The sequence below is a fragment of the Arachis stenosperma genome, chromosome 6 (genome assembly GCF_014773155.1).
Source record: "Arachis stenosperma cultivar V10309 chromosome 6, arast.V10309.gnm1.PFL2, whole genome shotgun sequence".
Classification (NCBI taxonomy): domain Eukaryota; kingdom Viridiplantae; phylum Streptophyta; class Magnoliopsida; order Fabales; family Fabaceae; genus Arachis; species Arachis stenosperma.
The window spans coordinates 33812734-33884822 of record NC_080382.1 but is presented as its reverse complement, the minus strand read 5'-3'; the positions used below and the strand labels follow the sequence as shown (position 1 = coordinate 33884822).

The window sequence follows — 72089 nt, the reverse complement described above, 5'->3', positions numbered from 1 at the left end:
GTGAACCATAGTAGTGTGCACCAAGTTTTTGGAGCCATTGCTAAGAATTGTTCAAATTATGAAAAATGTAAATCATAATTTTGCCTATCAGCGGTCGCGTGGGGGACGCAATTGCTTGGTTGGCCTTTTTCTGAAAAACGGTGCGGACGTGTGGGGCACGCGTTCGCGTGGTGGGGCTTGAGCTTCTAGCACGAGTCCAGCCCCACTCCATCACAACTTGCTGCCATACACCCGTTTACGTCGATTTTACAGGGCCACGCGTTTGCGTGGGTGACGCAGATGCGTGGGGAGGCTATTTCGCATACGACGCGAACGCGTCAGCGATGCGGTCGCGTGGGTCAATTTGTGCCAAAGGCATGCCTCCAGCCACACTTTCGTGTGACTTTCTGTAATGTCTCTTTTCTTCCTAACGCACAGAGGACGCGGACGCATTAGCGACGCAGTCGCATCGCGTGCCATTTTTTTTATGCAGTATGCAGAATGCAATGAATGTTATGCACAATTCCAGGTTCAATCAAAATTCAAAAATAGACTAAACTGAAAAAGGAACGATCATACCATGGTGGGTTGTCTCCCACCTAGCACTTTTAGTTAAAGTCCTTAAGTTGGACATTTGGTGAGCTCCTTGTCATGGCGGCTTGTGCTTGAACTCATCTTGAAACTTCCACCAATGCTTGGACTTCCAATAAGCTCTATCAATACTAAGTAAATTCCTCAAGCTTTGATGGAGTTCTTTACAAGCTTTGAGCTCCCAAAATTGATTCTCATATATTCCTGGATCCCAAATCTTGTTTCTACGCCCATCTTCAAGTTGATCATCATTGTTCCAGCTGGGTGGTTCAGCTTTAGAATTCTCACGTAAGCACCCAAACATCTTCCTAGACCTATTCAATCGAGTTCTACACCAACCTTTGCGTTTAAACTTAAAGCTTCCAACCATAATGAATCTTGCAGGACAATTCTTACCACTGACCATCTTCCTCTTACTCGTAAAACCACAAAGAGCTCTAAGTTGACCATCCGTCTCTAGTAGCCCATATTCAAGTGGGAAAGTAAAGGTCAAGGATAAGAATTTTACCCACTTGAATGTTGTGTTGGACGGTAATGGCCTTGGGAGAGGTGTCTCTAATGAACTTGCAAGCTCCACTCCCTTGTGCTCTTCTTTGACATCTTCCACCTCTTTGCAAGCTTCTTCAATTTCAACCTATTCCCCTTAGTAGCTTTCTTCCAATTCATTTTCTTCTTTATTGCTCACCAAGGGCATGAGAGGTTGTGCCTCTTTTTCTTGAATCTCCATCTCTTGATCAACCTCTTCCAAGTCTTCAACCATGACATGCCTTGGAGGTTGTACACCCTCTTCAACATCAAATTTAAATGTCTTGGAAGGAGGTTCTATGATTTGAATTTCCCATGGAGGTTCTACGTTTCCCAAGTCTTCAACCACTTCCTCTTCTTCAGCTATTACAGTTTCCTCCACTTGTTCCAATACAAAGGTATGTTCCTCATTGTCCATTGGAGTTTCTAGTGTCTCCTTTATGCTACGCTCTTTTATTGATTCTCCACATGTAGCCATGGGAGCACTTTGAGTGTCCGAGCGTTGGGAAGCCAATCAACTTATCGCTTGATTTAGCTGATATAAAGTTGCATGAAATCGATCCACTGATTCCTTGAGATGATCCCTTGATTCTTGTTCCACTTGGACTGCATGATTAGGATCATATGGCTCTTGGGTAGATGGATATGGACATGGTGTATATGGAGGTGGTGGTTCCTGGGAGTAATTGGGTTGAAATTGGGGTGGTTCTAGATATGGTTCATATGGCTCATAAGGTGGTTGGTATTGTGGATAAGGGTTAGGATCATATGAGGGTGTTTGGTGGTAAAGGGCTTGTAAGTATGGTGGTCCAAAGTCATGTTGAGGAGGGGGTTCATAGGCATATGGTGGTGGTTGTTGATAATCAAAGAGTGTTCACCAAAGCCATTGCCTTGATATGCATCACACAATGGTTGTTGATAGTCCATTGGAGGTGGTTGTTGCCATGAGGTTTGATCAAATCCTTGTGGCTCCTCCCATCTTTGATTGTTCCATCTTTGGTGCATGTTCTCATTGTAATCTCCTCTTTCTGTAACATAGTTGTAACCAGACTTATAGCCAAAGGGGTGAGAGTTCATAGTAGTAGGAGAAAATAGAAACAAAAACTAAGAAAATATTTTGAAAAAGATATGATTTTTGAAAAAAAAAAGATAAGATAAGATTTTGAAAAATATATGATTTTTGAAAAAAGATAAGATAAGATAAGATTTTGAAAAAGATATGATTTTTTTTTAAAGATTTGAATTTTGAAATTTAAAACTAAGATAAGATAAGATAAAAATTTTAAAATAAAAAGCTGAAAAAAAAATTTTTTGTAATTTTCGAAAAAATCAATTAAAAAGCAAATATTTACAATAACCAATAATAAGGCACACGTTTGCAATTCCCCGGCAACGGCACCATTTTGACGATCTGATTTCCTATCAGTCAAGAAATTCACAAATGTAATCGCGTTGTAAGTATAGTTTCTAAACCAACAGAGAATCCTTTCGTACAAAAATTTTGTTTGTCACTTAAGCAAACCCAATAAAAATAAATAACCGAAGTATTCAAACCTCGGGTCGTCTTCTCAAGGAATTGCAAGGAAGTATGATTTATTATTGGTTATGGAAAAACAATATTTTTGGGTTTTTGAAATAAGGAGCAAGTAGTTTGAATGACAAGAAAAATAAAATAATAATAAAATCTCTTGGCAAGGTATGAGAATTGGAAATCCTATCCTAGTTATTCTTATCAGATGTGATGAGAATTGTTTATTTCTCCCACTTAGTTAACCCATACTAAATAAAGAAAAGTCAAGTGGATCAATCAATTTGATTCTCAAGTCCTAGTCAATTCCTATGGAAAAACTAGCTTGGAGATATCCAAATTAATCAGCAACTCCCAATTTCAATCACTACTTTATTTTGACAACTCAAGCGTTACCAATTACTCAACCAAAGCTAAGAGTGTAAAAAGCTAAATTAAAATCATAAATATGAAATACCTCAAATTGCATTAAAGAGAAAATCAATCTAAACATAAAGAGTTCATAAATCAAGTTGAGAAAAGGAACAATGAACCTGTGATGAAGAAAAGAAGAAATCCTAAATCCTTTAAGAGGAATTCTAATCCTAATCCTAAGAGAGAGGAGAGAGCCTCTCTCTTTAGAAACTACATCTAAATTATGAAAAGTGAATTATGAGTATTGTATGTTGTCTCTCGAGTCTCTACATGTTCCCTGACTTTAATCTGTGTTTCTAGGCCGAAATCTGGGTCAAAATGCGGCCCAAAATTGTCTTCGGCGTATTCTGTAATTTCTGCAGATCGCACATGTCACACGTACGCGTCGGTCACGCGTACGCGTCATTCAGCAATTTTCCTCTCTACGCGTGCGCGTCAGGCACGCACTCACGTCGTTTGCGCGAACTCCAATCCACGCGTACGCGTTCAGCACGCGAGCGCGTCACTGCGATTTCCTCTTTTGCGCGCGGTCGAGTGAGCCATGTGTCCGCGTCGCTTCTCGCTGGTCATCTCCTTAATTTCTTGTGTTCCTTCCCTTTTTGCAAGCTTCATCTCCATTCTCTAAACCATTTCTGCCCTATTAAGCCTGAAACACTTAACACACGGATCACGGCATCGAATGGTATAAAGGATAATAAAAATATACAATTAAAAGATCTTTAGGAAGCAAGTTTTCAATCATAGAATAAATTTGGGAAGGAATTGTAATATCATGCAATTCATATGAATAAGTGGGTGAAAAGCTGATAAAAACCACACAATTTAGCACGAGATAAATCATAAAATAGTGGTTTGTCAGTGCCATATGATTTCCTATTTACGCTTTTGTTTAGCTTATTCTTCAAAACTCCTAGATATGAACTCTTTCAAATATATTTATGTACTATTTTATTTCTAGAGGTCATAATACCTTGCCACCTCTGCTTTACGACCTAAGCGTAAGACTCTGTATGGTAGGGTGTTACTTACAAGTAACAACTCGCGATAATGTCAAAATAAGAAACCTTTCACTAGAGACACAAGCACACACATACTTGTTTCTACTGTATGTTATATAAAACGACTCCACGTCTCCATAATATTTGTAGGATGCCCTGCACCTCGCATCTACCTAGAGCACACTCCAAAACTTGTTAGCTGCGTCGACATCTATTGCATAAAAGAAATTCGGGTTGATCTCTTTCATTCACAAGAAATAGCTCAACATTTCCTTAATATTCGAATTTTTGTCAGCACAGTGCAAATTGTTTGTAATGTAATTCCTCACATCTTTCTCTGAGTAACCCAAATTCGACGTCCCACCAACCTCATTCGCCAGTCTGAGGTAAGTCTTGTTGGGCTGTCTGTCAGCCTCATCGTTGTCCTTAATCACACACTTGGCATGCAAGGTTAGTTCTCTGTACTCATGGTAATGGACCAATTGCTTAGCAGAACACGGGTGGGTATACTTAAATTCTAATTTCGACACCATCCAATTATCCTTATGCCTATCAAACATCTCGTACATCTTTGCTCTGCATCTCGTGGTTGTTATTTTCTTACCCGACATTCTGCCTTCACTCGAGACTCCCGATAACCTTCACGATTGCAATGTATCAATTGGTTAATGGACATCCTTAATTCCTTCCTTGTCTTGTCAAAATTGGTGTTCCTAATCTTAGTGACGAACCTAACTTTCTTTGTATAATTCGAATAGAATTCTTATGCCCACTATAACGAACCAAATCGCAATCCTACGTAGGAGATTTCCTCTAGTTGAATTCCAGTGTGATCCGGTAACTACAAATTCATTCAGTGAAAATAACATTCAATGCCGCACATACATAAAAAATTAGACTCCAATAACTCGTTAGTATTATGACAATAATAAATAGAATTCACACCTCATGACTCAAATCCGTATCATCATCCTCCAAATCAATAATGTCTATAGCTTCTTTCCCCTACAATCAAAAACACCCTAATACAGCTGAGCAAATCAAACAAAAAATGTGTCACAAAAGAATATAAGCATCCACTATTCAACACCCGAAAAAACTCTTCCAATATCCACTTATTCATTGAGAATTGTAACACCCTAGCTTTTAGAATGTCACACTTTCGCCTGCGCCACTCTAATAGATCGGGTATTACGACGACTCTTAACATATTTACTACTAAATAGGAGCCTGTTTAAAACTTTAAAACCGTATTTACATCCATACTTACAATACAAATTACAATACTTACAAAGAATACATATATATACATATATATATATATATTATTATTAATTTACAAGCATATCATATCAAATTCCTATCCCTCTTACAAAACTTATAAAGTTAAAGGCAAGGGAAACATAATATCTAAAGCAATACAAAAATAACATGTAAACAGAAAAATGAAATAAACTCTTCCGAACTTTGTCGCCCATATCCTAAAAAAGAAAAGACTTGTAGAGGAGTGAGAACATCGTCCTCGCTGGTTCTCACTATAGGGTTAGAGAATTGCTATATTAAGATACGTAGAATAAAATTGTTTTAAAAAATATACTGATTAATAACCGCCTTATGTATCTTTTCCAAACCAAAGATTCTTATTGAAAAATCTGAAATCCTTTTTAAAAGATAAATCCGTTAATTCTTTAAAAATCCAAAACCTTTTTAAAAGTCTTTCCTAGACAGTATGAATGATCAAGTTGTTCCAAGCATAGGTTCATTAAGCTTATGCTATATCAATTTGATTTTTCATACTTTCCTAAACAAGAAACACAAACTGTTCATACCCTGGGTCGAGGTGTCCGACCCGGGATGTTCTACAGACAAAGCGACCGACCTCTTCCGGTCAGGATGACCCGACCTCTTCTTAAAGAACTCGACCAAGTAACAGGAAAGCCCAATAAAAGGGCCCAAGCAGAGGAACACGACCCGAATCCAAGGGCGGCCCAAGCCTATAGAGTTAAAGGCGGTTCCCTTAAAGATAAGATGACCTCGCTCGAAGATAAAGATAAGATAAGATAACTAACTTATCTTATCTAAGAAGGTCATTCTACGCCATTATAAATACACTGGAGCACCCAGGTATAACTCATACTCTGATTCTACTCAATACCTGCTTAATACCCTTACTAACTTAAGCATCGGAGTCCCTTGCAGGTACCCCCCCCCCCCTCCGGGGACGAAGGATCAGCATCATCACCAAGTCCAACAAGTCGGACACAGCGACTCCGACCACCATCATCAGCTCGGACTCTGCCGCTCCGACCAGCATAGAAGATCTCATCCGAGATCGATCTTCAGTTTTAGGTAACCCTCGAAACATTAGGTACCCCCCCACCTTTCGAGGACGAAGGATCAGCATCATCACCAAGTCCAACAAGTCAGACACAGCGACTCCGACCACCATCATCAGCTCGGACTCTGCCGCTCCGACCAGCATAGAAGATCTCATCCGAGATCGACCTTCAGTTTCAGGTAACCCTCGCAACATTGGCGCCGTTGCCGGGGAACCTGGAAGTCATCCCATTACCATGGCAGATGACCATGACAACAATCACACCTCAAATCTAGAAGAAAGAACGCCGCACAAAAACATGGGCACAACACCAAAAGATACTCCCCAAATCAACAATGAGAACTCCCCAAACGAGGGAGCCCTGGAAACATTCCAAGATCGGTTAAAACAACTTGAGGAAGACGCCCTACGTCAATGAGAGGCCGAGAAGGATCTACAAAGAGAAATAAGGCGACGCCGGGAACTGGAGACCAAACTCCTAAAACTTGAAGCTGATGTCAAGACGAAAGCCAGCCGATCCACTCCCGAAGACAACGCACGAAAGGAGCAAGACCCATTCACCAAGGAAATCATGAAGACAAAAATCCCAAAGGACTTTAAACTCCCAGACATGACCTTATACGACGGCACTACAGATCCTAGCCATCATCTCAGCAACTTCAGAAGAAGAATGTACCTCACCGATGCCTCAGATGCAGTTCGTTGCAAAGCCTTTCCAACCACTTTAACAAAAACAGCAATTAGATGGTTCGACAATCTCCCCCTAGGTCCATCTCAAGTTTCGACGACATGGCTAAAAAATTCCTGGCCAGATTCTCCATCCAAAAGGACAAAGCTAAACACACTCCGAGCTTACTAGGAATTAGACAAGGAGAGCGGGAAACCCTGCGTAACTACATGGAGAGATTCAACAAAACATGCATGGATATACAAAACCTTCCAATAGAAGCTGCCATCATGGGTCTCATTAATGGTCTGCGAGAAGGGCCTTTTAGTCAATCCATATCAAAAAAGTACCCCACATCTCTGAACGAGGTGCAGGAGCGAGCGGAAAAGTACATCAACATGGAGAAAAACTCCCGATTAGAAGAGACCTCAAAAGCAGGGTTCACCCCTCGGGATAAAGACAAAGATTCCAGAAAAAAGGAAGATCGACATGGAGAGAAAATCAAAAAGTACCACAATTACACCCCTCTTCGGGTGTCTCTTGTGGATGTCTATAGAGAGGTTTGCAACACAGAAAAAATACCACCAGCTCGACCACTCAAAGGCAAAAAAGGAGGAGGAAATCGGGTTGAATATTGTGAATACCATTGGATCCGCGGGCACTCCACCAATGAGTGTTTTGACTTGAAAAACGTCATAGAAAAGCTCGTACGAGAAGGGGAGCTAGATCGCTACCTAGCCACCCATGATGATGAACAAAGGAAAAGAAGAAGAGCAGAGAAGTCGGACCATCATCCCGAATCCACATGATACACGGTGGATTCGCCGGGGGAAGAATTTCCAAATCATCCCGTAAGAGACATCTCAAAGACGTATACCACATCGCAGAAAAGAAGGAAACACCCGACATCCCGGCGATCACTTTTACCAAGGAAGACGCATTCGGCGTCACGGCAGGGCACAACGATCCCATGGTGATAACTATTATAATGGTAAACGCAAATCTTCACCGCACATTGATAGACCAGGGGAGCTCTGCCGATATCTTATTCAAAATTGTCTTCGACAAACTCGGCTTGGAAGAAAAGGAACTCAGAGCATATCCGGACAGCCTGTTCGGGTTAGGAGATACCCCGGTTCAATCAATGGGATACATCCCGCTCCATACAACTTTTGGAAAGGGAAGTCAGTCAAGAACACTCAAAATAGATTACATCGTCGTTGACGTAAGCTCAGCCTACAATGCCCTAATAGGTCGAACAATATTAAATCAACTCGGCGTAATAGTCTCGACTCCGCATCTATGCATGAAGTTCCTAACCACAGAAGGAATAGCCACAGTAAAGGCAGACCAAAAAATGGCGCGCCGCTATTACAACGAAAGTCTAAACCTCAGAGGCAGAGGAGAAGAATTCCACACAATTGAGCTCGGTAGAATTCAGAGGCGGGAGGAACTCCGCCCACAACCTGAAGGAGAAATAGAGAAAATCCAGATCGGGAACACCCCGGACCAAATAACCAACATCGGCACACTCCTAAAAGGGGACATAAAAGAATCACTCATACAGTTCCTACGCGACAACGCCGACCTCTTTGCGTGGAAGGCTGCAGACATGCCAAGCATAGATCCCAAACTAATGTGCCACAAGCTAGCAGTCTACTCAGGATCTCGGCCGGTACAACAAAGGCGCAGAAAGCTAGGACCAGAACGCTTTCAAGCGGTGGAAGAACAGGTACGAGCTCTACTGGAGGCAGGCTTCATAAGAGAAGTCAAATACCCGCTATGGCTTGCTAATGTTGTTTTGGTAAAAAAGTCAAATGAAAAGTGGAGAATGTGCATCGACTATACCGATCTCAACAAAGCTTGCCCGAAAGATCCTTATCCGCTCCCAAACATCGACGCACTGGTAAATGCCTCCTCCGGATACAAATACCTCTCCTTTATGGACGCATACTCAGGATACAACCAAATCCCAATGTACCCACCCGACCAAGAAAAAACCTCTTTCTTAACCCCAAAGGCAAATTACTGCTACATTGTTATGCCCTTCGGTCTCAAGAACGCTAGAGCCACTTACCAAAGATTAATGAATAAAGTTTTTTCGAAACACATCAGAAAGATCATGGAGGTCTACGTAGACGACATGCTAGTGAAGACGCAAAATGAAGAGATGTTATTATCCAACCTGACACAAGTATTCAACATCATAAGACAACACGGCATGCGACTCAATCCCGTAAAATGTACCTTCGCAGTAGAAGCTGGTAAATTCTTGGGTTTTATGATCACACAGAGAGGAATCGAGGTAAACCCGGACAAGTGCAGGGCCGTACTCGACATGAAAAGCCCGACTTGCATCAAAGAGGTACAACAACTCAACGGGTGACTGGCAGCCTTGTCCAAATTCCTGGCGGGATCCGCAATAAGGTCTCTCCCCTTCTACGCCACTCTAAGGAAGGGAAAGGAGTTTGAATGGACAGTTGAATGCGAGCAAGCCTTCCAAGATTTCAAAAAATTTCTGGGACAGCCACCTATATTGAGTCGGCCACGGGAAGGGGAACCACTCATCTTGTACCTCGCAGTGGAAAATCGGGCAATAGCCTCAGCACTGGTCCAAGAAGACAACAATGGGCAACAACCCATATACTTTATCAGCAAAGCATTACAAGGATCCGAGTTAAACTACCAAAAAATAGAAAAATTCGCTTACGCTCTCATAGTAACATCTCGACGACTTCGCCCATATTTCCAGTCTCACACCACTAAAATTCGGACCAACCAGCCCATAAAAGGAATCTTACAAAAAACAAACTTGGCAGGTAGAATCTTGCAATGGGCAGTCGAGTTGTCCGAATTCGACCTTCAATACGAAGCTCGAACGGCCATCAAATCTCAATACCTGGCCGACTTCATTGCGAAATTTACGGACACACCGGAAGTCCCCACAAAATGGAATCTATACGTGGACGAATCCTCAAATAAAACGGGAAGTGGTGCAGGCGTAATAATCGAAAGCGACCAGGGGACCCAGATCGAACTCTCCCTCAAATTTGGGTTCCCCGCCTCGAATAATCAAGCGGAATATGAGGCACTACTAGCAAGTTTGAAGCTGGCTAGGGAGGTCGGAGCTCAAAAACTTATCATCTTCAGCGATTCACAGGTAGTCACTTCACAAATAACAGGCAGCTACCAAGCTAAGGATCCCACTATGAAAAAGTACCTGGACAAAACCCGGGAACAGCTTGGACAACTCGGAGAGCATGAGATTCGACACATACCCCGAGAACAGAATGCCCGAGCTAATGCACTCTCAAAACTAGCCAGCACCAAACCAGGAGGTAACAATAGAAGCTTTATCTAAGAAATTCTACAGAAGCCATCAATCTCGGAAGAAGAAAAGATCCTTGCCATAACAAGTCGCGATCAGGGATGGATGACCCCCATAATTAATTACCTCACAACAGAGGCCCTCCCTACAGATGAGAAAGAGGCAAAAAAGTTAAAACGGGAAGCACAATACTATACCATCATAAATAACACTTTATACAAAAGAGGGATTTCAACACCATTGCTAAAATGCGTGCCGACTTACAATACTAAGGATATCTTAGAAGAAGTACACAGTGGCATTTGTGGCAATCACCTCGGAGCACAAGCACTCGCCAAAAAAGTACTACGGGCCGGATTCTATTGGCCAACCCTACAAAAAGAAGCCACAGATTTCGTAAAGACATGTTCGCCATGTCAGAAGCATGCTAACTTCCACATCGCTCCACCCAAGGAACTCATCAGCGCAACCTCACCATGGCCATTCGCAAAATGGGGACTCGATCTCCTCGGACCCTTTCCCCAAGGATCAGGACAAGTCAAATTCCTCATAGTAGGAATAGACTACTTCACAAAATGGATCGAGGCAGAACCCCTAGCCAATGCCACAGCTCAAAGAAGTCAGAAATTCCTGTATCGAATATCGTCACAAGGTTCGGAGTTCCATTCTTCATCACTACAGATAATGGTACCCAGTTCACAGACGCAGGCTTCAGAAAACTAGCGGCCGACCTGAATATAAAACAACAATTCACCTGTGTTGAGCACCCACAAGCCAATGGGCAAGCTGAAGCTGCTAACAAAGTTATATTAGCAGGGTTAAAACAGATATTACAAGATGCAAAGGGAGCCTGGGCTGAAGAGCTCCCGCAAGTCCTATGGGCATATCGAACGACTCCACATTCCACGATAAAGGAGTCACCTTTCCGATTAGCCTACAGGATGGAGGCCATGATCCCAGTAGAGATTGAAGAAAGATCCCCCAGAGTGATCTACTATAGTGAAGACGCCAATTCCCAACTTCAAAGGGAAGAGCTCGAATTACTCCAAGAAGTCTGAGAAAGAGCTCGAATAAGGGAAGAAGCATTGAAGCGACGAATGGCTTCCAGATACAATCAAAAAGTAATACAGCGGACCTTCATGGAGAATGACCTCATTCTAATCTGAAATGACATTGGAACAACTCGACCTGGAGAAGGAAAGCTGGCTGCATATTGGAAAGGACCCTACCGAGTCATAGAAGTACTAGGGAAGGGCTACTACAGGCTTTCCAAACTCGACGGGCGAGAGCTGCCAAGGTCATGGCACGCCTGCAACTTAAGAAGGTACTATAGTTAGAGAGGACAAGGGATCTTGGGACAAGGCACACTCTTTTTCCTGAAAAGGTTTTTTAACGAAGTGCCAGGCCCAAGACCTACAAACTAACCCCCGCATGTATATATTTCCATTTCTCTTAAAAAAAATTTTCAGATTTTCTACAAACGTTCAAGTCGTATTATTCTAAAAACAATCATCGCCCGATTATAAAGCTACAGATCGACAAAAAGTGAAAACCAAATTCACTGTGCAATCACGATAAAAACGAGGGTTAAAACCCAAAATTCTACAAAATCGGCAAAGGTGAAAATAGAATAATACAAGAAGCTATAAAAAGTGATCCATAGAAAGGACCTGACAAGGTCCTAATAAAATGGATTTCTATAAAATAGCTTAAAGGTTGGCCGATACCTAAAGTCGGACCAGCCCCAACAAACCAAGTTATAAGTAAAGCCCTGGAAAGAGGTCTGGCCAACCCTATAAAAGAGGATTACTATAACTTCGAAGAGCCCGACATGATGAAGTCGGACTCCTACAAAAAGTTACAAAAGATAATCCCTGAAAGATACCTAAACAAGGTCCAAGAAAGAGGATTATCAAGTAACTCGACAGGGTCCGACGTAACAAAGTCAGCCCGGGAAGATAAAAGTTACAAAAGGTGATCCCTGAAAGAGACCCGAACTAGGTCCAAGAAAGAGGATTACCAAGTAACTCGACAGGATCCGACATGACAAAGTCGGTCCAAGATGTAAAGCTACAAAGATAATCCCTGAAAGAGACCTAAACAAGGCCCAAGAAAGAGGATTATCAAGTAACTCGACAGGGTCCGACGTAACAAAGTCGGCCCGGGAAGATAAAAGTTACAAAAGGTGATCCCTGAGAGACCCGAACCAGGTCCAAGAAAGAGGATTACCAAGTAACTCGACAGGATCCGACATGACAAAGTCGGTCCAAGATGTAAAGTCACAAAGATAATCCCTGAAAGAGACCTGAACATGGTCTAAAAAAGAGGATTATCAAGTCAACTCGACAGGGCCCAACCTGATGAAGTCGGCCCGGAAAGATAAAGTTACAAAAGATAATCCCTGAAAGAGACCTAAACAAGGTCCAAGAAATAGGAGTATCAAGTAACTCGACGAAGTCCGACATGACAAAGTCAGCCCAAAAAAGATAAAGTTACAAAAGGTAAAGCCTCAAAAGAGATCTGAACAAGATCTAAGAAAAAGGATCACCTAGTAACAGAACAGGGACAACATGAAGAAGTCGGGTTAAAACTACAAAAAGTTATAAAAAGTAATCCCAAGGGGTTACTAGAAATAACTCAAGAAAGATTAACTGAGAGAATCAACCAACAGAGGGGAGATAACTCAACCCGATAAACCTCAACCTCGCCAAAGTCAATCAAAAAAGTATTCTATCAAAAGAATACTTAAACAAATAACTAGCCTTAAACGGACGCTTCAACTAAGGCAAAAACGAGGAGCACAAAGGCAATCAAAAGAGGTCAGATAAAAAACACTCTGAAGATTCCAGGTAAATGCTAAAGAAAGCTGCAAGCAAGCATATCACAAAAACAAGGCAGTTACCATAAAACAAAGACTCAAGAGGCCGCTTGAAGCCAACCCCAAGAGCAAGTGAAACTATTTTGTTTTTCAAAATAAAGTTGCTAAAGTAGCAACTGGAGCAGCCAAAGTCAGATATCACAAACTTACAAAAATAAAGAGTTCCAAAGCCCACAAAAACCAGGCTATACACAAACATATCAGAAAAATTATCGAGGATCCAAAGGCTTTCCAGTAGCAGCATCTTGGGGAGAAGAAGGGCAAGTCTGAGGGGAACTGCGTCCACTGTCCCGTCATCCCGGTTCAAAATCTGGATATCTGGATCAGATTTCCGGCTGAGTAGCTTCAACTGTCGAGGTTGAGGAAGACGGGACAACAGAGGCTTTGACAGAAGTAACTGGAGGAGGGACGGCATCATCATCATCATCGGGGTCGTCAAGGACAATCTTACCATCCCTAACAATATTATCCAGACTAATAAGGAAAAGGTCGAGATCTGGCGCAAGAACTTGGAATTGCTCTTTCAGATTCTCATAAGCCGCAGTAACACTACCTACGAAATGACTTTGAAGTTCAGAATAATCGGCCTGAATAGACTCCAACCTACTGCTGAGCTCCATCACCTCTTTATAAGTAGCAACATAGCTATCCTTGTGCTTTTATGCCGTATCCTCGGCCAGTTGCGCAGCAGCCGCCAGACCAACAGCCCGGGCTTTTTCCCCCTTTAGCTCTTTTTTCAGCTCGGCCACTTCCACCTCGAGCTCCTCCTTCAAACCCTTAATTCGGTCAAATTCTGATTTTGCCTCCTCCATAAAAGCCTTGGTCGCAGGAATAGGAAGATCTTGAGCAGTTCGGTACAAAGCCGCCCCCATGTGTGCCAGAGTAACACCACTCCGAGTAATAAACTCTAGATGATGAAGAATAGATACATCGTCGGTAGGCATCACACCATAGGGAGCAATTTGTTGGTCTACAAACCCAACAGCATCAAAATCGGGCGCACCAAGATTAAACGGCTCGATAGTCCGAGGTCTTTTTGGAGGAGGAGCAACTAGAGGAGCAGAGGTACCCACTGAAGGCTGAGGTAGGTCGACCAAACGAACCCGGGGAGTCAGAATCATCCTCCTCGGCCCAGGAGAGCTCGGGATGGACGGTTTCGATAAAACTTGGGAAGACCCTTCCCCGACCACCTTTGTCGGGATGTTTTGAGCCGCGGTAGCCTTCCTCGCCTTCTTAAAGACCTTCAGTGAATCATTATTCTTCGACATCTTTGAAAAACAGGAAAAATACAAACAACTTGTGAATACCCAGAAAAGAAAGCAGAAAACAAAAGACATGGGTACACAGTTTATAAAATACCCAGAACAGCACGAATCAAGGACGAATCCCCCAGAAATTTCTTGGTCTCAAGATGAAGAGGCTCCCCCCCAAATGTCCTTTAAAGCAGCAACAAAGGCCTGCTCAACCTCGTCTAACATCTCCCAGGTATACCTAGACACAACTACATTCCTCTGCCACTCTAAAGGAAAACGAGGCTCACTATTCTCATCTAGGAAGAAAGGACGAGCTCCTTCAACAGCTCGGATCTTGAAAAAATAATTCTTAAAATCACGGAAAGACTCATCATACATGGAGAAGACTGTATGTCCCTGGGCCGACCTAAAAGAAATCCAAGAAGCTTTCTTTTTGGTAGTCCCAGGCTTGGTCAACACAAAGAGATACAGAAAAAGGGTTAAAGAGGGTTTAACGCCAAACTCATGACAAACCATCTGAAAGATCTTGATAAAGCCCCAAGAGTTCGGATGAAGCTGAGAGGGGGCCACGTTGCAAGACCACAATAGGTCGGTCTCAAAGGAAGTAAAAGGAAGGGCAATTCCCATCTGGCTAAAGAAGAAATCGTAAGCATAAAAGAAAGGACGCTCTCCCTGGGTCGAAGTAGGAAAGCATACCCTGTCATCAGAATCGGGTTCCACCAACTCATAATTGCGTTCTTGATTCTCGCTACTACAGATCCGATGGTGTTTCCTAAACTCTGTGCAGAATTCTGCATTAGCTAGGGATACACACAGCAACACCAGGGAGTCCAACCACTCGGACATTCCCTCAGGTACCTTAGAGGACGCCTCAACAATATTTTTGCGAGACGACATGGCCAACTAATCCTACAAAGAAAAGGAAACGGGTTACCAACCCCAAAAAACAGGTCTGGACAAAAAGGAAGCAACTCGAGCAAACGCGACCTTAGAGCACACAAAAATAGTAAAAGGAAAACCCCAAGACACACACCAAAGTCCAGGGGCATCCTTTGGAGGCAATAGCAGAGTGAAAGAGCTACAAAGATAAAATCATCTTTTCAAACAAAACGAGCGTCCCAAGAAGAAAAAGGCAAAAAGTCAAAAGAAAGTCATCAAAAACCACCATCTCTACTGAAGAGCAGTCATCAACCAGTATAGCAAAATCATCAACGAAGCAAACAAGTTATCAAAGGAATAACCTTTTTCAAAACGGCAGTACGGAAATCAACCCTAAAAGGAAGCCAGAGCCAGGAAATCCAACCGAAAGCATACAGAAAGAAAAACATACATCATAGCGACAGTCAAGCATAGTGGTACAAAAAGATGCAAGCTTTCCAACAACAACTCAGGCAAAATTAAAACTTTACTGGAGAATCACATTCCAAAGACAGGAACGAAGAAAAAAGTTCAAGATCAAGGCGTCATCAAAAGGATCAAAAGCAAAAGTAGCAGAAATAAAAAGGTGAGGAAGAAAGCAAAACCAACCTGGAAGAAGGGAGAAAACTTTAAAAAGCGAGTAGCAGAGAATCGATCACAAAGCAGAAGCACCAAGCGAAGGCCAAAACATCACAGAGAGACAAGAAGCGCAAAACAGGAAACAGCGAAAGAAAAGGGAAGTTATAGGGAAAGGAAAACCGTCTCTTGGATACAAAAATTTGAAAAGAGAAAAATCAAGAGAAACGGAACAAATTAATGGGGGAATTAAAAACCCTTGCACATTCCCAAGGAAAACGCTAAAAGGCAAAAGCGCGCGCTTTCAGAAGAAACGGAACATAAATGTTCCGTATTTAAGAAAGAGCTCTACGGAAGATAAAGCGACAAAATGCTCGAGTTCGGCTTTACCCGAGAAGGCTCGAAGTCCTAAAACCAAGACTCGACCGCCAGATAAAAGACCAAGCTCGAGCAGGGGCACTGTTCATACCCTGGGTCGAGGTGTCCGACCCGAGATGTTCTATAGACAAAGCGATCGACCTCTTCCGGTCAGGATGACCCGACCTCTTCTTAAAGAGCTCAGCCAAGTCACAGAAAAGCCCAATAAAAGGGCCCAAGAAGAGGAACACGACCCGAATCCAAGGGCGGCCCAAGCCTATAGAGATAAAGGCGGTTCCCTTAAAGATAAGATGACCTCGCTCGAAGATAAAGATAAGATAAGATAACTAACTTATCTTATCTAAGAAGGTCACTCTACGCCATTATAAATACACTAGAGCACCCAGGTATAACTCATACTCTGATTCTACTCAATACCTGCTTAATATCCTTGCTAACTTAAGCATCGGAGTCCCTTGCAGGTACCCCCACCCTCCGGGGATGAAGGATCAACATCATCATCAAGTCTAACAAGTCGGACACAGCGACTCCGACCACCATCATCAGCTCAGACTCCGCCGCTCCGACCAGCATAGAAGATCTCATCCGAGATCGACCTTCAGTTTCAGGTAACCTTCGGAACATTAGGTACCCCCCACCTTCCGGGGACGAAGGATCAGCATCATCACCAAGTCCAACAACTCGAACACAGCGACTCCGACCACCATCATCAGCTCGGACTCTGCCGCTCCGACCAGCATATAAGATCTCATCCGAGATCGACCTTCAATTTCAGGTAACCCTCGGAACACAAACCAAACACGGCCCTTGGCCCAAATAATTCAATCAACATCTAATTCGTCACAATCCACTTAACTTCAGTCACAAACACAAGTAAGAAGGTTCAAACACAATCAAGCAATTACATCACGTAGAGCAATTAGCAATTAAACATATTTATTCACATAAGCAAACCAATTATAATATACACACCTAAATAATGTCACATAAATGCATATGATGAATGCATGCCCTATGGTTGATGAGTCTCATTTGTCAGTTATAAAGCCAAACTCGACATGTCTGGTAGCTAACCCAGGACAGAACACCAAACACGAAGCAAGTAGGACAACACCGCAACCCTTGCATCTTACCCGCGTACCCAAAGTAGGGGACAACTTCACCCTGCCTCTTACCTAGGTGGTGTTACAGTTCTCAACCCAGAGCAAGAGGCGATAGAACTCCACCCTTGCATCTTACTCGGAGTTTCAAACTCTTAACCTGAGCAAGTGGATAACACCACTGCATCGTACCTGGTATTTTCGCCTCTTACTCAGAGCAAGTGAATAACACCACTGCATCTTACCCTGAGGCATATTACAATCAAATTCAAGCTCATTTTTGTTATCTTTCCAATTCATTCATAATTATTTTCGCACTTCCTCAACAATCCACATCAAGTAAATCATCATTCATGCCATATATCACTTTCCTCAAATCACTTTACTTTGAAACTAAAAATCCTTTCTCTTTATAACATTCTTTTCTACACCATCTAATTTTTCTAAACCATCCTCAAAAATCATTTCATTCTTAAACCATCCGCTTAACCACTTTAAATTAGGAATTATTAATTAATTACCGCCACAAAATCTCAAGATTTCGAGGGAGAATCTACTAAATTTCAATTCCTTAAATTCATTAAAGATTCTTAAAAATCATTATTTTCTTAATTTGAATCAAAATCAAATCACAAGAATTCAAAAGTCCCAAACAATTTGGAAAATCGACTTACTTAGAACAAAATCAGTCCATTCAAATTAGAACCACCTTCAAGTTCACTTTTAAAACCAAATTCTCTAGCTTCTTCCAAAACGTCACAAACAGAGTTACTCAATCAAAGTCCAATTTCTTTTAAATTCACTAAAACAACTCCGAATGTGATTCTTTAATCAAATTTAAAAAGATATAACCCTTCTCATATTTAAATCAACCCCTCAAATATAAGTCTTTTCTTAAGAAATAAGGCTCAATCATAATTCTCTTTTCAATAATTCAATTTAAAGCATAATTCATCATTTTCTTAAATAATTCAAGTAAAATAATAAAATTCCTAAATTTGTAATTTTATAAATGACATTTCAATTAGAGTTTTGGATTTTATAGAAATTCCGGCAGCATCTCCCCTAAAACTTAGACTTTGCCACCCTTTTCGGGTCCCGACCAAACCAATCCTCAACCTTTTCCAACAAGTCCAAAACCAAATCAGTTTCCAATAAAGCAAAATTCAAATTTCAAACTATCAAAATCATTTCAAATTAAACCAACCCAAAAATCTTCAATTTAACAAAATTAGTCAATAGTGCAATCAAACAGGTAACCATATTTTTCCAAGACAAACCAGACAATTCATAAGACTTACATAATCACTGAAAATGCATTTCACACATCATATCAATTTATAAAAACTCTAATTTAAAATAAATTAGTTTTTAGAAAAAGTCCCTACCTTGACAAGTCAAAACCATAACCTAAATGCGTCAACTGAACTCTTTTCTCTCAACTCGAAATCAACGGCAACTTCAATTCCAGCTCTGCTCACTTTCAGAATAGCATAAATAGCTTTAAAACACAACATGCAACCTTGTTTACTAACTCCTAAAACCAATAATATTGCAAAGACTTTAATACACGTAACAGAATACTAACGCGGGGTCTCCGAAATAGAAATACTTACTGTAATAACAAAACAAAACAGCCACGGTCTCTGAACTGGTTTCTTGACAGCCCCGGCAACCATTCCAAGCGACAGCGGTGACCAAAACTCCGGTGACGGCGACTAAAACCAACATGCAGTGATTGTAACGTTTTCTTGGAAATTCAAAAGAACTGGATTCAACTCGAAACCCTTACCGGCAGTGCGTTCTCAGCGGCGGCAGTGGTGTTTCTCGGCAGCATAGGCTCGGTAAGGGCAGCGCAGCTCCCAATAGCAGTGGCGGTGACGGCAAAACACCGACGGCAGTGACAGACCCAGCTTCAATGGCGGTGGCTCCTTCCTCCGTGTCTCCTCTCTCACGCGGCTCTACTCGACCGTGGCTTCAAAGCGGACCAATGGCGAGGGCTTCACGACGGCGATGATGACGGCAATGAACCCTGCGAAGACGACGGCGAACGCGATGGGGGCTACCAAACATGGCGCCTCCTCCCCTTCGGCCATGGCTCGCATCTTCTTTTCCCTCCCCTGTTCACAATTCCAACCGCAGCGGGAAGAAGGGTTCGGCGGCAAAGATCCGACAAAGCTAGTGGCGATGACACGACGGTGGTGGCGAGGCGTGGTGCAGTGGCGGTGCGGCTTCTCTGCAGCGACAATGACCACTCCCCCTCTTTCTTAAGGCTGCGCTCTATCTTTCGACGGTGCGGTAGCGAGACCCACCAGCCACGACGCGTCTCCTTCTTCTTCGTTCCTATCCCTCTCTCCTGTTCTTTTCTTCTTTTTTTTCTTTCTTTCCTTTCTTTATTTCTTCCTTTTGTGAGTGTGGTAAGGGGGAATGGGTGGAAACTAGGGTTAGGGTGGGTTAGGTTAGCGATGCGTGAGCATCTTTCCTATCTTTTTCTAGTGAGTTTGTATTTAACTTGATGAGTTTAAGAAATAATTAATTATCTTTTAGCAACTATGGATGCCACTTTGAGTTTTATGCAATTCTATTTATTTTAGGTAGTATTTGGCTGGATTTGATGGAAATGGAAGGAATCACAAAGCTGTCAAGCCTGACCTCTTCGCATTCAATCAATCATAACTTGAGCTACAGAGGTTGAAATGAAGCGGTTTCAGTTGCGTTGGAAAGCTAACATCCAGGGCTTCGCAAAGCGTTTAAGGAAGCGCACGTGCACATCACGTACACGCACACATTAGCAAAAAGTCCATCGGTGCGCACGCGCACCTGGCGCGTACGCGCGACATGCGCGACGTACTGCAAACTCAGAATTCTTCCCCAGCGATTTCTGGGCTACTTTTGACCCAGTTTTCAACCCAAAAAGCACAAAATAGAGGCTGCAAAGTGAAGGAATCAAGTGGTCCCCGGGACTTGTTGATTGCCATAATTAATTCTGATTTAAATTTAAATATTATTTGAAATTAGGAAAAAGATATTATTTAGTTTTAAAAATTAGGATTTAAATTTATTAGGATTAGATATAAAAGGATATGCAACATTGAACTTTTCATTCAATTCCAGACTATCAAAATACATTTTATCATAATCCTTATTTTCTCTCTGAGCCATGAGCAACTAAACCTCCACTGTTAAGGTTAGGAGTTCTGTCTATTGTATGGATTGATATTATTATTTTTCTATTTTAATTCATGTTTTGATTTATATTTTAATAATTGTTTTCGTTCTTTATTTTATGAATTTGGGTGGAACGAAAGTATGACCCATGTTCTAATTGAGTTCTTATATAACTTGGAAAAGCTCTTTACTTGAACAACAGCTTGAAAACACATTATCCTGAATTTCTATTTGTTTGTATTTAACGGGATACGTGACTTATAATCCCCTTATTTTTGGATAATTAGGATTCTTGTGGCATATAAACTGGAATTTGATCATCACCCTCTAATTGGAATTAATTGACCAAGGAATTGGCAGTTGATGAATTTTAGAGGAGACTAAGAATGTCTAAGGAATTAGAGTCTAGTCACATATAGTTTGCCATGAATTAAATCTTGCATGATTAAAATAAATTAACAAGAAAAGTCAATCCAGAAAATAGATATCTCTGAAACCTTAACTGTTTCTCCATATATATTTCACAACTTCTTTACTGCTTGCATTCTGATATTCTTGATTATTGTTTAATGCTCTTTGAACATCCAACACTCTTTTCTGCTTGCCTAACTAAGTAAATCATTTAACCATTGTTGCTTAATCCATCAATCCTCGTGGGATCGACCCTCACTCACCTGAGGTATTACTTGGTACGACCCGGTGCACTTGCCGGTTATTTTGTGGTTGTTAACACCGCAACAAGTTTTTGGTGCCGTTGCCGGGGATTGATAGTGATTAACAACTATTAGTTGTTTGATTACTTAGATTAGGCATTTTATTTTTAATTTTATTTAAATTTTGCTTTAAATATTTTTGAAAAAAATATTTTAATAGCACTAATATTTTTTAGTAATTTCTAAAATAAAGTTTGGTGTTTACTAGTTCAGGTTACCTCACTGGGAATTCTCTGCACTCTGACGTTGAGAGTTCCATTTTTTTCTTGTCTTCCATTTGTTTATGCGCAGGAACAGAGACAAGGAACACCTCTTAGACTTTGATCCTGAACCTGAAAGGACTTTCAGGCGGTGTTTACAACAAGCAAGACTTTACAAAGCTGCAGAATCCACTATGGATCCTAACAATGCTGATAATGCCAATGTGGCAAACCCGAATGGGAATGAGCAACAAAGGATAGTACTTGGCTCTTACTCTGCTCCTACTGCAGATCTTTATGGAAAAAGCATTGTGGTGCCTCCTATAGCTGCAAACAACTTTGAGTTGAAGCCACAATTGGTCACCTTGGTGCAACAAAACTGCTAGTATCATGGTCTTCCCCACAAGGACCCAAATAAATTTATTTCCAATTTTCTGCAGATTTGTGATACTGTGAAGACAAATGAAGTGAACCCAGAGGTGTACAAACTAACGCTCTTCCCGTTTGCTCTGAGGGACGGAGCAAAGCTATGACTAGATTTCCAACCTAAAGAAAGTTTGGATACTTGGAACAAGGTTGTTACTGAGTTTCTTTCTAAATTTTTTCCACCAAATAAGCTTACTAAGCTAAGGGTGGAGGTTCAAACCTTCAGGCAGAAGGATGGTGAAACTCTTTATGAAGCTTGGGAGAGATACAAGCTACTGACTAGGCAATGCCCTCCGGACATGTTCTCCAAATAGACACAACTAGATATCTTCTATGAAAGTTTAGGTGAAATGTCCAAGATGTGCTTAGATAATTCTGCAGGAGGCTCATTGCACAACAAGAAGACACTGGAGGAGACTATTGAGCTTATTGAATTGGTTGCTAGCAACCAATACTTATACTCATCTAACAGGAATCCTGTGAACTCTGAGACCTCTCAGAAGAGAGGCGTATTGGAAGTGAAAGTTGTTAATGCTCTTCTTGCTCAGAACAAGCTTATGTCTCAGCAAATAAATCTACTTACTCAACAGATGGGTGGCATGCAAGTCTCAGCTATCAACACCCAAAATCCACCCCAAGAGGTCTCTTATGACATGACAAGTAATTTTGTGTAGAATGATAATTATGATCATGCTCAATTCTCTTCTGAACAGGTTAATTACATGGCGAGTGCTCCTAGAAATCCCAATAATGATCCCTATTGTCAGACCTACAATCAAGGGTGGAGAAATCACCCAAATTTAGGGTGGAGAGACCAACCTCAAAGACCTCAGAACTTCAACAATAATTCTCAGGGTGGCTTCCAACAAAACAATTATAATAACCGCCAATTTCAATATCATCAACAACAACCACCTCCACAGGCAAATTCTAAATTCCAAGAAGATTCTAATTGGGAAATGATGAGGAGTTTTGTGCAGGAAACCAGAGCATCAATCAAGAATTTGGAGATTCAAATGGGTCAAATAGCCACCAGAGTTAATGAAATTGATCAGAAGACCACTAATAGCCTTCCTGATAACACAATTCCAAATCCAAGAGAGGAATGCAAGGCTATCACTTTGATAAATGGACAAGTGACAAGTATGGAAGCACAAGTTAGTAAGGAGCCCGTTGAAAAAGAAGCTCCAGAGGAGAAGAAGGAAGAAGTAGAGCACGCCCCTCCAAAGTGTGCGGACAACCCAGTCCTAGACTCTCATGACATTTATCCTACATTGCCAAAGGCTCCTGAGTACAAGCCTAAGATGCTATATCCTCAGAGACTTCAAAAGGAGACCAAAGACAAGCAGTTTTCAAGGTTCTTGGAAGTCTTCAGAAAGTTGTAAATCAATATTCCTTTTGCTGAGGTTTTGGAGCAAATGCCTATTTATGTCAAGTTCATGAAGGAGCTGTTGTCAAAGAAGAAACGTTTAAAGGGAGATGAGACAGTAGTCCTAACTAAGGAAAGTAGTGCCGTAATTCAGAATGACTTACCAAAGAAGATGCCAGATCCAGGGAGCTTTCAAATTCCATGCACCATTGGGAGCACAACCTTTGAGAAAGCCCTATGTGATCTGGGGGCAAGCATAAATCTAATGCCTTTATCTGTGATGAAAAAGCTGCAAATCCAAGAGGCACAACCCACAAAAATAGCATTATAGATGGCAGAAAAATCTATGAAGCCTGCATACGGATTAGTGGAGAATATCTTGGTCAAAGTGAAAAAGTTCTTCCTCCCAGCAGATTTTGTGATTCTTGACACAGGGGAGGGTGAGAATGCCTCTATAATTCTAGGAATACCATTCCTAGCCACTGGAAGAGCTCTGATTGATGTAGAAGTGGGCGAATTAGTGCTTAGATTGCATGATGAGCAACTAGTCTTCTGGTGGACGAAATTGTGATCCTCAAAGTTGGTCTCTTTGTACTTGTATGAAATTTAAATATTGGCTCTATCAGAAATACCCCAAAGAGATCATGGTATGATGAATTGGGATCTTAATAATCCCTGGTAATGGCACGTGTGATCACAACTCCGTTCAACTTAACCAGCAAGTGTACTGGGTCATCCAAGTAATACCTTACGTGAGTAAGGGTCGATCCCACAGAGATTGTTGGTATGAAGCAAGCTATAGTCACCTTGTAAATCTCAGTCAGGCGGATAATAATTGATTATGGATAAGTTCGAAAATAAATAATAAACAGAAAATAAAATAGTAAATAGTTACTCATATAATTCCATGGTGGGAATTTCAGATAGGCATATGGAGATGCTATGCTCCTCTCGAATCTCTACTTTCTTATTACATTCATCCAATCCTTCTTACTCCTTTCCATGGCAATTTGTATGTAGGGCATCACCGTTGTCAATGGCTACATCCCATCCTCTCAGTGAAAATGGTCCTATGCTCTGTCACAGCACGGCTAATCATCTGTCGGTTCTCAATCAGGTTGGAATAGAATTCCTTGATTCTTTTGCGTCTGTCACTAACGCCCAGCCTTCAGAAGTTTGAAGCTCGTCACAGTCATTCAATCCCAGAATCCTACTCGGAATACCACAGACAAGGTTAGACTTTTCGGATTCCCATGAATGCTGCCATCTATCTAGCTTATACCACGAAGATTCTGTTGGGGAATCTAAGAGATATGCGCCCGGCCTAAGGTAGAACGGAAGTGGTTGTCAGTCACGCGCGTTCATAGGTGAGAATGATGATGAGTGTCATGGATCATCACATTCATCAAGTGGAAGTGCAACGTATATCTTGGAATAAGAATAAAAGAGAATTGAATAGAAAATAATAGTAATTGTATTGAAACTTGAGGTACAGCAGAGCTCCACACCCTTAATCTATGGTGTGTAGAAACTCTACCGTTGAAAATACATAAGTGAAAGGTTCAGGCATGGCCGAGAGGCCAGCCCCCATGATCTGAGAACTAAACGTCCCAAGATGTCTAATACACTAGTAAAAAGTTCTATTTATAATAAACTAGCTACTAGGGTTTACAGGAGTAAGTAATTGATGCATAAATCCACTTCCAGGGCCCACTTGGTGTATGCTTGGGCTGAGCTTGATCTATTCACGAGCTGAGGCTTCTCTTGGAGTTGAACGCCAAGTTGTAACGTGTTTTGGGCGTTCAACTCCGGGTTATGACGTGTTTCTGGCGTTTGACTCCAGACAGCAGCATGTACTTGGCGTTGAGCGCCACTTTACATCATCAATTCCCGAATAAAGTATGGACTATTATATATTGCTGCAAAGCTCTGGATATCTACTTTCCAACGCCATTGAGAGCGCGCCATTTGGAGTTCTGTAGCTCCAGAAAATCCATTTCGAGTGCAGGGAGGTCACAATCTAACAGCATCAGCAATCCTTTTGTCAGTCTTTTTCAGAGTTTTGCTCAAGTCCCTCAATTTCAGCCAGAAATTACCTGAAATTATAGAAAAACACACAAACTCATAGTAAAGTCCAGAAATGTGAATTTAACATAAAAACTAATGAAAACATCCCTAAAAGTAGCTTGAACTTACTAAAAACTACCTAAAAACAATGCCAAAAAGCGTATAAATTATCCGCTCATCATCTTCCATGTTTTCAAAGATGTACATTCAGCAGGTGAAGAAGAGAGGTGCATGCAGACTGAGCTTTTTGATCCAACCCTTCAAAAACCCCTTGATGATACACAGTAGAATCTGCAGCTCAAACCTCCCTTGGTAACAATCAATAAAATTCCTCCTAACATCAAACCTAAGTTTGGTGTTGGGAATGCATCATCTACCAAGGAGGAGGTTCCCAAAAAGAAGAAAGTACCTAGAGGATGGAAAGACAAAAAGATCCCCCACTGAAGGTTTCTCCCCATGAATGAAGGTGGTGTTGACCAGCGATCCAGCATGGATTTATACAGTAAACAGAATCCTCTTTCTGTAGCATATTGAGCTACTTTATGGAGACATGTGAAAGAAGTTCAAGATAAGGGCTAAAGAGCTGAGCCCCTATGATCCTCCTCCTTAGAGGAGCTAACTATCAAGCTAGTGACGGTAAAGAAGCGCTTGTCGGGAGGCAACCTGATGATTTCGTATCCTTAGTTATTTTCGTAGTAGTAGATTTCTTAGTTATTTGATTTTTATTGAGTTTTATCTGATCATGCAGCTATTTTAGAACAGGAACTGAACACTTCAAAAAAAAAACATTCCGCGCGCGCGCCTAGTGCGCGTTCGTGTCCATAGTGAATGCGAATTGAGGATATTGAACAGAAAATTACGCTGGAATTGTGCAGGAACTATGCCTCGCGCACCAGCTCACCTACGCGTATGCGCACCAGACGTGTACGCGTCCCACTGGTTCTCGGCAATCCACGTGGGAGCACACATGGAACGCACGCGTGCCTTGAAAAATCGACGTAAATGGGTGCATGGCTGAGAGTTGTGCTGGCCTCACGTTGGATTTATGCTAGAAGCATAGATGGACCCACGCGTACGCGTGCCTGACGCGTACGCGCCCTTTTCACCACTTGGCAATCCACGCGCAGGCGCACTGGACGCATACGCGTCCCTTCCCTTTTTACCAACCCACGCGCACGCACGTAGTGCGCGTCCGCATCGGTTGCGCTGCATCAATTACTCAGCGCGCCGCCCTGTTTTCATTCTCTCTCCTCCCAAATCCTAATTCTCTCATTCTTTTCCCCTCTTATTTTTTCTTTTATCATACTAATTTTTTCTTTTCCCTCTCTATTTTCAGTTCTTCTTTGCTTGAGGACAAGCAAACCTTTAAGTTTGGTGTTGATGCTTCGCTTATGGCTTTTCTGTTTAGCACCAAAGGGAGATGAATGTTCGCTTATGGCTTTAATTCTATTTCTCTTCCGTTCTTATTGTGTTATCTTCTGTTCTCTGTTGCTTTGATTGCCTGTATGATCTTTATTTCAAAAAAAAAATATTGTCTCATGTATTGCTCACTAAACTTGAATTCAAAAGAAAAAGAAGTGATGTATTGCATGAGAGATTGAGTTTAATTTTTAGAGTAGTCTTATTTACTTAAATATGGTGGTATTATTTGTGATTTTGAATGCATGACATGAACAGTGCGTATTTGAATTTGAATCAAAGGATGTTGATGTATAAGGAACAGGATTTTAGAGAATTATTATGACTTCTCTGAAATAAAAAAAATTTAATCCTTGAAGCAAAAGAAACAACAAAAGAAAAAGAAACTATAAAAGCAAGGTCCAAGGCTCTGAGCATCAATGACTAAGGAGGTCAAACATGATTAAAAGCTCAAAGAGTTGTTTCCCTAGTCATATGCTTGTGGTGAGATTGTGTCAAGTAATCCTTGAGACAGAAAACGTAGAGTCAAGACCAAGTGCATTTAACAGAGTATGCCAAAGGCTTTGAGCACCACTGTCTAGGAGTAACTGAAAGAAAAATCAGAACTTAAAGACAATTCTCCAGTTAAGTGCTTGTGGTGTTTTTGTGTCAAGTAACCTTGAGACGAAACATTTAAAGTCACGGCTAAGCTCAAGGTGCAAAGCACCAAAGAAAAATAAATTAAAGAAAATTATGCTGTGTTCAAGGATTAAAATATAGTATAAAGATCAGAGAATTCATAATATGATCCGAATTCTAATTCCGGATGACACTAATATTCCTCTGATTCAAAGGAGAGTGAGATGCCAAAACTGTTCAAAATTACAATGAATAAACCCTATTTTAAGAATAGACTTGAGCTTAATCGAACTCTCATTCTCATGCAAATTCACATCCTACGCTTATATTAGTTTGGTTGCTTGAGGACAAGTAACAATTCAAGTTTGGTGTTGTGATGCATGAGCATCTTTCCTATTTTTTCCTAGTGAATTTGCATTTAACTTGATGAGTTTAAGTAAGAATTAATTATCTTTTAGCCATTATGGATGCTACTTTGAGTCTTGTGCAATTCTGTTTATTTTAGGTAGCATTTGGCTGGATTTGATGGAAATGGAAGGAATCACAAAGCTATCAAGCCTAACCTCTTTGCATTTAATGAATCATAACATGAGATACAGAGGTCCAAATCAAGAGATTCCAGTTGCGTTGGAAAGCTAACATTCGGGGCTTCACAACGATATACAATTTGCCATAGTTGACTTGGCGTTAAAGGTGCACACACGCACATCACGTGCACGCACACATTGGCGAAAAGTCCATTGGTGCGCACGCACACCTGGCGCGTACGCGCGACATGTGCAACGTACTGCAAACTCAGAATTTGCCCCCAGCAATTTCTGTGCTACTTTTGACCCAGTTTCAGCCCAGAAAGCACAGATCAAAGGCTGCAAAGTGAAGGAATCAAGTGGTCCCCATCCATCAATTGAAGACTTGTTGATTGCCATAATTAATTCTGATTTAAATTTAAATATTATTTGAAATTAGGAAAAAGATGTTATTTAGTTTTAAAAATTAGGATTTAAATTTATTAGAATTAGATATAAAAGGATATGCAACATTGAACTTTTCATTCAATTCCAGATTATCAAAATACATTTTATCAGAATCCTTATTTTCTCTCTGAACCATGAGCAACTAAATCTCCACTGTTAAAGTTAGGAGCTCTGTCTATTTTATGGATTGATACTATTATTTTTCTATTTTAATTCATGTTTTGATTTATATTTCAATAATTGTTTTTGTTCTTTATTTTATGAATTTGGGTGGAACGGAAGTATGACCCATGTTCTAATTGAGTTCTTATATAACTTGGAAAAACTCTTTGCTTGAACAACAGCTTGAAAACATCTTATCCTGAATTTCTAATTGTTTGTATTTAACGGGATACGTGACATATAATCCTCTTATTTTTGGATAATTAGGATTCTTGTGGTATATAAACTGAAATTTGATCATCATCCTCTAATTGGAATTAATTGACCAAGGAATTGACAGTTGATGAATTTTAGAGGAGACTAGGAAGGTCTAAGGAATTAGGGTCTAGTCACATATAGTTTGCCATGAATTAAATCTTGCATGATTAAAATAAATTAACAAGAAAAGTCAATCCAAAAAATAGATATCTCTGAAACCTTAACTGTTTCTCCATATATATTTCACAACTTCTTTACTGCTTGCATTCTGATATTCTTGATTATTGTTTAATGCTCTTTGAACATCCAACACTCTTTTCTGCTTGCCTAACTAAGTAAATCATTTAACCATTGTTGCTTAATCCATCAATCCTCGTGGGATCGACCCTCACTCACCTGAGGTATTACTTGGTACGACCTGGTACACTTGCCGATTAGTTTGTGGTTGTTAACACCGCACCAGTTAGGTTAGGACTAGTGGCTTGGTTTAGGTATTTTATTTATTTTTTTATTAAAATAGGAGTAGTAATGTAATTTTTATAAAATAAATAAAAAGTAAAATAATAATTACTTCACTTAGATTATTTATAAAATATTCATCTTTAAAAATACCTTTAAATTACCAATCTTTAAATTATTTTTCAGTTAAATACCAAATTGATAAAAATTAGAGACAAGTAAATTAATTCTCTTTTATTTATAAAATAAGGTTAAAAATCTAAATATTTAACATTAAGGCATATAAAATATTCACTATTTTTCAATTATAAGAACTCTAAATAATAAACAAGAATTTACTCGACTTATATGTAAAAATCTCTAAAAATATAATCTTAAATAAATATAATAGATCATAAAGAATTTATTAATGATTTTTCAAAATTCAGGGCTTACAAGAATACCAATGTATAAACATACAAAAGTACAATAATTTCAATAAAAAATATCCCTATTAATACCTACAAAAAAAATCTAAACAAATTACAAAGACACATGCAACTTGGTGAAGAAAAAAAGACAAAAAAAAAAGTACATCATTGACCAAATTGTACCATCAAGCTATCATAAAGAAGATCCACACCAATTATACTACTAAATACAACTTACCTTCTTTACACATTGAATATCATCCTCACTCAAACACCGGACATTGACTTCGGTGAATTTCGAATGATCACTCACATCATATGAAGTGTCATACGATCCTTCTTCATAAGTTGATGGTTCCATTTACGCATACTCTCAACCTGCCTTCAGCGGCAACAAGTAGACCTTGCTCCTATATAGGTGGAACTCTATAGCTCCATGAGAGAACTGTTCTGTGTCACGATGACGGGACATGCACGATGATGACGACAACTAAGGTGGCGTTGGGGTGCGATATCGGTGTGTAGGATGAGTTTCTCATTGATGGGAAGGGTAGTATTATAAACAGAATTGAGGAGTGATCCTCCGCATTTGATCGGTCTCCGCGGTGGCACGATGACGATGCAACTACCACGATGGCAAGAGGACCTGGAGACTGGTGAGGATGCGATCACGGGTTTATGGTTGGCTGGCTTCTTGAAGCGGACATCATTAATGTACTGCTGTATCAATCCTTATATTTGAAATTTGTAATTAACAATGATCAATATATTATTAAATGTAATATTTTGAGTAAAAAATAATAATTAATTATTATTTAAATTTGGCTGATTTTAAGTAGGTCTCTAATATTTTTTTATATGAAAAATATTAGAAGATTATTAGAATTTATTATTTTAGTCATTAATTAATCACTATTATTTAAAAATATAGGTTTAAAACATATTATAAAATTATTAAAGTAAAAAAATTGAATTAATGACTAAGAATAATGTTAAAAATAATAAATTATGATGATTCTCTAATGTGTATATCTATAACAAGGAGCTTTCTTCGGTGGGAAAAAAATAATGTAGACCTTGAAGGACCAGGTTATAAATTCAAATAATAAAAAATATATGAGTTGGTTCACAAATAAAGCAGAATAACGGTTGAGAGGAATTTGAAAAAAATTAGAATTTCTTATTACAAAAACTTCAATGACGCACCATAGTAGAGGAGATCGAGTGATTGAACTCCAAAATCCTTATCAGAATTTTTCGATTATAATGGGGGAGAAATACCGCGTTGCCACATCTCCAACTCCTTCCACCACCACCGACTCACCCGCATCTGAGCCTACATCAACGTGTCACCGTGCCGGAGCTCTGAAGCGCAAGGCCAGCTCCCTCTCACTATAGCGTGTCAAACCTGCACGGTGTCATCGCTGCGTGGTCATCTTCCCCGGCAAGTTCTGTCGCTTGTTCTGCCTTTACCCCGACGGATGTGAAGCACCTGGAGCACAGTTTGGGCGTGGACTCAGTGCGGCTGGCTGAAAAGATTTGAGAGAAGAGAAAAAAAGAGAGATTCAGAGATGAGAGATAGCTTGCCTTGCCGTCGTCGTTGCCGTCACCACCGCAGTTCATCGCCTCTCCAGATCTGGTCGCAATGCCCAAGCCTCTGAGGATGTTCCATTACGACCTCCTCGACGAGACGAAGAACAAGCTCGATTACATCCTCTCTCTCTCTCTCTCTCTCTCTCTCTCTCTCTCTCTCTCTCTCTCTCTATTGAGAACTTCCTCGAGCGCCGCCTTCGTATTCTCATCTTCAAGTCCGGCATGGCCAAGTCCATCCATCAGTGCATATTAGGTCATTTTACATCTTTTCACATTTTTCCTCAATTTAGGGTTTTTAAATTCTTAATTTTCTATCACTCACGTTTCTTTGTTTTTTTTGTGCTTACTTTAAAGTTTAGAATCTAATTTCTTAAACATTCAAGTAGCTCAAAATTATAGTCTGATCTCTTTGTTGGTTTCTAGGCTTTTGATAAATTATTTAATTATGTATCTAGCTTAGTTCAAATGATTGTAGATGAAGGATGATTTCAAGAAGTGAATAAATTTTACTGTGAGCAGCATTTTCACAGGCCACAGAGGAGGTTCATTGAGCTAGAGGCTCTAGAGAAAATCATACAGGAAAGAATAGGTTTGTTACTTGCTTTGGACATCTAAATTAAAGCAATATAGTTGTACTAAAGATATTGAATTAGACATGCTTTGGACATCTCACATGTTTATTCAGATTGAGAATTGCTAGTGAAAATGAAATCAGTAAACCTTGTCCCCAACCTGATTTATTCAGATTAGAGCATTCATTCAAATCTTGTGCGTTATGTTTTGATTCTTCCATATTCAATAACCTCTTTGATTTGAACTTGGTAATTGTGAAAAAGGGTGACAATGATTTATTATGCTTGATAAACATTGAAAAAGGTTACTATTCTCGAGCAGTGGGTTCAGGATGGCGAAACTCTTAGCTACAATAAACTGTTAGTAGTTATCAAGCAACTTAGGTCACACAAAAGATATAAAAACGTCCTCGAGGTATTATCATCATCATCATTAATTACTACTTAGTCTTTAATTAATTGATAAAAATATTATTTATTCGAACTTTAGGTTGAATCATGATCTAGTTGTAAAATGCGATTCAAATGTTATAAGATAGTAAGATACTATGTTTTTCTGGGTTGAGTTTTGGGATCTTTGTGAAAATGAACTGTGTTTGCAGTTATCATTTTGGATGTCTGAGAAAGGATACTCTACCTATTATGCAACTTGAAGAGGTATTGCTTCTGTTGGTAGTGAAGTTTTGTTGTTGATTATCTGTGTTTTATTTGGATTGCACTGAGTTCTTGGACTTTCTTTCCTTATTAGATTAAAGTTGTTGTTTCTGCGCTATGGAACACACGAGGCTTGAACTGGCCTAGTTCTTTCGAGCAACAAAGACAGAGAACAGAAGACCTAGACTTGCTTGATTGGCTTAAAGCCATGTTTGGTTTCCAGGCATGTATTTTGACCAACACGCAATGCTAGAGGAGAATGATTTATTATTCATTACATTTTTTGTCTAATCTGCTTAAATTTTTATTGCATATGGTAAATTTGTGTGCAGAGGGACAACGTCAGGAATCAGAGAGAGCATTTGATTCTACTTCTTGCTAATTCTCATATAAGGCTACACCCTAAACCTGAGCCTCTAAACATGGCACGTACCTATCTAATAATGGCCAATTCTAACTTCAGATGGCATATGAACTACACAGTCTAATGGGTGGAAATGTCAACATTGTTACGGGTGAAAATATCAAGCCTTCTTATGGTGGTGATGAAGAGGCATTTCTACACAAGGTTATAACTCCCCTCTACCGAGTAATAGACACGGTATGCTTTTGTTTTATCAAAGACATTGCAATAGTCAAGTACTTATATTTTCTAGGTCACTACACCCTTAGTAATCCAGTTAATTAATGCAGGAAGCCAAGAGGAGCAGAAATGGAACCGCTCCTCACTCAGCATGGTGCAACTATGATGATCTAAATGAGTATTTCTTGTTTGTTTCCTTTTTGTATTTTATCTTTGAATTGACTTTTTGGTCCGTTTCATCAGTTGTTATTGAATTTATTTGATTTATTTATTTTGTGCACTATGTTACAGGTCACCTGATTGCTTTTCTCTTGGATGGCCAATGCGTGATGATGGTGACATTTTGGATGTCTGAGAAAGGATACTCTGAACCTGTAATAAGTTCATTTCTCAAGTTGGATGACATGGAACTTGCGAAGAGTATCTATGAGGAGTGAGAATCTAGAAATTGGTATTTCAAAAATTTCGTTATTCCGAACATGATGATAGCAGCTTACAGCAGAAAGGGCAATATGGAGGAAGCTGAAGCCATTGTTAATAGGACAATCATGAAGGAAGGAAAGCCAAATTTATGGACTTGGTCAGGGCTCTTGCTTGGATATATTCCACAAAGAAATTTTCTGATGGCTGTTCGATGTTTGAAAGAGGCAGTTTCTATCTGTGAAGTGAGGTGTAAGTGGAGGCCACTACCGGAATTCTTAGCTGCCATTTTTCAGTACTTGAAATTTAATGGAGATATGGAGGAGGCAGAGGATTTGATAAGGTAACTCAGCAGCAAGAATATTGTCTCCCTTGATGTTCATAACAAGCTGATGAGTTGGATTAAGGATGTGGAATCAAATGTGCCTGCAATTGATGTGCTGGGAGGTGATTCACATAAACAAATTGGTGAAATTTCAGAGCCAGAGGAAGATGAGAACACGAACAACCCTGACTTCAAGCCCAGAGGAGTTGGGGTGTTCGAGGTCATCTCAATTGAGCCAGTCACAATACTGCAGGTCCGATGTCACGACGAGGCTGGAAGTTGATCAATCTTGCTATCCTTTTCTTTATTAATCAGACTAGTATTTTGTGGATTATGTTGGTATATAACTTTTTAGGAATTCCCTTACCTTATGTACTCATTCTGCTCAAACAAGACACTATGGTTTTTGATACACTATTACTATTAAGGGTTTGTTGGCAAACACCTTGAAAAGGATAAAAGTGCATTCTGTTTTTGTATGTTTGGCAATTTTTTTTTCTTCGAACGTAGACGTAATTTTGTATCCTAAAAGTACGTTCATTTGAAGCAAGAAATTGTAGCTTTTGCATTACCTTGACGTGTGTTTAGGTTTGTTGCTTGTCATTATTAGTTTAATAATTTTTTCCATAATTTTTTTTATCATTTTTAATACTTTCCTTTATATTTTGATTTTTTAGTTTTTTAATTAAATTTTTTATTGTAATTTTGTTATAATATGAATTATTGATTTTATTAAAAATGACAAAGTAAATAAAAAACTGATCATATATACTAAAAGAGTCATAAGTAATAAAATATTATCATTCAAAATAATACTAAATAAAAAAATACTGAAAATATTAAAACAATTATAAAATATTTCTTTTTTGATATTGTAAAATTTATTATTGTAATTTTTGTGTATTGTTTATTATTTTAATTTTTTATAATATGTATTATTGTTCCAATTAGAAATGATAAATTAAATCACTTAGAATTTATTATAAACTCTTTTCTAGTTTCTTCAATTTTTTCCCAGAAAAAAAATCATATGTCAATATAAAATATGAAATTGTACAAGAGGATGTGTTTCATTAAAATATGGAGTAATTTTTTGGTGCACTGTAGGTAGTAATTCAAGCTATTTTTTGGGAGTATGGATTTGTATTACATTATTTTTTGGGTGAGATGTAGGTGTAATCCATGTTACAAAGTCCAAAAAAATCAATTCTTTCAAAAAAAACCGATCTTTAAATAGTTGGTCCAACCAAACTCACTTGAACCGGTTTGCAAATATATTAAACCTTGGGTCCAAACTAGCATTTTTAACAACTATTGTACGGATGTCATCCCAACCCTTTATTTAGCATCTTATTCCATGGTTTTTCAAGGTCTTGAAAATACTTTCTCCGCTAAAGACATTCTCCTATAACAATATATAAAGAGAATAAGGGAGTTTGTCTATAACAATACATAAAAGAAAAGGGAGTTTGGTGTCCAATTTTTGTTTTTCCATCTTAATCCCATTAATAAAGAATAACTGATGTATCCTTTTGTTTTGAAAACGGTAAAAAAAAGTAAATTATCAATTAATTTTTTTTTTATTTATATTACGGTTACTTATTCATTTCACGCATAACTTTCAATCACTTCAGATGTGTTTGGGGTTCACGTTGGAGAAAAGAGAAGTTCGTTTGAATGTCTTGAACGTTTAATTTTTATGTTTAGCAACTTTTTAAAATTCTGAACCCAAGAGTACTTTCACCTCTAAACCTACGTTCACTTAAACTAAAAATTCTAACTTTTGCGTTCACGTTGGGGAAAACTGATTACCGTTGAGAAATTAAGTAAAAAGTTTATTCATTTTCTACCAACCCTACCCTTCATTTTCTTCTGTAAAGAGGATGCAAGTAACTATATAACTTTTACAATAGTTCTTTGTGTATGTTCTTCGTTCCAATTTTTTTCATCAAAATCTTTTAGATCAATCACTAAGGTAAATATTTTAATTTTTTTATTACTTTTAGTGCTCTCTTTCATATTTTAATTTTTATATTTTTTATTGTATTTTTTTATTTATATGACAAATATTTTTTATATTATTTTTTTATTCTGATGTTATTTTTTTAGTGTCCTGATGTTATATTTTTATTATATTCTTTTATTCATATGACAAGTATTGTTCATATAAATTCTTATTTTTATTTCTATAACAATATTAGAGGGAATAGGGGAGTTTTTGGTGTCCAATTTTCGCTTTCCTATCTTTTTTTTCTTTCAAAAATAATAGGTTATATTTCATTAATTATTAAAAAATGAAATACAAAGATGTCCAAAAGCAGGACAGCATAATAAAAGGTGGGGATTTCCAAAAAACACTACACTGAAGGTATTCATCCAACGGTGCGTGGTCGAAAAACGAAGAAAAATCTTAAAGAAGAAATAATGATAAATCAAATTGAATGCACCTAAGAGCTTGTCTCATGGAGATGACGACCTAAACTGGGAGTTCTTTGGATTTCACGGAGCAACTTGACAGAGCTTGCTAGAATGGCAGACGGCATATAAGTAGAACCTTCAAAAATCAACTGGTTGCGAGCTTTCCAGCAGTTCCAGCAAATGATGGCAAGCAATTGAGGATTACGGTCAACATTCTTCAACGGGTTAAGTATCTCTGTTGATGCAGTCCACCATGTCCAAAAGTCGTTAGAACTCTGAGGGGGAAGACAGTCACGAAGATAACTCTGAGACCATACGTCTTTAATTCTAGAGCAATTGATCAAACAATGAGTGACTGTTTCCGTTGCTTCATGACAGCAAGGGCATATTGGTGATATAGATGGGATGCGGTGATGAATCTGAGCAAGCACCGGAAGTCGGCCATGGAGAGCTTTCCAGATAAATAGCTTAATTTTGTGAGGCAAGTTCAACTTCCATAGATCAATCCACGGCTTTTTCTGTTGCATATAATTAGGGCAAAGCTCCAGAGGCGGATGGTAAAATAAATAGCCAATTCTGTAACCTGAAGCTGTATCATATTGCTTGAATTTGTTCAAATCCCATTGCAATTTGTCCCTACTCTGCTGAATTTTAACTGACAAAATCCTGTTTGCAACGTCTTGGGGAAATAGTTCTTGAATGAGATTCTGATTCCAATTTCTATCTTCAGTAATTAGATCTTTAACTCTTAGAAACAACTCAGAAATAGCCTGTCTATTTGGCATGTCAGAAATCATTAAAGGATACGGAGGAGGCAGCCAAGGATCCTCAAAGGTTCGGATATTCTCACCAGTACCCACAGCCCAATTAAGACCTTTTTCAACAATCTTTCGGCTTTCCAGTATGCTCCTCCATCCCCAAGAAGGTAAGACTCCTATTTCTGCCGTTATAGCATTACCATTACTAAAGTATTTACCTCTTAAGATTTTGGATAATAAGGAAGTAGGCTGTGTTACAAGTCGCCAAAACTGTTTGCCTAAAAGCGCCAGATTTTGGATTCTGAGATCTTTAAATCCAAGGCCTCCTTCTTTTCGTGGGCGAGTCATAGTGTCCCAGCTAATCCAAGCCATCCTCCTTTCAGAACCTTTTTGTCCCCACCAGAACTGAGAAAGTAGAGAGTGAATTTTCGAAATTAAACCATCAGGCAACTTGAAGCAAGACAATGTATAAATAGGAATAGCTTCTCCCACTGCCTTAAGCAATACGTGTCTACCACCTGACGAAAGAAGATTGCGCTTCTACCCTTGGATTCTTTTCCGAACCTTTTCTTTGATCATACTAAAAGAAGCCTTTTTCCACCCTTGCGCTTTCCTATCTTAACCCTATTAATAAACAGTAACTGATTTATCCTTTTGTTTTGAAAAAGGTTAAAAAAATAAATTATTAATTAACTTTTTTTTCATTTATATTACGGTTACTTTTTCATTCCACACATAACTTTAAATTACTTTTCATTCTTTTTTCAGTTCTTTGTATTAACTTTTTTTTATCTCTGTATCTATTTTCATTTATTATATTAATTATATATTACTTTTATTTTTTTTGTTTCTATAAAATTGCAAGAAAAAAATTATTCATAATTAACCATGTCAAAAATTTTTTTCATTTTTACGATAACTATAGAAAAAGTGATTATAACGTTTTAACAATTTGTAACAGTATGAAAGATGTTTACTTATACTAGATTAAGACACCGTCAAAGAAATATTGAGAATAGATGGAGTATATATTTTTTGCATTCATATGGTTTACATAAAAAATTAAGAATGAAGCGATTTCTAAGAAAAAAAATGTATATTTTGAAAAGGATGAATACAAGAAAAAAATAGTCTTAATTTATATGATTTAGTACTTACTCTGTGATATACCGTACTCTGATTTGTCGGTCTCAATTTTTAACAAATATAAATAAAAAATTCATTATATGTATATATGCATTTTTTTTAAAATGATATTATGAAATAATAAATTAAATTTTTTTATTTAAAATATTATTTAATTGATATATATCATTAATCATTTGTTTCGTAACTTTTTTTGATAAATAAATTAGTTTTATCACTGATTTTCATATATCATATGTTTAAAGATAAATTAAGAATGTTCCATACAATATTAAGTGGTTAACATTTAGTACTAATTATACTATATCACTTTTATTTTAATGAACTAATTTTTATTCATATCATCTTTTATTTTGTTAGGTCATATTCTATTGTACATGATTCTTAATTCTATTATTTGACTACAAATTAGTCATTTTTTAGTCTTATTTTAAATTTTAGTTTAGAATCTTAATTCTCTTTTAATTTGTAATTTTTGTTTAGTTTATTTTTAATCAAATTTAATTTATTTATTTATTCTAAATTATTATTATTATATTTTTAAAAAATTCTTATATGCATTTGATTTTTGAGGTAACTAGGATTATGGCATTAATGTTTGAAAATAAAAATGTAACGAGGAGAATGAAAGAAACGAGTTATAGTAAAAAATTTAATATAAAAAATTAAATTGTAATGTCAATTAAAGTTTTATTTTTTTTAATATGTCTTTTTTTTCTTACATAAATAACCGTTAAAAACGGTGAAAATGTAATTTAAATTTTTTAAATGAGTAACTCAGTCTAATATTTCAACTAAGAGTTTACTTTTTCTCACATTTTTTTGTGTGACTTAATTTTATATTTTTTTTAAATACAACCAAATCATAATATTTATAAGGTAAAACTATACAGATCCATCTATATTTATTTAAAAAAAATAATTGTTGATTGATTTTATGTAGGTTGTAAATCAAGACATTGTAATATTTAATTGTTTTATAAGAATTATTTTGAGATTTTTCTATCAATACTTAATTTGTTATTTTTTTAATTTAAAATAACAAATCATATTACTTCTTTATTTATGTGTACAATTATTTTTATTTTAAGTTTTTTACTTATTCAAATTACAACTTTATTATTATGTCTATACTTTAACATATGTTTAAGGGTAATAATCTATTTTTTCTCGGTGACATAGCATACTTATGAATAAATAACTTCAATTTTAAAAAATAATTTTTGATTATTTACTTGCATTTCATCTCTTTAATTTTTATTTAATTGTTTTAATATTATTTATTTATTTATTCAAAAATTCTCTTAAAAAATTATCAATTTAGTATTCAAATTATGTTCTAATTTTGTCTTTACATATATTTTTAAATTACAACTCTTGTATTTTTTTTCAATTCTTCCTATTTAAGAGGAATAACCCAATAAATATCTAACTTTTTCTTCCTCATCTTTTTTACTATTTCAACCCTTAAGAATTGTAATTATTTTTTACTCTTATTTTATTCTTCCGTAATTACTTATTGACTATCCTGATATTTATACTTATCTTCACATAATATTTTATGTACATGTTGATTTGCATAAAATTTTAAATTTTTTTTAGTTATTTTTAAAGTGTTATTCATTTTTAAGTGTAACTAAAATTAATAATTTAATACAAATTGATAAATTATTTTACTTTATTAATTAAAATTATGATGTGATTATTATTATTTTTCTATTCAACTAATTATAATAATACAAAAAGTTTTTATTTTTTTAAAATTTTAGAAAATATGAATGCAATAATCTTTGAATTACATGTCTTAGGATTCAAAGATGATTTTTAAAATGCATATTGATTGAAACTAAAAAAAATATTGTAAAAATATTACATAAATAATATAAAATATGTTAATAATATACATGCTAATTTAAATAGCCAAAATAAAATAAAATAAAAAACAAAAAAGATATAAACTTTTATTATTTATTTTGTGGTACAAAAATAATATATAATAATATAATAAATCGTAATGCTTTGATATAAAAAAATATAAAACTCTTAAGATAAAATAAAAAAATGTGATATTTTTTACATTAGATAATTTAAAAAAATACTTATTATAGAAGAAGTTAAAAGTATTCTGACCTAAAAATATTATTTAATAAAATTAAAAGAGAGAAAAAGAATGAGAGAGAGTGTTAAAATTTTTTAACTAATAAAAAGAATCACCACCATCAACCTATTAAATTTGAGTAATATCAAGTGAGAATTAAGAAACCAGAATGATAAATTAAAAAATTTCCTATTTATATAGTGTTTTAATTTAAGTAATTATTTTTTATGGATAGTATTTAAATGATAAATAAAATAATAAAAAAATTTGCATTAGTTATAAAAATTAATGTCATCCTTATAGTACGATCGCATTATTTTAAAATATACAAAATAAAATAATAAAGTATAATTTAATTAATGTGCACAATAAAGCAAACATAAAACTTATATAATAACAGTCAAATATGAAAAGTAATAACAACCTTCTATTCTAAGGTATTATATTAAATTGTAATTTAAATTTATAATTATTATTTAAAAACTTACAATAATATACTATTTTTATTATATTGGTTAAAATTAATATATTTTGATATTATTTTTTAGGATTATTAATATTAAATTTTGATAATTTGAACAAAATTTTTTAATGCTTTATATCTTAAATTTTTTATTAATAGAACAATAAAATTACTTAATATGTACGTCAATAAAAACTATTATTTTTATACATTTAGATATTCAAAAGTTAACATAATAGATGATTATAGATCAAAGTAATAGATTAGATTAAAAATTGTGATAATAGTACTTGATGATAATTAATTACAATCAGATAAAGAAAATGTGATAGAAAAAAAATGTAATTGTGTATAGAGAATAATAATAAGAGAAATAATATTGTGTGATACAATGAAGAAATATAATAAAAGTATAAATTAATAATTTAAAAAAGTAATAAAATTAAATATAATTTAATAAATTGAATATAAAATTTAAAATTATTCATGAAAATAAAAAATGTTTTGAATATAATGTTTTATCTTTGCTTCATAGTTCAAATGATATATTCTTTCCATGCTTCATAGTCTCAATTCAAACTGTTGAAAAAATAAATAAATAAACTTATATAATGTTTATAAATAATTACTTTATAAATGTTTATCTTAATTTTGTTACACAAAATAATGATATAATAAATTTTTTAAATATTTTATTTAATTTAAATTTATAAATTTTATATATTCTAAATTTTAAATAATTTATAAATTTTTATATTTATTTTTAAATATTATTTATTTTAAATTTTTAAATAATTTTATTAAATTTATAATTTAAAATATAAAAATATAAAAATTAATCCTTTGTGAACAATAGAGAATGGCTGTTGAGCCGCTGGTATATATTACTTCGGCCTAAACAACCCTGATTTACAATTCACCCTCTTCCGGGCGCTGCACTCTACCCTTCCCGCTTACCCACACCCACAGATCAGAGACACCACTCGGCCACTCCTTCTTCCTTGACCACCACTGGAGACTGATTGCCGGAGATCTCCCGCTCCTCCTCGCGATCATCCCTCCCTCTTCTTGGTTCAGACGTTCTCGCCGCCAGTCGTACTCAGTTCCTGCCACATCGCCGTCCTCGTTTCGGTTCCCACCGTCAGTCCGTGGTCCTTTGTTCTCGCCTCCTTGACGTCCTCTGTGCTTGCCGCCTTGCCGTACTCAGTTCCTTCCGCGTACGTTCCTTCTATCTCTCACACACCAGATCTACGCTCTCTTTGGGAAATTCCATCCCCTATAATCTATTCTCACCGATTTCATTTTCTTAATCTCCATTTTTACTTCTTTTTCCCCTGGGTTTCGATTACACATATTCAGACTTCAATTATTAAATCTAATTACTTAACTTTCTTTTCTGTTTTTTGTGATCGGTACGTATCCGTCATTGTATATGATAATTAAGGGGATTGTGCTGATAATTTGTTTGGAAGTCTAATAGCAATAGTTAATTAGGGTGTTGGTGACTTGGTGGTAGTGACAGAACATAGTGAATTTGATGCTCAAATAATAGTTTCAAGTGGTTGTTTCAGTTACGAAATTGGACCCACATTGGCTATTTCAAGGGGTTAGGATCCACAGATTGCTATGAAGTTGAAATTGATGATCAGCAATTAACGTACTGTTTCTCCCTTTGTTGTGCCTTTCATTTTCTCCTAGAAGATCATTAATTAGTGGGTTACCTAATATATTTGAGTTAAATGTCTTAATTGTTTAAGCTTAAAATTTATTTGCGAATTTTTATTCTTGTTGTATTTTGGCTAGCTTTTGCAGAAGAATTTGTTTGATGTTGCTAAAGGATTTCTTTTTGTTTGCTTCTACCTTTGTAATTGTTCTATTGAGCCTTAGTTTGATAGTTGCAATTTGGTTTCATCACAGAATGGCATCCATTAGCAGGGGTCAAGGTGGAATTCAACAGTTGTTGGCTGCTGAACAAGAAGCACAGCAGATTGTTAATGATGCAAAGAATGGTATAGCTGCTGTTCCTCGTTGTTTTCATTTTCATTTCCTCATTTTTGGTTTGCCATCTGAATCTTGGTTCTGTAATGTATTTTTCACTTGAAAAATCCTACCAATTTCATCTTATACAAAGATAGTTTTCTTCACCAATTTATTCTTTTGGGTAAATTACACCGATCTTCTATATGAGGTTAAGTGATATTATAAACAATGCAACAAATACCCCTTGATTTTGTCATACCTATGACCTCCCCGAAGGAGATGCCAGTTTAATGTATAAAAGGGGAGTTAGCTTCGCATTTTATAAAATACAGGAGTAACGAGTGTTATCCAACTTGAATCTCAAGAGAGGTTGTTGTATAGTTTTACAAGTTGAGGGGTATCGTACGATACTGTGTAACCTCTACCTCAAGGAAGGCCAATGCAATTATCCTATTCTTTTTGCATTGGTCTTTTTACTTCACATGGAAAGATGAGTCCTTGATTTTATGATGGGAATGGTTTTGTTGTGTCCTCACTCCACCCTCTCTTTAACTGTTTTTTATTGTTACTCCTATGAGTTTAGTGATTTATGTCAAATATCTTTATTTCGACACTGATAAATACTCTGGATCTCTGCTATTAGAAAAACTGGCTAGCTGAAACAGGCCAAAGATGAGGCTGAAAAGGAGATTGCTGAACATCGAACTCAGCTTGAGTACCAGTTTCAGAAGAAAGTTTCAGAGGTATGTGTTTGAAAGGGAGTGTGATTTCAATTAGAAATGCCGATGTTAGGTTACCTCATTGTCTTGTTCTAATTCTGTGCATGTATTCTTTCCTATGAATGCAGAGTAGCGGAGATTCTGGTGCTAATGTCAAGCGACTTGAGCAAGAAACTGAGTCAAAGATCCATCTCCTGAAATCCGAGTCTTCAAGAATATCAGGGGATGTTGTCAGCATGCTCCTCAGTTATGTAACAACAGTGAAAAATTAGAATGCTTGATGATACATTCATTGTTGCTGCAAATTCATGGTGTATGTATATGCCGGATATTATGTCGGTGTTATTGTTGATTTTTGTTTGTCAGGGTGGATAAGATTCCTGTTTTGGGTACTATGGTAGGTACCTCAATGCTATGTATGCAAAATAAGTTCATATTTGCTATAATAAACAGAATAGATTTAGTAGACCTTTTCTATTGGTATCACCATTTAAGTTTCAACAGGTTTATGAGGATCACTTTGGTAGTGTAGAATCTTGGTTTTGAAATAGAGCGAGGAGCTTGAATGGAAAATATGGAAGAGAAGTTGAAATTCGAAATTATTTTTTATAGAGTAAACTATCATTTTTTAACTATGAAATTTTAAAATATTCACAAATTTAACTAATTTTGTAACTGCGAGAAATGGTTTTTACGTGACAAATGATGTCAAATTTTAATTTTATTTATGGGTAGATTTTTCAGAATTTTGAACCTCTGAAAAAATAACAGTTTTTAACCTTTTATGAATACAAAGTTAATGTTGTCTATTTATAGATAAATTTATTAATATTCTGAACTTTTATGAATGAAAATGGCATTTTAGTCTGTTATATGATATGCTATAGTCGTTCACAAAGTAAAGGAGCTGTAGTCATATGCTAAGGTAAGGTGTGAATCAAATACACGATGTTTTCATTAGATGGTTCGCTGCAAACTCACCCAAATAAGGTGAAAGGCAACTTATATTTCACTAATTATTCCTTTCGCAATGTCATTAAGGATAACTAGTTTTTATAAGCTAATCCACAGGATATACAACATCAAAATCTTAAAATTTGAAACAGTTAGTAAAACCAACATGACAGTAAACATATTAAATATTGAATCCTTGATTTTATATCACCTAATTGAACGTCTTTGTCTGTGCAATTTACATCCATTGATTTGTTGCCATAAATTTATTCTCTTCTTTAAATTCAACCTGCACATTTTGAAATAAATAATCCATGTTTTTAGTTTTATTTCTTATGAATTTATGCTTCCAATTATTCTCTCTGATCCAATGAACAATTTTATTGCAACACAAAATCAGTTGTATCTCCTCTTTCACAATATTCACTTTCTCTAATAAGAATTGCATCGTCTCTTTTACTCCTTGAAGCACCGCATCTCCATCGCTTCTCTCATTTGTAGTATTACCCATGAAGCATGTTATCTCACCATTAGTAATTGTCAAGTTTCTTCCAATAGCATACATATTTATTTTAGGTTAATGCACTATACATTGCCACTATATCCATTTTCTAACATCTATCTCATCAATCTCCTCTTCACTTGACAATGTTATATTTTTAGCCTTTTTCTCTCTAACACTCCAATTCATTACCAAAGTTTTAACTTGCTCCCACCCATTAATCCAAATAACGATCCTATCTTTAAAAATTCTTTGATTTCTATTTTTCCAAACAATCCATACAATAGTAAAAAAAAATAAGTTATCCATCTCTTGCTTTTTTATTTTTATATATCGTGACACATCCAACTCTCAGACCACGTTTTTACCTCTTCACTATCCATCCAACATATATTTTTCTACGTCATAGCTAGCCACTACAACTTTGTCACATATTTGCAATGCAAAATTAAATGGTTTACCGTCTCAATTTTGTCACCGCATAGAACACACTTTTTTGCCTTGTCTTATAATGTATCTTCTGAGTAAGACATCCTTTGTATTTAACCCTCCCCCCAAAATCACGAACCATATAAGTATTTTTACTTTCGGGAGTGCAAGCACACCATATATCATCGAACACATGCTTCATTGTTAATAACCCATATGCTTTTCCTGTGGCTATACTAGTAAATGACTTTGTAGAATATCTCTCATCTGTACGATATGACTATACCAATTTGTCTCTATAACTTGCACAAAAAAACACACTATCCAATATATTTTATAACTCTATAACTTGTGTTTTTTCTCTCTCTTAATGAAATTTCTCCACCATTAAAAATTCCAAACCAAGTCGCAACTATTCCACATACCACATTCACTAATGTAACATGCTGGACATTGTAAATAGTCTTGGAAACCTGTCTTCTAGAATTTTATTGTCCACCCGGCATATCCTTCCAGAATTTAATTCTTTTTCCATTTTCAACACACATTTTCCATCTTTCTCTGCAAATATCTTTGATTGTTACATTTTTATTAGCGATGCTAACTATGTCTTTCCACGAACTATTAGACTTCATGCACTCGTACTCACCCACAAATGTAATTTCACTGATATCGTAACATGAATCGGTCATCTTTTTTCACGACGTTTCATTTTCATCTGAAAATCTCTACTACCATTTAAAAAGCATTGCAGCATTTTTCATTGTCATGTCACCTACTCCCAGCCTTCCATGCTTCTTTGGCTTCAGTATAGTGCTCCACTTTGTAGTTGGCATAACTCTGTTGTCTTTGTTGCTTTCCCAAAAGAACTAGGATTGCATTGAAATTATCTTCTTCTCCACCTCCTTTGACATCCTGAACAAATTCAAAAAGTATATTGGTAGACTATTAATAACAAACTTTATTATATCCAATCTTCATGCCTTAGTTAGTAAACTTGCCTTCTATGAACTTAGCTTCTTCTCAATCTTGTCAATCAGTGACTTCCATGTACTTATTCTTCTCGGATTCGCCCCTAGCAAAATGCCATGATACAATATGGGCAGAGAACCCACACTACATCTCATTGCAACCTTCAGACTATGCGTCATTTGCTCATTCTAATTTATCGAAATAATTGTGGACTTTTCAAAGTTTATCTCTAGGTCCGACATCATGCCAAAACACATTAAATTTCTTTTGTAGTTCCTCACGACCTCTGGTTTATGGGGCAAAAAGAACCGTGTCATCCGTGAATTCAAGATGCGATAACAACACTTTCTTCTTTCTCACTTCCAATCCTTCCATCATACGTACGCCTAGAGCACAATCGATCAGTCTATTAAACACATCCACAACCAACACAAATAGAAATGGTGATATATAATCACCTTGCCTCAAGTCTCTTTCCATCTTATATGGCCTTGTTGGGGAGCTATTGATTAATATTCACATTCATGTTGACTCTAGCAAACTATTCATCCAATTCCACTATACTTTTTCAAATTCCATTCTGTCTAACACATGATCAAGAAAGCTCCACGGTGTTGGAGCTAACTCATTTCGATTTCATCAATTTAAACATCATATATTTTGAAATGAGTAAAAGTATAGAACTTTTGTTAAAAGTGATTGTGAGATGAAATGAAATAGAATCACGAAAAATAGTAATTTGTTATTTATTTAGTTCTTGATGTCCCTTTTTATTACATGAAAGTAAATAGCATACTATAAGGCATGAAACTAAATTGACTAAAATTAAAAAAAAATCTAACACTTTGTTTGGATAGAATAATAGAAAATGGAAGAAAAAAAATGAGAAAAAAGAAAATGAGAGAAAAAAATAAAAAGAAAAATTGATTGTTTTATGTGTTATTTGGATAAAGAGAAAATGAATGGAAAGAAAATAAAGAGAAGATTTTTTTTATTTGGATAGAAAGAAAAGAGAGAAAAGAAAATTATAATAGAAAAAAATTATATTAATACCCTTGTGTCTTATTTTTTTTAATTGATTAAAGGATAAATTAGTAATTTTACATTTATTACACATTATCATTTCATTTTCATCTCATCTTTGAGAAAAAAACATTTTTATGAGTCCCACATTATATTTTTTCGTCCCACTCTATTTTCTTTTTTCATCCACATTATTTATGGCAAAACTACTTTTTTCATGTCTTCAAAAATGATATTGACAAGATAAGATGAAATTTTTTGTTTATTGTTTTTACGATATCTTCTAATCCGACAGGATAACGACTCATTCGTCGCGCATAAGAGCTCCATTTAAGGATTTGACGCTGGTCTATTGCACAAAGTAAAATTTAAATTTTAACACTTGCTTAAACGAATTAGTAAACTAAGTCAGTTGACTACTAGACTAACCCAATTTAATTTTGTTTATCTATTTTTAAAAAAGTGAATTCCAAAACAATATCATGTTTTGCTAAAAAGAAAAGGAATTGCCAATTGCTAATGTAATGGTAAAATGGCGACAAGAAACAAAATTGCGCACAGGTAAATGAAAAGAATTTTGAAGAGTAGTGATAGACGAGTAGTTGAAGAAATATGAGTTTTCAATTTAATAGTAGTTCTGAGAAAAAGATTTATAGAAAAAAATTAATAAAAAGATAAATTAAGGAATTGTTAACTTTTTATAAAAAAATAACAATCATTCTCTCTAAATATTAATTTAATTTGATTTTTTTTAATAATTTAGAATAAAAATTCCTTTTAATAGTTTTTTTATAATGATTTTTTATTTATTTTGTTGAGTTAAGAAATTAACTAAATTAATTAATGATGACAAACATTATTCTATTAAGCAAAGTAAATAATTAGTGTTGATTATTGATGATGATATGTTGCAGGCCAAAAATAAATATAATAGAGCAGCCCAATTGGATGAAAATAAAAACAAGGTTGGAAGGCTACTAATCAACAACAGCCCAACTCAAAGCAAGCTGAATCTATTCTAATGGGTCACAAAATAATAGAAGCCCAAAGGTGATGAATAGAAAGCAAACGGTTGCATGAATGAAGAAAGCCAACCCAAGCCCGAGTTGCTCACCCAAGTTGATCCCACCAAGCTTCTCATATAAGATTGAAGTCTTCACTCTCTCTTATTGCTTTGGTCAGCAACAAAACACAAGAAAGAGAGCTTCATCGTTCCTACTCATTTCAACAAAAAAAAAAGAAAGAGAAAGCTTATTCAGAAAGCAAATGTCTAATCACCCACATCAAACTAAGTCAGAAATTAAAAGGTGATTTATTTCCATTTGCATGCAACTTACTTTCTTCACTTCATCTCAAATCTTCTGTTTTACCATTTTTGGATAAATAGAAAAAGTGTTCTCTGTTCTACACTGTTGTGCATCCACGATCACAAGTGTATCTTGGGGAGCAAGTTAGTTTTCAATGGCTAAGATAGGGGTTAGCTACAAAGAGAAAGAAGAAGAAATCAGAAGCTAGGGCAAAATCAGATCTTAGACAAATCAGAAAGATCTTTCCATTATTGGTACCCCAAAGTAACTTGCTGAAGCTTCTTTTCCTCTCATACCCATTTTTGGTTAAATGAAGAAAGAAGCCTTTGATCACTGTTGCCGTAAATCAAGGGTTCACAAAGTTTCTTGGAGGCAAAGCACATCATCAATGGTTTAGATTCAAGTTTACCTTTGAAACTTGTATCTTTGCTGATCTAAGGCTTTCGGTCAAGTAAAAAAAGGAGTCTGTTCCAGCATTCCATTTTTGGAGGTAAATGGAAGAAAGTGAAAGGTGAGTTGGTGAAGCACATAGCTCAAGAAGTTGACCTTGGGAGAAGATCCCAACAACATGCAACGAGAATAAAAGAAGACTTCCTACTCATTCAGAAACAAGGAGAGAAAACCAGTGAATAGAGGTTTTGTTTTGAGAGAGCTCTTTGAAGAAATTCAACTAACTGGACAGTGTAACCTAATCAAAGGTGCATTCCGCCAGTATGAAGAACTGAATCAAAGGCTTGCCAATCTGGTTTTTTGCATAGCACAGAGGCTGTTGATAAAGTCAATCTCCTTCATGTTTTACTGATTGTAATGTACTTTTCTATGTTTATCTTTCTGTAATTTCTGTGAGAAAAGGCATTGTGAGAAAACAAAAGTAAAAGCCATGAGTGAAAAAAGGCTGAGTGAAACACTTGAGGGAAAAGCATAGTGTTATTTTCTGATTTCTTTTGGTTAATTAAGTGTCTTGTATCTTATACCTGTTTGGTATCTCTTTCTTAGTTGGGTCAGCACTAAGAGTGAATAGTTAGGTATTAGCACAGTCAATGTCAAGTTAGGTTAGAACTTGAGTGTGAAATTGGTGTATGTAATACTTTGAACTATAGTGGAAATTCCTCCATTTTTGTGGAGGAGACTGGACGTAGGTTGCATAGCACATGGCAACCGAACCAAGATATATGCTGGTGTTGGCTTTTCTCTTCTCTGCTGTATTCTGTTTTCTGATATTCATGAGACAAAAATAAATTGTCTCATAAATTTCCGCTGCTGAGTACAAACATAATCAAAATAGGAAGTTTTGTTTTAAAAGGGTCATAACAGCAACTTAAAGAAAGGCATAGATTCAACCCCCTTCTCTAAGCCTACCACAACCTTCATATTTAACCTTAACGGAATATGCTAATGAATTATTCTCACAAATGGCAGGACAATAGTTTGAGAACTTCCACGAGAATTAGGAGGTTATACCTAAAGATGGTAATGGGATAAGGTGTGACTAGTATTGTGGTGGTTAAGGGTGGACAAGTTTTGATTTGCCAATAGACACATGACACATGGCAAAAAGGTTTTAGATTTCAAACGCAAGATGACTAAGACTCTTCTGGAGAGAGAGACTCAATTGGATCGGAAGTGCCGTGAATGGGAGCTCCAGTTCCTTCACATGTCTTCCTAATAAGCTCGCTTTTCCCCCAATGCTGTCGATAGTTGAGCGCCAGCACGTTGAGCCGGAACACGCAGTGACCGAGCCAACTAGGCCGTGTCTTCTCCGACGGAGTAGTGATCGTTCTGGCTGTTGAGGCAGCTTCAAGTCTTTGGATTCGAGTGCATTAGGTTACGGCAACAGATTCGATGGCAGCTGCCGCTACGGCGTTTGTGGTGGTAGTGGCCGGTTGTTTGGCGGTGCCGGAATTCTCCGGGACAGGTGGCTGGGAGGCATCGCTGGAGGTGGCGTTCTGGATTCGTTCGAAAGTAGCTGGTTACGGACCCAAAAAATTTATATCAGGAGAGTAAAAATAATACATATTACTATCAAAATATATATTAATTTAAATTAAAAAATAAAAGTACACATTTCATCTCTATCATTTGGATCATAATCTGAAATTTTGGGTTATTGTCCAGGATCAACTACTAGACTTTTTTCATTGAATTCTAAGAACTTTTTTTATTAAAAGAGACTGATGACTTCAGATTCTAATGGTAGCTTTCTTTTGAAATATTTTTTATTACTATCTCTAAAAATAAAAAATATATATTCTAAATTAGTAAATTGATCAATGTACTTTAAAAACTTATATCCAACATAATTACATATAATAAAATAGAACAAAAAATAAACAAATAAATAATAAGGATCACTAAATTGAGAATAAAATAAAATATATAAATTCATGAAGAGAATAAAAAGATAGATTAATACCTAAACTATAATTATTTGAATTAAAATTTGTAATTGCAAATGTCGAAAAGAAAAACAATGAAATTGAAAGATGCATAGAGTCATAGAGAGCTATATAAAACAAAATAGAAAATTTAAAATTTACCTTTTGATGAAGAGAAAATGACTACTAGATAAGGAATACAAAAAGAAGATTGAAAATATGAAACAAAGAAAAGGATTTAAGAGAATAAATAAATGACGGCTGGGATTTGAGAATAGAAGAAGACTAAATTTAATTAGGTTAACTAATAGTCAAAATAATAGAAAGATAAAGTGGGTTTGGGCTTTTAATAATTGGGCTTAATTATTTGTGGTTTATTTATAAAGGGTCATTTAAAATTTAAAATGAGACATATTATATATATTTGGAAAAAGTTTGGTAACCAAAATTTTTCGGTCATAATTAGCCAAAACTTTCCATAATGTACTTCATTTACATCATTTAATAACAGTTTTATTTTTTATCTCACTCTCTTATCATTCCACTTATTATATTCTTATCAATTCTACTTCTTAATGATATTAATTATAATATCATATCCCTTACTATCAGGCATTCTTGTAATCAATACTTAATCTTTCCTTTTATAATTTGATTTTTATATTTAAAAATATAATAAAGACTAATAATAATAATAATAAATAACGGTAATGATAATATCAATTACATTCAATAATTGTAATTGATTCTTGCTCTACTCGTTCGCCTAATGAAAATATGATAATATCAATTACATTCAATAATTATAATTGATTCTTATCATAAACGTTTTCGTTCTTTATTATTATTATCATTACCATTCTTCATTATTAATCATTTCCTATTATTTCTTATCATGACTTAATGGAGATATAAAACATGAAAACTACCCTCTAATATATACCTTTTGTTAATTTAATTATGTTCATTTAAAAATCACAAGAATAATATGATTGCAAGCATATAGTGTATAAGCCAAGAAATTCTACAAAAAATTATCTTTATCATTACAAATAGTATGACATTTGAATTCGACCTTAATACGGTACCTATGGCAGAAGGTGCTAAAGAATTTGAACAACAGATGGACTCACCCGACGAGATTATTGTCAATCAACTAATTTTTGAGAATATGAAAAACCGCTTTGATGAGGTATGGTAATAAACTGATTTATTTTTTTTGTGTTTTTATATGCATTTATAATTATATTGTACTAACTAAGTTCATACACATAATATTCATACGTTCATATACATAACACTATAATTACATACAACTAACATCTAAAAATTAAATTCATGTTTATTAGATATTACATCCTACACATATCATTTTTTAGTTATTGTATAAGTAACTATAAAGTTAACACAGATGTTTTAAAATTTTATCATAATTGAATTTAAAAAATATTAAATTCTTAAATTAATTTATTCAATTGATAATAATTTACCTATAACATCTATAAATTCATACACATAACATCTATAATTTCATATTAATAACATCCATAATTTTGTACTCATAATATTCATAATTTCATACATATAATGTCTATAATTAATAAATTTTTATACTTAATATTATCAAATTTTAAACTATACGTCTTATTGTATTTTTCAAATTATCTCATATGTTTATTAATAGGTCATAATTTTAATTATTTTAATATTTTTATTTAATATTCATATGTATGCTTATTTATTGATTTTAATATGACGAGTTAATAATTATTTTTAAAAATTTATTTTTTAATTTTTGTTTATATTTTATTTTTTATTTTTTAATAGTTTATATGTAAAATATAAGTTGTATAATAGAAGTTGTTAAAAATTTTTAATTTAACTTTCATAATTTTTGCAGAGAATTATTGCATTTTAATGGATAATAATGTAATTGAGAGATGTTAGAGATTTGATTTGGAAGAAACTGCAATTAATTTTGGAAAAAATATTAATGATTCTAAGCATACATCAAAATGATATGATAGGTGATAAGAAAAAGAGGAATTCTCCACATACAAGCGTTTTTCCATACAAGTCATTTATTTTTTCTTTTTTTTTCTCCATGCCTCCTCTTTTTCTTTTCATTCTTCTTCTTTTTCCGTGCCTCTTCTTCTTCTTCTTCTTCTTCTTCGTTTTTGAAGTGTTTCATCTTCATCGTCGTGTTTTTCCTCGTTCTTCTTTTGATTTTGCAACATTATGTATTTTTTTTCTTTATTTGATTTTTTTCTCCCAAAAAGAATTATGAGAATATGAAATAAGAAAATGAAGAAGAAGAAGAATAAGCAGAAGATGAGGAGGAGAAAGAGGAAGAGTTCTGAATTATGCATAAGGTGTACTTCAACGAATTTTGGGTGTATTTTTTAAATCCTTTGGGTGTATTTCTGTAATCCTTTGGGGGTATTTCTATAATCGTTTGGGTGAATTCCTGTAATCGTTTGGGTGTATTTCTGTAATCGGTTGGGTGTATTTTTGTAATTGTTTAGGTATATTTCTGAAGTTCCATTATCTTCAAAATGATTTCAAAGCTTGATTTCAGAAACCATGAAAATCGAAAAAAAAAACAAAGCAAGAATACCAATGATAAACGCAGATAAAACAACAAATAAAAAGGCAAAAAGAGAACGTACGAAGGAGATCGAACAAATTTGACAAAAAACTCGTTTTCATGGAGGAAGAAGAAAAAGAATAGGAGAAGAAGAAGGAGAAGAAGAAGGAAGAGGAGGAGTAGAAGGAGGAACGCGAAGCACACCATGGAAATCGTATATAGGCCAGCGTGTTTTTTATTAAGTTTCTCCCAACTTATATGACTTGTAAACCAAATGACTTGTATATATAATACTCTTCTAAGAAAAATAAGTGATAAAGAGATATATGTCACTTATTTATCAAGAGAATAAAAATTTTTATACGATATTTTTATATTGTATAAATTTTTTGATTACCTTACATCATTCTATATATTTTTGGTTTAAAAAAAATGAAATAAAAGTGGAGGCAAATGCCCCTTATTATTATGTATGGGTCCGTGCCTGACGGTAGCCATAGACAAATGGAGATTAGGTTCTGCTTTGCAATCGAATTGAAACGATTAAGGATTTAAGGTAGAAGACTAGAAGGCCTTGCTGCAGGTGATCTTCATGTGTTAAACTATTTTACCACGTGTCTTGTGCTCATTAATAGGTCAAAGCTTATCCACCCTTAGCCTCCACAATACTCACAATCACCATAGAACCCACCATTTAAATATTCGCATTCGTATTAAACATTAATTATTTATTTCATTATTCAGATGTAATTTATTCATCATCCAAATCAAATTTGCAAGTACCTTACAATCCCATGTCCGTCTTGTCTCGCTCTTGACGTGATTCTTTTTGTCCAAAATGTAATGTATAACCTATAAAATAAAATCTAAAGTAATAAAAAGATCATGTAAGTAGTTTAAAATTTGCTGGGCCAAGCAGCTTTTAGTCATTTTAGGCTGGTATAAATATTAAATTATCATTACCAAAAAAAAAATTAAATTATGTTCAATAAATAAATTTTATTAATTATTATATATAAATTTTAATAAATATAAATATAAATTATGTTAATTTATATATACAAATTCTAGTAAATATAAGTATAAATAATATATTTTTTGTGTGTAATTTTTTATAAATATAAATATAAATATTACTGATCAAATGATGATAAAAAATAATAATATTTATTTATTATGTAGCGTTACTAATTAGAATAGTCACATTACGAAGTCTAAACAAATTTTAAATTCATCAATATATAAAATTAGAATATTCGGTCATTGAATCACTTAGTAGTCTAATTAATGATTCATTAGTTTAGAAGTTTAACTATGATTTAACAGAAATAATTAAATTATAATAAATAATATATAAAATTATAAATAAATATATAAAAATACATAAATTTAAAATACATAATCTAAATTAAAAGTTTATAATCTCATTCAAGTATAATGCAAAAGTCAAATAAAAAAAATGAAATTCTAAACATAAAAACGATAATATTAAGATGTGTGTCATCAATATTCAAATCAATTAGTGATAAAAAAAAATACTAATATTAATAACAATAATTCAACTTCAAGTGATAATAAATAGATTAGACCAAATCATATTAATAACATCATGGAGTAGATTCTCTTAATTGAAAAGCAAATTAAAATGAAAAGATTTAATTAAATATAATGGCACATTATGAAACATATTCTTTTTATTCAAAAAATAAAAATTCCAAAACTCACTTTAATGTAGATTGTAATGAAATTATAATTAAAACAAAAAATGTAAATAGAAATTATTAAATTATATTTTATTATATTAATTAGTATGTTAAATTATAATTTTTCGAATAAGATTTTTATATTAATGTTATATTATAGTTATAATCATTAGTAGTTTATAACCTTTAAATTCTGACTAAATTTATTAACAATCTAAAAGCTTTAGTCGTTTTAAAGTTTTCCTAAACATAAATATATCATTTCACATGTATTTATTTTAAATTATATGTATTAAGATTTATTTATATTAATATTTTAAACATAAATGTAATATACTATAAATATAAAAGAAAAAAATTAAATTAAATAGATATTACAAAAACTAAAGCCTAATAAAAAAGAAAAGAATTTTCATTGGACCCAATATAAGAGTAAATAAATCAACCCAAATGTAACTCATAGTTGTCAGAAAGAATCAGTGATCAAATTAAATCAGTTAGATTTCTGATTTATTGATACATTAGTTTAACCAGTAGATCACTGGTTAAACTGATTAACTCGATCTCACATAAATAAAAAATATAAAATAATTAAAAATCTAAAATTAAAAATTAAAATATATATCTTTACTAATATTTTAAACAATTAAATCTTGTTGAGTTAAGAAATTAACTAATTTCAATTGATAATAAAAAAACATTATTTTATTAAACTAATTATCCAATTAGTTTGATCATTTTGTTTAAGTAATGCATGCCAAAATTCAATGTTACTACAGCCCAAATAAAATGGAATAAAAATAAGAAGCCTCCATAGTATGCAACACTTACAAACAAAGCCCAAAATGAAAATAACAAAGAAATCAAATGGGCTTAATGGTAAGTGAACAAAATCCAAGCTCAAGGCATTTCTCTCAAGCTGATTTCTCCAAGTACTTGCCTCCAAAGTAACGTTCACTTTTTCATTTCGGTCAGACTCAGAGAAGAGAGAGAGAGAGTTTCGTTCCTAAATCATTCACCAAAAAAGAAAGAAAGAGAAAGGCTAAACAAAAATGTTGAGGTCTAATCACCCACATCAAACCATATCAAGCTAAGTTAGTAGCTAAAAGGTGATTCATTTTCCTTTTGCATGCATTTTACTTTCTTCTCTTCTTTCCCGACTCTCTGTCAATCCATTTTGGGAAACATGGAAAAGGTGATCTCTAGTAAACACTGATGTGAATCAAAGGCCAAGATTGTTTCTTGGGGACAAGTAGTAGTTCAAGGGTTCAGATCTGAGTTTATCATTGAAAATATTTTTCTTTACTGTTCTCAGACATTCGATCAAGAAAAAGGGAACTGTTTCAAATTTCTAATTTGGAGATTAATGGAAAAATGTGAAAGGGTAAGTTGGTGAAGTACATAACTCGAGGAGTTGACTTGGAAGAGAGCATCTCAGCAACATGCAAGGAGATACAAAAGAAAATTTTTCATGCTTCTGAAGTCAAGGAGAGAGAACCAGGGTTTGAAGTTTTTGTTCTGAGAAATTTTCTCTGAAGAGTTCATCAACTTGGACAGTGCTATCTAGTTACAGAGGCATTCCACCAGAATGAGGAACAAAATCATTGTCAAGTGAATCCGATTCAACCTATAGCTATTGAGGCTATTGAAGCATCAATCTCCTTCATGTTTTGCAAATTGCACTTTTATTTTCAATGTATATCTTTCTGTAATTTCTTGAGTAGTAAAAGGCTGAAACAGAGAGTTTATGAAAAAGCCAAAGAGTGATAAAAGGCTAAGTGATACACTTGAGTGAAAAGCCTAGAGTATTTCAGATTTCTTTAGGTTGTTTATTGTGTCTTGTATCTTGTACCTGAGAGGTACTCCTTTCTTAGTTGGGTTAGCACTAAGAGTGAAGAGTTAGGTATTAGCATAACCAAGTCAAGTTAGGTTAGAACTTGAAAGGGAAATGATTGTGTCAATCCTGTGGTATTGGTGTATGTAATACTTTGAACTTGATTTCCTGCATCACAATCTTCCAAAATACTTTGAACCAAGTTAGTATCACAAAATATAACATATATGGACTCCTCTATTATTCTAGCATCTTGATGATAAACTCTATAAGCTTTTTTAGTTGTGGAATATCCTACAAATAAACATTCATATGCATTTGAATCAAATTTACCCAAGTTTTCTTTGTTATTTAAGACAAAATATTTACATCCAAAGATATGTAAATATTTCAAGTTTGGTAGGTGACATTTCCAAAGATCATAAGGAGTTTTCTTCAAGAATTTCCTTATGATACCTCTATTCAAAATGTGGCAAGCAGTGTTAACCGCTTCAGCCCAAAGGAATTTTGAAACATTACTCTCACAAAGCATAGCTCTTGTCATTTCTTGAATACTTTTGTTTCTTCTTTTCACCACACCATTTCGTTGTGGTGTCCTTGGACAAGAGAAGTTGTGTGATACTCTAAATTCTTCATAAAAGGATTCAAATAAATGATTTTCAAATTCAGTTCCATAATCACTTCTTATTGAGGTGATTTTTAAATCCTTTTCATTTTGAACTTTCTTGCTAAAAATTTCAAATGCCAAAAAGGATTCATTTTTGTGTGCAAGAAATAAAACCCAATCAAACCTAGAGTAGTCATCCACAATTACTAACCCATAGTGTTTACCACCTAAGTTTTGAGTTCTTGTTGGACCAAATAAATCAATATGTAGCAATTCAAGTGGTCTTTTAGTAGAGATGTCTTCCTTTGATTTAAATGAATTCTTAGTTTGTTTTTCTATTTGACAAGCCTCACAAGTGATGTCATTGTCAAATTTAATCAAAGGTAAACCTCTTACTAAACCTTTTTTTGACAAGCTTGTTTATTTAAAACATGCTTGCATGGCCCAATCTCTTGTGCCATAGCCACTTTTCAGATTCTTTAGAATGAAAACAAGCTATATTTTGATCTTTTAGCTCATCAAGAGTAAGTCTATACACATTATTACAATGCTTAGCAATAAATAGTATTTCATTTGTCTTTTCATGCACAACACATCATTCCAATCTTTTGAAAGTTACCAAATAACCCAAATCACACAATTGACTTATACTAAAAAAATTATGCTTCAAGTCATTTACCAAAAAGACATCATCAATGAAAGTAGAATGATTATTATCTACTTTTCCAATAGCCACAATTTTACTTTTTTCATCATCTCCAAAGGTCACAAAACCTCCATTATACTTGTTGAGTTTGATGAAGAAGGTTGACCTTCCAGTCATGTGCCTTGAGCATCCATTGTCCAAGTACCACATATCCCTTTTGTTCTTTGATGCTAGGCAAATTTGCATTAAAACTTCAAGTGACCTTAGGTATCCAAATTAATTTAGATCCTTTAAAGTTAATCCACCTTGGTTGTCCAAGTGCATTGAAATCACAGACAACATTGTAAATTTGGTTTCCTGCTATTCTTTTTTCAATGAAGCATTGTGAGTATGAGTGACCAAATTTCTTACAATTAAAATAATGATTTCCTGATGCTTGTTACTAAAATTGACGAGAGTTATGATGCTGGAAATGATTAAAGGACTGAGTTTTTCTGGTTTTTGGAAGAAGTACATTTCTTTTGACAAAATGCCTTTTGTTGTGATTATTCCATTTTGCAAAAGTATTCAAACTAGAATTTTTTAACGCATTTGGGCCTTTTGAAGGAGAGATTTTGTTGTTAAAAGATGGATTTTTAAAAATAATCTCATTGGTTGAAATATAGCCCAGACCCGATTTGTTTAATATAGGTTCAGTTTTTGGAGATGATTCAGTTTCCTCAAAATAAGAGTTTTCAAATTCTTCTTCATAGGTAGGAATAAATCCCAAACCAGATTTGCTGATAGTATGTTTTGTTTTTGAAGAAGAGGCTATGAATTTTGTGGAGGAGTTATCTAAAACTGCATCATCTTTTGTCACATATCCTAAACCAGATTTTTCAAACAATGGTCTTTGATTTGCAAGTAATTTGTCCAAGTTGTTAGAACTTTGAGCAAATTTTTTTAAATCACCATTCAGTCTTTTAATCATTTTATTTAATCTTTCATTTTCAGTAATAAGCTCTTCAGAAGGGTCCACAATGTGCTTTCCTTTTAGTTTTTCAAGTTTAGATTTTAGAAATCTGTTTTCTTCAATAATATCCAAAGCACATTCGGTTTTCTTCACTTTTTCTTTCAAAAAATCATTTTTAACTTTCAACATTTCTTTTTCAGATTTACATTTAGTGTATTTTTCCAGCAGTTTTGCAGAATTTAGTGTGAGATAATTAATTATAACATGTAAATCATCTATGGACAAGTCATAGTAATTTACCTCATCAAGTTGATCATCACCAGTCATGAAGCAGATTTTATCTTCACTTTCGGAGTCTTCTTCCTCATCCGAATCCTTCTCAAGATCCTTCCAAGATGCCATGAACACTGTATTTTTTTTTCTTTCTTCCCTTTGTCTTTCTTCTTGAGTTTCGGACAGTTGTACTTGAGATGTCCAGCTTCCTTACAGTGGTGACAAGTCACCTTTCTCATTTCCTTCTTGTACTCTTTTGAGCTTGACTCTTTGTACTTGCCTTTGTTCCTCATTATCCTTCTGAGTCTCCTAGCAAAAAATACAAGTTCATCATCTGAAAAGTGACGTGGCAGAAATTGGCAGATTAAGAATTATTAAGAAAAATGGCATTGCAAGTACAGTTCTTAACCAGCAAAAATTCACTTGTCAATTTAGAAAAGAGTTGTCACAAATTTTATAAATAAAATACTGGGAGTATGAGTCCCAGGTCATCTCCCAACGAGTTGCAGGAAGATGTGCTATTTTACTAATCAGAGGTTTTTCAAAATGGTTTTGAGTTTGATAAACATGAAATTAAATTAGAGAATTTATGTAATTTAAATAAAAATCTTGACCGGGAGAAGATTAATCGGAAGTTCTATTCTTGCTGGAATTTTCCCAAAATCAATTAATAATTAGTAGTTGTTTCTGCTTAGTTAACCCTAAACGAATGAAGGAAAGTCAAGTTAAAAGTCAACTTCTATTCACAAGTCCTAATCCTCTCCTTTGGGAAGGATTAGAGTTAGTGACTAACAAGCCAACCAACAACAAACCAATTACAATTGAACTCTTGAGTATTCCAACTCAAGGTTCTCCTTTTAATCAACTCCCAATCAAGTTGGGAAACTACTCCATTATCATAAATGTTGACTTCACAAAATTAATAGGAAAAATAAAAAGAGATATGATAAACAATAATCAAAGAGATTAATTAAAAATAAAAATAGTCTTGTATTAATAAACTCTAAAAATAATCCAATGTTAACTCTGGCCAAATTAAGAATATGGAAGAGTAAATAAAAAGTAGATAAACAAACTAGAATGACCAGTTCCGAAGGTAGACTCTTCTCAATAACCAAAGCCAAAATATGCAAATCCTAAATTATGAATGTAAAAGAAAAACCTAAAGGAGGAGTAAAAATCATATCTAAAACTAGAAATTATGCGGAATGATTGTTCTCCCTTGTCTCTGCATGTTCCGTGGCTCTAATCTGCGTTTTTGCACCGAAAATCGGGTTAAAACGCAGCCCAGAATCCAAGCCAGCGACTTCTGTAATTCTGCAGGTCGCACACGTCACGCGACCGCGTCGTCCACGCGTTCGGATCACTCAGCGTTTTCCGTGCCATGCGTGCGCATCGTCCACGCATTCGCATCACTTGTGTAGCTTGCCAATCCACACGTTCGCGTCAGGCACGCGTTTGTGTCACTGTGAATTTTTTCATTTCGCGCGGTCGCGTGAACCATGCGGCTGTGTCACTTTCCGCTGGTCATCTCCTCAATTTCTTGTGTTCCTTCCATTTTTGTAAGCTTCCTCTCCATTCTCTAAGTCATTCCTGCCCTATGAAGCCTGAAACACTTAACACACAAATCACGGCATCGAATGGTATAAAGGAGAATAAGAATATACAATTAAAAGATCTTTAGGAAGCAAGTTTTCAATCATAGAATAATTTTGGGAAGGAATTGTAAATACATGCAAATCATATGAATAAGTGGGTGATGACTTGATAAAACCACTCAATTAAACACAATATAGATCATAAAATAATGGTTTATCAACCTCCCCACACTTAAACATTAGCATGTCCTCATGCTTAGTTGAAGGAGATAAATATGAATGAATTGGGACATGTAAGACTCATGCAATGCAATGCAACCTATATATATGAATGCAACTATATGATCTTGTCTATCTGATTAAAAATAAATAAGTTCTCTAAGACAAAACATTGAGCAGATTCCACTAGTTCAAATCATACAGTAAAAGCGGGTAAATTTGTAAGAAGACAGCTCGTGAAAGTAGGAATCATAGAATCAAGCATTGAACCCTCACTGATGGTGTGTGTGCACTCTAATCTCTCTAGTGTATAGGGTAATCACTCTATCCTTCTCTAATCATGCTTTCTAATTTTTTTTGTTTTTCACTTAACCAATCAACAATATTTAATGTACCAATGCAAACATCATGAGGTCTTTTCAAGGTTGTAATGGGGCTAAGGTAGGTATATATGGCTAAGTGAGCTTATAAATGGAATCCTTAATTAACCCAAGCTTTCACCTAATCATATATGTATATTCTATATAACTTTAAATTTCATACCTAGCTACCCATAATTTCCTTTTCACATTCCATACTCATGCATCAACCTTTATTTTAATTTTATCACATGTGCATTGATTGTTGATCTTTAACTTATCATTGGGGTAATTTTGTCCCCTTATTTACTAAAATAAATATTTTTTTTAATATGAAAATAAACATAGCTTATCAATGCACATAGATTAAGTCACAAAAAAATGCACATAGATTTTTAATTTTCTTTTATAGTTTCACATGAGTAGGTACCCCAATTTCTATTATTTTATCATGACATATTCCTTTACTACCCTTTGTTCCCACAACCTTCCCATACTCAATTAACACACAATTTCTATCTTAAGCTAGTCAAAGATTCAATTGGGATATTTAATTATTTTTCTGCTTAAGGCTAGTAATGTGGTAAAATATAGAATAAATGGGGTTAAAATGGCTCAAAGTGGCTAACAAGGGTAATTAAAAGGGTAGGCTTATTTGGGATAAGTGAGCTAAACTAATAATGGCCTCAATCATATGCACGCATATGACACATTAACATTGGACATATAGGATAAAACAAAATTAAGATTACAGTCATAGAGAAGTACACACACAAGAAAAAATATTTACGGTTAAATAATGTAACCATGTATTTAGGCTCAAAGTCTCACGGGTTGTGTGTTCTTTAGCTCAAAAACCATGTTCCAATTACAACTTCAAACAAATTTAACATAAAGGTTTTGATTTAAATTAGTGAATTTTTTTTTAAAAAAATAGGGTCTTAAAAGAAACTTATTATCTTTTCAATCAAGTAGAACATGCATGCAATTAACCTATTACTATGCAATCTTCCCTATTCTAAAAAAAAGAAATTGGTGTTAGGGAAGAGAAATTACCTCCGGAAGTCAGGTACTGATCGACCTCCCCACACTTAAGGTTTTGCACCGTCTTCGGTGCCATCTGTCAGGAACAAAAGTGGGTTGGTAGCAGTATCTCCACAGTCGAGACCGTCATGGCTCCCTGTGCTGGTAAAGGAAGTGGAGTCCGGAGTGTCTGGGTCCTTGTCAGGTTTGTGGTTGCCTGTGAGTAGCTCCTTGAGGTATTTAAATCGGCGCTGGTTGCGGCGCTCTCGTAACTTCGCTTTCTGGTCTTGCCGGTCCAACCTCTCCAATATTTGATGGAGCAGTTAACTTGTTGAAGGTGCTTGTGGTGTTGAAGGAGGAATGTCTGCAGCTTGTTCTGCGGACTGGCTGGTTGTGGCTGTTGGTGGCCTGAGATATTTCCCATTAGGGACGTACTGATCATCCCGTGGAAGCATGACTTTGGTGTTCCCAGCTCTGTAGGAGACTCCGGCTACTGAGACAAGATCTGAGACCAAGGCGGGAAAAGGTAGGTTGCCCGCAATTTGTACGTGTCCCATGGCATTCTGGATGTGTCTTGGTAGGTTTAGGGGCTGGTTTGTAAGGATGCACCATAGTAGAACGGCCATGTCTGCAGTGAAGGAGGACTCATGAGTGCTCGGAAAGACGTAATGTGACATAATCTGTGCCTATACGTGAGCCTCCAAGGTAAGAGCGGAAGCCGATATTTCCTTAGGCCGAGAACGATGGTATCCAAAAATTCATCTGCTGCCAGGTTGTGCGATAACTCTGAGAACAGCGTCCCAGTCAAATTGGTACGTCTGGCGCTTGAGTGCGGCTTCTTGAAATGCGTCCAGTCCTTCTGGAGCAGGGGGGAGATCTAAGGCTCGTTGAATGGCCTCTTCTGTAATGGGGACTTGCTTCTGACAGACATAGACAGACTTTAGGGTTGGCAGGTAAAAATTAGAGTAGAACTCAACTACCCATGAAAGATTAACCTGCCGCGGCTGTCTCTGTAGGAATCCCCAGTGTCGTCGCTCAATTCGCGGCTCAACAAATTCAGCAATACGGGGCGGGAGGATAAGAAGGTATTCATTGTTGTAATTCCTTTCTGCCAGGATGGGAAACATCTGCTCACAGTAGCGGTTGGGAAATCGCGTAGTGTCCTTTGTTGGGAAGGCTTTCTCTTTTTCATCGACCTTTATAATTCTCTTAATTCTTTTTGTTGAGGGCTTAACTGCAGTTGAAGATGGCTCTGCCACTAATGCTCTTTTTGTTCCTCTCCTTGCTGGTGGTTTGGGAGTAGCTTTCTCCTTTCCTTTCTTGGTGGCCATCCTGAAAGGGAAAGAGTAAAGACGTGAAAACTTCAAGGGTTATAGCAAGGAAAAGAATGGGAAAGGTGGTAATCAATGCACTGTAAAGAAGAATAACGTTAACACATGGTCATGACTACATGTGAAAAGTCAATGATGGAAATATAGCAAGTGCATATGATGACAGTTGAATGCAAGGTGTTTATTGGCATGCCGACAAAGGCATGAGTAGCATAGATCAAGCATTCAATGTCCAAGTTAGATTACCAAGCCTGTCAAACTAACAATCTGTTTGTAATAACAATTATATTTAATTAATAAAATATAAAAAGAGTTTTTGTGAAGAGCAAGCATTTAGAGTAGTAGATTAAAAGAAATCTAAAAATAGTGCACAATGCCATACGGGCGTTTTCACAAACGCATAGCATGCATGGTAAATAAGGTATAAAAAGTATTAAATTGAACATGCAAGCAATCCTATAAAAATAATATATAATTGTCAAACAAATCCTTAACAATCCACAAGCAAAATATAAGAAATAATGACCCAAATAAATTTCCAACACCAAATAAAAAAAGGGTTTAAAAGGAAAAAGGAAAAGAAAACATAGATAATGAAAGGAAAAGAAGAAGAAGAATAGAAAAGTAAGGAGGAAAGAAGAAAAGAAAAAACCTTGATAATGGTGGTGAGAAAAAAGGGAGTAGAAAGTGAGAAAGAAGGAAGAAGGAAGAAGGGGGGAAAGAAATAAGAAGGGGGGGAGTAGGATTTGGGGAAGAAAAGATAAGAGAATCTGGCAGATTTGGATAAGTTGTGCGGCACGTGTGACGCGGACGCATGGGTCACGTGTTCGCGCGGATAGCGCTTAAATGAGGTGACGCAGACGCGTCGGTCACGCAGACGCGTGACATGATTTATGCTAGTGGTGCGAGGGCAGCCTCGCGCTCGCACAACTCTCTGTGTGAAAACTCAATTTGCCAAATTTTAGGGTGACGCGTTCGCGTGGTTGACGCGTTCGCATGGTTGACGCGATCGCGTGAATGGCCAAATTTTGAAAATGGCATGGACGCGTAGGGCACGCGTACGCATGGTAGAGATTGTGCGTCTAGCACGAGTTCAGCCCAACTCCAGCTCAACTTATTGCCATACACCCTTTTTAAGTCGAATTGCAGGGCCACGCGTTCGCGTGGGTGACGCAAACACGTGGGGAGGCTATTGCACACATGACGCAGACGCGTTAGTGACGCGGTCGCGTGGATCCATTTGTGCCAAAGGCACACCTCCAGCCACACTTTCACGTGACTCTTTGTTCAATTTTCTTTTCTTCCCAATGCACATGCGACACGGACGAATCGCGTGCAATTTCCTTCTCTTTTTTTATATGCAAAATGCAAATGAGATGCAAGTAATAGGCACTAGTACTGAGAAGAGTTGTTTGAAAAAGGAAATTAAGGAGAGGGAGAAGAACGATCATACTATGGTGGGTTGCAAAAATCCATTTGTCAATTTAGAAAAGATTTGTCACAAATTTTATAAATAAAATACTGGGAGTATGAGTCCCAGGTCGTCTCCCAATGAGTTGCAGGAAGATGTGCTATTTTACTAATCAGAGGTTTTTCAAAATGGTTTTGAGTTTGATAAACCGGAAATTAAATTAGAGAATTTATGTAATTTAAATAAAAATCTTGACCGGGAGAAGATTAATCGGAAGTTCTATCCTTGTTGGAATTTTCCCAAAATCAATTAATAATTAGTAGTTGTTTCTGCTTAGTTAACCCTCAACGAATGAAGGAAAGTCAAGTTAAAAGTCAACTTCTATTCACAAGTCCTAATCCTCTCCCTTGGGAAGGATTAGAGTTAGTGACTAACAAGCCAACCAACAACAAACCAATTACAATTTAACTCTTGAGTATTTTAACTCAAGGTTCTCCTTTTAATCAACTCCCAATCAAGTTGGGAAACTATTCCATTATCATAAATGTTGACTTCACAAAATTAAGAAGGAAAATAAAAAGAGACATGATAAACAATAATCAAAGAGATTAATTAAAAATAAAAATAGTCTTGTATTAATGAACTCTAAAAATAATCCAATGTCAACTCTGGACAAATTAAGAATATGGAAGAGTAAATAAAAAGTAGATAAACAAACTAGAATGACCAGTTTCCGGAGGTAGACTCTTCTCAATAACCAAAGCTAAAATATGCAAATCCTAAATTATGAGTGTCAAAGAAAAACCTAGAGGAGGAGTAAAAATTAGATCTAAAACTAGAAATTATGCGGAATGAATGTTCTCCCTTGTCTCTGCATGTTCCTTGGCTCTAATCTGCGTTTCTGGGGCAAAAACTGGGTTAAAACGCGGCCCAAAATCCACGCCAGCGACTTCTGTAATTCTGCAGATCGCGCACGTCACGCGATCGCGTCGTCCACGTGTTCGCGTCACTCAGCGTTTTCTGTGCCACGCGTGCGCGTCGTCCACGCATTCGCGTCACTTGTGGAGCTTGCCAATCCACGCGTTCGCGTCAATGTGAATTTTTTCATTTCGCGGCGTCACTTCCCGCTGGTCATCTCCTCAATTTCTTGTGTTCCTTCCATTTTTTCAAGCTTCCTTTCCATTCTCTAAGTCATTCCTGCCCTATGAAGTTTGAAACACTTAGCACACAAATCACGGCATCGAATGGTATAAAGGAGAATAAGAATATACAATTAAAAGATCTTTAGGAAGCAAGTTTTCAATCATAGAACAATTTTGGGAATGAATTGTAAATACATGCAAATCATATGAATAAGTGGGTGAAGACTTGATAAAACCACTCAATTAAACATAATATAAATCATAAAATAATTGTTTATCAAAAAGCCATCACTAGACTCACTCTCTTTTTATTCTATTTTTGACTTAAGGGCAATTCCTTTTTCTTTGAGTCCGGGTTTGTGTGTGTGGCTTCATAGGCAAAGAGTTTTCCTCTCATCTCATCATAGGTTATGGGACTTAGATTATTACTCTCGACTAGGACAGTGGCTATTGTTTCCCATTCCTTTGTGAGGCTTCTAAGGGGTTTTCTCACTAGGGTTTGTTCTAAGTAGGTTGTACCCATAGCATTGAGGTTGTTGATTATGATTAAGAATCTCTCAAACACTTCATCAATACTTTCTCCATCCTTCATGTTAAACATCTCATAATCTTTTCACAGCATATCAATTCTTGTTTCTTTGACCTGTTTAGTGTCTTCGTATGTAACCTGGAGTTTCTCCCAGATTTTTTTGGCTGTCTTGCATCCAGACACCTTTTGTAATCTTCAAAGCTGATAGCACACTGAAGAAGGTTGATGACTTTAGCATTTAGCTTCACTTTCTTCTTGTTGTCGCATTCCATTCAGTTTCTTCTTTTAGAGTCACCACTCCATCAGCACTTGTTTTGGTTGGAATTTTAGAGCTGCTTACAACAATCTTCCATATGTTGTCATCAATAGATTGGATGAAGATCCGTATCCTCTCTTTCCAGTAGGCATAGTTCTTCTCGTCGAAGAAGGGAAGCCTGTTGTTTGACTGGTCTTCAGTTAGAGTATAGGCAACTGTGGTTGTGCCCAAGTTGTTTACCATTGGACTTTTGCTCCAAGCGGTGAAGCTTGATTCTTGAGATATTGGCTCTTGATACCAATTAAAGGTTGTAGAAGGCTTAGAGAAGAGGGGGTTAAATCTATGGCCTTCTTCTACTTTAATGTAATAACCCTTTAATACAAACTTTCAATCTGAATCTGTTTGAACTTAGCAACGAAAAATTAATGAGACAATTTCTTTTTGTCTTATGAATATCAGAAAATAGAACAAAGAAGAGAAGAGAGAAGCTGACACCATTATATATCCTGGTTCAGTTGCCTTGTGCAATGCAACCTACATCCAGTCTCCACCATAATAGTGGTGGAATTTTCACTATAGTTAAAGTATTACATACACCAATACCACAGGATTGACACAATCCTTTCCCTTTCAAGTTTTAACCTAACTTGACTTGGCTATGCTAATACCTAACTCTTTACTCTTAGTGATAATCCGATTAAGAAAGGGGTACCTCTCAGGTACAGGATACGAGACACAATAAACAACATAAAGAAATTCCACCAATATTATGGTGGACAGTGGATGTAGGTTGTATTGCCAAAAGACAACTGAACCAGGATATATGATGGTGTCAGCTTCTCTCTTCTCTTCTTTGTTCTGTTTTATGATATTCATAAGACAAAAAGAAATTGTCTCATAAATTTTCTGCTGCTAAGTTTAAACAGATTCAGATTGAAAGTTTGTATTTAAAGGGTTATTTCATTAAAGTAGAAGAAGGCCATAGATTTAACTCCCTTTCTCTAAGCCTTCTACAACCTTTAATTGGTATCAAGAGCCAATGTCTCAAGAATCAAGCTTCACCGCTTGGAGCAAAGGTCCAATGGCAAACAACTTGGGCACAACCACAGTTGCCTATACTCTAATTGAAGGCCCATGCCTCCCTTCTTCGACGGGAAGAACTATGCCTACTGGAAAGAGAGGATGCAGATTTTCATCCAATCCATTGACAATATATGGAAAATTGTTGTAAGCGGCCCCAAAATTCCAACCAAAACAAGTGTTGATGGAGTGGTGACTCTAAAAGAAAAAACTGAATGGAATGCGACGACAAGAAGAAAGTGGAGCTGAATGCTAAAGTCATCAACCTTCTTCACTGTGCTATCAGCTTTGAAGAGTATCGAAAGGTGTCTAGATGCAAGACAGCCAAAGAAATCTGGGAGAAACTCCAGGTTACACACGAAGGCACTAAACAGGTCAAAGAAACGAGGATTGATATGCTGTAAAAAGAATATGAGATGTTTAACATGAAGGATGGAGAAAGTATTGATGAAGTGTTTGAGAGATTCTTAATCATAATCAACAACCTCAATGCTATGGGTACAACCTACTCAGAACAAATCCTAGTGAGAGAACTCCTTAGAAGCTTCACAAAGGAATGGAAAACAACAACCACTATCCCAGCCAAGAGTAATAATCTAAGTCCCATAACATATGATGAAATGAGAGGAAAACTCCTTGCCTATGAAGCCACACACACAAACCTGGACTTAAAGAAAAAGGAATCGCCTTTAAGTCAAAATAGAATAAAAAGAGAGTGGGTCTAGTGATGGTTTTTCAGATGATGAACTTGTATTTTTTGCTAGAAGACTCAGAAGGATAATGAGGAACAAAGGCAAGTACAAAGGGTCAAGCTCAAAAGAGTACAAGAAAGAAATGAGAAAGGTGACTTGTCACCACTGTAAGGAAGCTGGACATCTCAAGTACAATTGTCCGAAACTTAAGAAGAAAGACAAAGGGAAGAAAGAAAAAAAGAGAGTGCTCATGGCATCTTGGAAAGATCTTGAGAATGATTCGGATGAGGAAGAAGACTCCGAAAGTGAAGATAAAATCTGCTTCATGACTAGTGATGATCAACTTGATGAGGTAAATTACTATGACTTGTCCATAGATGATTCACATGTTATAATTGATGATCTCACACTAAATTCTGCAAAACTACTGGAAAAATACACTAAATATAAATCTGAAAAAGAAATGTTGAAAGTTTAAAATGATTTTTTGAAAGAAAAAGTGAAAGAAACCGAATGTGCTTTGGATATTATTGAAGAAAACAGATTTCTAAAATCTAAACTTGAAAAACAAAAAAGAAAGCACATTGTGGATCCTTCTCAAGAGATTATTGCTGAAAATGAAAGATTAAATGAAATGATAAAAAGATTGAATGGTGATTTAGCAAAATTTACTCAAAGATCTAGCAACTTGGACAAATTACTTGCAAATCAAAGACCATTATTTGAAAAATCTGGTTTAGGATATGTGACAAAAGATTATGTAGTTTTTGATAACTCCTCCACAAATTTTATAGCCTCTTCTTCAAAAACAAAACCTACTATCAAATCTGGTTTGGGATTATTCCTACCTATGAAGAAGAATTTGAAAACTCTTATTTTGAAGAAACTGAATCATCTCCAAAAACTGAACCAGTATTAAACAAATCGGGTCTGGGCTATATTTCAACCAATGATGTTATTTTCAAAAATCCATCTTTTAACAACAAAATCTTTCTTTCAAAATTCCCAAATGCGTTCAAAAATTCTGGTTTGAATGCTTTTGCAAAAAGGAATAATCACAACAAAAGGCATTTTGTCAAAAGAAATGTACCTCTTCAAAAAACCAGAAAAACTTAGTCCTTTAATCATTTCCAGCATCAAAACTCTCGTCAATTTCAGCAATAAGTATCAGGAAATCATTGTTTTAATTGTAAGAAATTTGGTCACTCATACTCACAATGCTTCATTGAAAAAAGAATAGTAGGAAACCAAATTTACAATGTCGTCTGTGATTTCAATGCACTTGGACAACTAAGGTGGATTAACTTTAAAGGATCCAAATTAATTTAGATACCTAAGGTCACTTAAAGTTTTAATGCAAATTTGCCTAGCATCCAAGAACAAAAGGGATATGTGGTACTTGGACAGTGGATGTTCAAGGCACATGACTGGAAGGTCAACCTTCTTCATCAAACTCAACAAGTATGATGGAGGTTTTGTGACCATTGGAGATGATGGAAAAGGTAAAATTGTGGCTATTGGAAAAGTAGGTAATAATCATTCTACTTTCATTGATGATGTCTTTTTGGTAAATGGCTTGAGGCATAATTTTTTGAGTATAAGTCAATTGTGTGATTTGGGTTATTTAGTAACCTTCAAAAGATTGGAATGCTGTGTTGTGCATGAAAAGACAAATGAAGTACTATTTATTGCTAAGCATTGTAATAATGTGTATGGATTTACTCTTGATGAGCTAAAAGATCAAAATGTAGTTTGTTTTCATTCTAAGAAATCTGAAAAGTGGCTATGGCACAAGAGATTGGGCCATGCAAGCATGTTTTAAATAAACAAGCTTGTCAAAAAAGGTTTAGTAAGAGGTTTACCTTTGATTAAATTTGACAAGGACATCACTTGTGAGGCTTGTCAAATAGAAAAACAAACTAAGAATTCATTTAAATCAAAGGAAGACATCTCTACTAAAAGACCACTTGAATTGCTACATATTGATTTATTTGGTCCAACAAGAACTCAAAGCTTAGGTGGTAAACAATATAGGTTAGTAATTGTGGATGACTACTCTAGGTTTGATTGGGTTTTATTTCTTGCACACAAAAATGAATCTTTTTCGGCATTTGAAATTTTTAGCAAAAAAGTTCAAAATGACAAGGATTTAAAGATCACCTCAATAAAAAGTGATCATGGAACTGAATTTGAAAACCATTTATTTGAATCCTTTTGTGAGGAATTGGAATATCACACAACTTCTCTTGTCCAAGGACACCACACAAAATGGTGTGGTGGAAAGAAGAAACAAAAGTATTCAAGAAATGACAAGAGCTATGCTTTGTGAGAGTAATGTTTCAAAATTCCTTTGGGCTAAAGCGGTTAACACTGCTTGCCACATTTTGAATAGAACTATCATAGAAGAAAACTCTTTATGAACTTTGGAAAGGTCACCTACCAAACTTGAATTATTTACATATCTTTGGATGCAAATATTTTGTCTTAAATAACAAAGAAAACTTGGGTAAATTTTATCCAAAGGCATATGAATGTTTATTTGTAGGATATTCCACAACTAGAAAAGTTTATAGAGTTTATCATCAAGATGCTAGAATAATAGAGGAGTCCGTATATGTTACATTTTGTGATACTAACTTGGTTCAAAGTATTTTGGAAGATTGTGATGCAGGAAATCAAGTTCAAAAAAATGATGAAAAAGCCCAAAATCATGAAAGTGAAAATTATGAGCAAACTGAATCAGAACCTGCAGCTACTGAAAATCCAACTCGAGACAATTTTATTTTGTCTCATGAATCTAGAGAAAATCATGAAACCACCAGTTCTTTGAGTCTCTTAGTGA

The 72089-nt window shown here is 35.6% G+C and overlaps 2 protein-coding genes and 1 long non-coding RNA gene across 8 annotated transcripts; all 3 read left to right on the top strand.

Annotated features, from left to right (window-relative positions):
• The first annotated feature begins 30937 nt into the window (after positions 1-30937).
• On the top strand, positions 30938-32757 carry LOC130935473 (uncharacterized). The gene is made up of 3 exons (XR_009067881.1): positions 30938-31896; positions 32482-32536; positions 32628-32757. It is a non-coding gene; the product is annotated as an uncharacterized LOC130935473 (long non-coding RNA).
• Positions 32758-32865: 108 nt separating this feature from the next.
• On the top strand, positions 32866-34402 carry LOC130935472 (callose synthase 5-like). 4 transcript variants are annotated; one of them, XR_009067879.1, is made up of 3 exons: positions 32866-33134; positions 33227-33303; positions 33408-34388. XR_009067879.1 is itself a non-coding variant. In XM_057865231.1 (3 exons), the coding sequence occupies exons 1-3, from the start codon at positions 32997-32999 to the stop codon at positions 33469-33471; spliced, it is 246 nt and encodes an 81-aa protein (XP_057721214.1). In that variant the 5' UTR covers positions 32943-32996; the 3' UTR covers positions 33472-34389. The 4 variants fall into 4 exon arrangements, 2 of the variants coding, with proteins under 2 accessions (XP_057721214.1, XP_057721213.1); XM_057865231.1 differs by having other exon boundaries at positions 32943-33134; positions 33227-33270; positions 33408-34389; XM_057865230.1 differs by having other exon boundaries at positions 32969-33134; positions 33227-33294.
• Positions 34403-41643: 7241 nt separating this feature from the next.
• On the top strand, positions 41644-43944 carry LOC130933079 (V-type proton ATPase subunit G1-like). 3 transcript variants are annotated; one of them, XR_009067608.1, is made up of 5 exons: positions 41644-41961; positions 42316-42401; positions 42662-42753; positions 43368-43467; positions 43572-43944. XR_009067608.1 is itself a non-coding variant. In XM_057862587.1 (4 exons), the coding sequence occupies exons 2-4, from the start codon at positions 42663-42665 to the stop codon at positions 43713-43715; spliced, it is 333 nt and encodes a 110-aa protein (XP_057718570.1). In that variant the 5' UTR covers positions 41646-41961; position 42662; the 3' UTR covers positions 43716-43944. The 3 variants fall into 3 exon arrangements, 1 of the variants encoding a protein (XP_057718570.1); XM_057862587.1 differs by lacking the exon at positions 42316-42401 and having other exon boundaries at positions 41646-41961; positions 42662-42764; positions 43381-43467; XR_009067607.1 differs by lacking the exon at positions 42316-42401 and having other exon boundaries at positions 41647-41961; positions 43572-43911.
• Positions 43945-72089: the final 28145 nt, after the last annotated feature.

Excerpts from the sequence above, each read along its gene's own strand:
- LOC130935472 (XM_057865230.1), top strand. The coding sequence starts at position 32,997 with ATGGCATATGAACTACACAGTCTAATGGGTGGAAATGTCAACATTGTT. Across the intron at positions 33,135-33,226 it reads TCTACCGAGTAATAGACACG|GAAGCCAAGAGGAGCAGAAA; the intron begins GTATGCTTTTGT and ends TAATTAATGCAG. Across the intron at positions 33,295-33,407 it reads AACTATGATGATCTAAATGA|GTCACCTGATTGCTTTTCTC; the intron begins GTATTTCTTGTT and ends ACTATGTTACAG.
- LOC130933079 (XM_057862587.1), top strand. The coding sequence starts at position 42,663 with ATGGCATCCATTAGCAGGGGTCAAGGTGGAATTCAACAGTTGTTGGCT. Across the intron at positions 42,765-43,380 it reads CAAAGAATGGTATAGCTGCT|CTGAAACAGGCCAAAGATGA; the intron begins GTTCCTCGTTGT and ends AAAACTGGCTAG. Across the intron at positions 43,468-43,571 it reads TTCAGAAGAAAGTTTCAGAG|AGTAGCGGAGATTCTGGTGC; the intron begins GTATGTGTTTGA and ends CTATGAATGCAG.